This window comes from Megalobrama amblycephala, linkage group LG21, assembly GCF_018812025.1.
Source record: "Megalobrama amblycephala isolate DHTTF-2021 linkage group LG21, ASM1881202v1, whole genome shotgun sequence".
Classification (NCBI taxonomy): Eukaryota; Metazoa; Chordata; class Actinopteri; order Cypriniformes; family Xenocyprididae; genus Megalobrama; species Megalobrama amblycephala.
In genome coordinates, this window is record NC_063064.1 from 26,946,835 (window position 1) to 27,007,782 (window position 60,948).

Consider the following 60,948-nt stretch of genomic DNA (forward strand, 5'->3'; position numbering starts at 1 on the left):
GGCCACAAACACATGCTTCCTGTAGTTCTTCTTCTCGGGTCGTTTAAGTGTGTGTGTTTGCGCTACAGCGCAGCTTAATGGAGAGACGATGCATTACAGCGATCACTTCAAATGAGCTGCTGTGTGATTGTTTATAACTGCACAGAGCAGTGTGACTGAAACTGATATATACTGAATAATAATAATAATAATAATACATAAAATAATACACACATGCAATTAAACCGCGTAACTGCTACTACTACTACTACAACTACTATTACTAATAATAATCAGGGCCAGGGTTGCCAGATTTTCACAACATAACCCACCCAATTGGTACTCAAAACTAGCCCAATCGTGTTTCAGTGGGGTCCCACAGTAAAAATCGCAGTCTGGGGAGTAAAATCTGCGTTGTTGTCGGGGCTACTAGAGTAAAAGTTGCATTCCAGGGCCTAAATATCATGTTAGAGACCGTTTTCAAAAACTTGCACTTTGAAACCCGTTTTCAAAAGTTTGCGTTTTCAGACCACCAAAACGCTGTTGTCGTGTAAATGAATGGTCAAAACGGTGTTTACAGTGTCATGTAAATGGCCCCTTAAAGGGTTAGTTCACCCAAAAATGAAAATTCTGTCATTAATTACTCACCTTCATGTCGTTCCACACCTGTAAGACCTTTGCTCATCTTTGGAACACAAATTAAGATATTTTGGATAAAATATGATTGCTTGGAGAGGCCTCTATTGCCAGCAAGATAATTTACACTTTCAAACACCCAGAAAGCTACTAAAGATGTATTTAAAACAGTTCATGTGACTACTGTGGTTCAATCTTAATGTTATGAAGTGACAAGAATTCTTTTTGTGCAACAAAAAACAAAATAACGACTTTATTCAACAATATCTAGTTATGGGTGATTTCAAAACACTGCTTCATGAAGCTTTACGAATCTTTTGTTTTGAATCAGTGGTTTGGGGAGTGTATCAAACTGTCAAAGTCACGCCCCCCAGTGGTGAACCATTGAAATTTCAAAACACTCATGACAAAACAAAGCCTCGTTTACTGAAATCATGTGACTTTGGCAGTTTGATACATGCTCCGAACCACTGATTCGAAACAAAAGATTCAAAGCTTCATGAAGCGGTATTTTGAAACCACCCATAGATATTGTTGAATAAAGTTGTTATTTTTATGCATCGCAGCATTACACTTTTGATTGCCACCATTGTTTAGACTCATGTGCTGAATCTTGATGTCTTTGTGTGTCATCTCAGATTTTTTTTTTTTTAATCTTCTGATTGGTTTTGTTCCATTATATCAGTGACGGTCGGTTTTGCTGGGTTACGAGATCTCAATAAGATTAGGTTTCAGTGTCAGTCGGTTTTGTTTCATTATGAGATTTCAATGATGGTCAGATTTGTTTCACTGCGAGATTTAAATGACGGTCAGTTTTCATTGTCAGTCAAATTTTAATTTGTTCCCTTATGAGAACTCAATATGATATGTTTTGTTCTTTTATGAGATTTCAATGACAGTCTGTTTTGCTGTGCTACGAGATCTCAATAATGTTAGGTTTTCAGTGTCAGTCGGTTTTGTTCTGTTATGAGATTCCAAATACGGTTGGTTTTGTTCCGTTACAAGACTTCAATGTCGGTCGGTTTTATTCGATTATGAGATTTCAGTGTTGGCTGGTTTTGTTGTTCATTTACGAGATTTCAAAGACTGTCCGTTTTTTCTTTATGAAATCTCAGTGACGGTAGGTTTTCAGTGTCAGTCGGTTTTGTTCTTTTACGAGAATTCAAAGACAGTCGGTTTTGTTTCGTTACGAGATTTCAATGACAGCCAGTTTTGCTGGGTTACGAGATCTCAATAATGGTAGGTTTTCAGTGTCAGTCGGTTTTGTTCTGTTCTGAGATTTCAAAGACGGTCGGTTTTGTTCCTTTGTTCTTTTACGAGATTTCAAAGACAGTTTTTTCTTTACCAGATCTCAATGATGGTGGGTTTCAGTGTCAGTTGGTTTTGTTCTTTTACGAGAATTCAAAGACAGTCGGTTTTGTTTCGTTACGAGATTTCAATGACAGCCAGTTTTGCTGGGTTACGAGATCTCAATAATGGTAGGTTTTCAGTGTCAGTCGGTTTTGTTCTGTTATGAGATTTCAAAGACAGTCGGTTTTGTTTCATTACGAGATTTCAATGATGCTTGGTTTTGTTCCGTTACAAGATTCCAATGACCTCTGCTTTATTCGGTCATGAGATTTCAGTGATGGCCGGTTTTGTTCAGTTATGAGATCTCAATGACAGTTGGTTTTCATTGTCAGTCAGATTTGTTCAGTTACGAGACCACAATAATATAGTTAGTTTTGTACTTTTACAAGATTTCAAAGACGGTCGGTTTTGTTGATTTGTTCTTTTACGGGATTTCAAAGACAGTCGGTTTTTTTTGTCACGAGATTTCAATGATGGTTGGTTTTGTTCCATAATGAGAATTTGATAATGGCCGGTTTTGTTTGAGAATTTGATGATGGTTGGTTTTGTTCCATTACAAGATTTCAATGACGGTTGGTTTTATTTCATTATGAGATTACAATTACGGTCGGTTTTGTTCTGTTGAGAGATTTTATTGACGGTCGGTTTTATTCTGTTATGAAATCTCAATGATGTAAGAACTAAAGTACTATATCATTTGTGATGTGAAACTAGCTAACTAACTGCATGGTATGTTATGTAATGTAGGGATTATTTTTGCCCTGTCAGACTGTACTGGGGCATTGGGCAATATGTGATGTGCTGTATGGACTATTTTACACCAGGGTTACACCCCTTATTTTCTGGGGTTTATGTTAACCCTTTATACAGTACAGCTTATTATGACTGTACTGGGGCATTAGAACCCACTCAGACCACAGGTTGATCAGACCTGCTAGCCTCTCTAACACTTCTTCCCACAGCTACCTAGTCTACCAGGTCTTCCATCCAGATATAGACCAGGCTCAACCCTACTTAGCTTCAGTGGGTGTGCAGGTGACCGCTTCAGGTTGACCACTGCAGGGCTTCTCAAACTTTTTTCCAACCATAGACCCTCTTAGGTAGAAATGTAAATCTCAACAATGGTGACAATCAAAAGTGTCATGCCGCAATGCATGCTGGGAACAACAGTACAAAACTTCCAGCATGCATCACAGCATGAGTAAATTATGCAGCTGAATTGTCCTATTATTTTATTTAATTCTAACTATTTGCTTTTATTTTTGCTGTGGTTTTTGTTCTTTCTTTTAGTAGCTTTTTGTGATGTCCAGAGTTGATCTGATTGTCTGGATATTTTGTTGTCACCATTGTTGAGATTCATACGCTAATTGCTCATATCTGTGTTTGTCAGTGTAATGTACTAGTTTTTGTTAATGGTTTTAACTTCAATTTTCTAGCTGATTTCTGAAATGCATTGTGGTCTAATGTTGCAGTAAAGCAGGGATTGTAATTTAAATGTATTAATGGCACTACACAATTACTACATTCAAATGACATCAGTGATTCAGGCTATTACACGATGATTATAAAATCATCAACTGATCTCGTTTCAGCTTTTTTGCTACTGCAAATGTGTTTGACAAACACACTGTCGCAGCAAGAGAAGCCAAACATTATAAGAGTTAAGAGCGCAACTAATGGAAACACCAATCACCATTATGGTGACTTCAAATGAAACAAACATGAGCGTTAAACTTCTGTTAATTCTCAATAAAAACTTCTGTAGATGAATGACAAAAATAAAGTCAATCTGGTTAGTAATATGTGAAACTGTAGCGCTGTTTGTGGAGTTGTTTAATCCTCCTCTGCTGAGATCTGGAGAGTTTTAATGTGTTCTTTTATCTTCAGTTGATTTCATATAAGGCTGTGGGTGAAGTTAGGCCCCGCCCCGGCCCGCCCACCAATGTCCACATCCCCCTCCCGAATTTCTTTTTACAGTTCAAACTCTGATAATAATAATATATATATATTTATAGATAAAATATATATAAACATACGCAATACAAACACATGACTACTGCTTATAATATATTATAAATAAATGAATTCCACACACATACAAACATATACACTAAAAATGTATAATTAATTATATTACTAATACTTATATTATAAAAATACATAAAATAAAATAGACATATGCAAACATATACAATTAAATCACAAGCATACTAATATTAATTATAAAATAAAATAATATATACACATACAAACATGCAATAAAAATGCATAATTGCTACTAACAATAATAATAATATTTTATATATTATTTATATTATATATTATAAATAAAATAGATATATATTAAAAACATATAATAATAATAATACATAAAATAATATACACATATATAAACATGCAATAAAAATGCACAACTACTACTATTATATAAATAAATAAATACATATTATATATAAATAAAATTATAAATAAATATACAAAAATATAAATTAAAAATGCATAAATAATTATTTTACTAATAATATTACTATAAAAATAAACAAAATATACACATGCAAATATATGCAATAAAAATACAAGTATACTACTAATATAATAATATACAAACACATAAAATAATATACACAAATATATATAAAACATGCAATAAAAATTTAAGTAGTACTACAATTAATAATATATAAATAAATTATATATACAAACATACATTAAAACACATAATAATAATAATAATAATAAATTTTATTTATTTAATCAATGGTAGGCCTATATATTAACACATTTATTATTATTAATTATAAACTATGTAACTAATATTATATTTAATTTAACAATGTGTGTATATTATTGTACAGTGTGAGTGACTGTTGCCACTGGTGACTTCCCAGTCCTGGTCAGCTGTGTCCCTCTCTCTCCCTCCCTCTCCCTGTCTCTCTCTCTCTCTCTCTCTCTACTGTGCTGTGTTGTTGAATTCACCTGCAGCTCTCTGGCTCCTCAGTGAGGGGAACTGACACGCTGTAATTACTCTGTCCAGATGATGCAGTAGAGTCTCCTAATGGACTGACCTGCACATCATGTACATCTGGCTCTGTGATGGCTTTCGCTTGTCTTAAGTGCAAAGACCACAGAGCCAAACACAGCTCCACGAAGCTCTCCACACCACAGATAGAGTAAGTGCTGGATAAACTCCACCGACTCCACATGACCGACGGACAGATCCGGGATTTCGGAACATTTAATGATGATTGACCAGACTTAGTTGATGGACTTCAGGTAAGATCATTTGTTGTACTGTTAAACATTCAGCTTATTACTTTAAAATGTCAAAAGTCCAAATTGTTTAAATAATTCATGTATAATCTTACAAATTTTACATAACTGATAATATATGCTGGACAACTACAGAATTTTTTAAATTATAATTAATTACACACACACACACACACACACACACACAAAAAGTCTTTTTTTTTTTTTTTTTTTTTTGGTTATTTAAAACCACAAACAATGTAGAACCTTAAGCTAACTGTTTAATTAACCTTTCTGATTTTTGTTTCTTTTTAATGCAACAACACGTTTTGCAGAAGTTATATGTTCATGTTGATGTGGGGTTGTGTGTTTATGTTAAACAGCAGATAATAAAAGCAGGGCGCCTCTTTCATAACACAAAACCTGAACATTGCACATCTGTTTATTAGATGACCAGACAATCTGGGCTGAGCAGAGAGATTACTGCCTAAAAAAACATGTCAGGATTAAAAGTGGAAGTCACTGATTTGTCTGAATCAGGGGGTGGGGGGGCTGTAGAGGTGTTATTTGTTGTAATTTTCATCCACTTTTCACCCAGAAACCTCTTCTGAAGTTATTTTTTGCTGTGAAAATGGAGGTAGTGTGAGGTCAAGGCATTACCAATCCATCAAGATAAACAAACTGATTAACCTAAAACACGCGGGAACGTTCTGTGCAGCCGTAATGGTGATGTAATACAGCCGCTTTGCTTTTTCATGCCAAATTACTCTGCATTAATTTTCTAGCCCCTATGGACATGTGCTGATGAGACTATAAAAGATTAGAGATGCTTTATGATTGTTGGCATGATGAAATGACTGGTGGAGATCATAATAAAGCTTGGCTGGTCAACATAGAATGATTGACAGTGTAAAAAAATACAGAAAAATGTAATGCTCTTACAAAAAGTTTTTTTTTAAGTTTTTTTTTAAAGAATTCTGTTATGTTCATCAACGTTGCATTTATTTGATTAAAAATATATTTAAAAAAATTGCAATTTAAAATAACTATTTTCTATGTTAACATATTTTAAAATGCAATTTATTCCTGTGATCAAAGCTGAATTTTCAGCATCATTACTCCAGTCTTCAGTGTCACATGATCCTTCAGAAATCATTCTAATATGCCGATGTGCTGCTCAAGAAACATTTCTTATTATTATCAATGATAAAAACAGTTTGTGAAATCTTGGATTAATAGAAAGTTTGAAATACAATAGTAAGTTTGATCAATTTAATGCATCCTTGCTGAATAAAAGTATTAATTTTTAAAAAGTCCTGTTTCGACTTTTTAGGGACCTACAACAAATGGCTTACTTAAATTTGTTTCTACTTTACACACAGTTTGTGACATAGATAACTAGTGATCAGGAGGCATTACAGTGACACTATACAGTAAGTGACATCAGTGAGATGATGTCTGTGGCTGTGTGAGAGTGATTATGTGCACAGTGACGTCTGTGGCGTGAGCGCATTGTAGTGATGTGCAGGTGACAGTGAGCTCACGCTAACGCTAATGCCAGAGAAACCCCAGCAGCTGCAGCCAAACAAGTGAGCTCATTATGCTCCGCTTCAAAAGGTTAGAGCACCACGAGCACCATGAATTATTCCAACTGATCAAGCCTCCCTCGCTTTCTCAATGTTTAGCCACGAGTCCAAAAAAAGAATCACGATAATGCACTGGACATGTTATGCTAATAACCTGATGATTTAGAAATGTTGCTAAAAGTACTATGGTATCACCAAGGATGGATGGGTGAATGGATGGACATTACCATAATGGTAATACCAATTCTTTGACATAGTTGAAGTATACCATGGTACAGTATATAAATACAGTACTCTTACAGTACATCTGACGCATCACTGTACCATGGTACTGCCACAGTATTTTTAGGCCCTAAACATAAGAAAAAACATATGTAGAGGTGTTGAATGTCCCATTTTTTTAAAGACCAAGCATGAAAAAATACAAAATGCATCATAGCTTGCTGGTTTTTAGTCAAGCACTTTTTAAAGCATATTTATATATGAAAAAAAAAAAAAAAAGCCAGAGGAATCATTCAGGCCAAAGGCATTTATTATTATACTTACTTATGTAACTAATTTTCCATTTATTTTTTCTATTTTCTTGCATATGTGTGCATGTAGATGTATGCACAATTGTACATATATTATGCATTTTGTAAAGCACTTTGTAGTTTTATTATTTTTGGTTTTTCCATTATTTTATATTCTATTAATTTTGTAACATTTTTAAATTTGTAGTATTTAATGTTTATTTTATTATTTAATTTAATTTTATTTTTGTTATTTTATTTTTATTTTATTTATTTTATTTTTTATTTATTTTTTTATTTTATTATTATAATTTTTATATTATTTATTTTTTTAATATAATTATTTATTTAACCTATAATTAAAAGTGAATATCAAGTTAAAAAGTTTTTAAAAATAGCAATAAAAGATGCCAGGTTTATTTATTTTATAATTAGAAAGTTTAATCTTGGTATTAATTAATTTATTAAAAAAATAAAAAAAAATAAAAAGCATGTGATTTCCAAAGGGGAACTGCAAATACAGTTTTTTTTTTTTAAAGTAAAAAAGCCAAACATCTAAAATCATTTAATGCACTTAAATTTGTAAACTTGTTGCTGTGAATGTATTCAACTGCAGTTGTAATGATTTCTGTGTTTCATATTATTCTTTCAACAGCGCTGACCTTTGACCTCCAGCCAATGAGTCCCCATTTCTGACTGGTGAAAGATGGAGAAGCCTGCGTTTCTGCTTTGTGTTTGGTGCGCTACGCTGTAAACAATGGAGGCGTCTGGATTACCTCCGACAGCAGAGCTTAACGAAACTGAACTTAATGAGACATTGACTCATGGCCACCCTATGCATCTGGCTCCCAGCATGCAGTTAGGGAGTATGTCCAACCCACAATCACGTTTACGAGACATGTCGGGGCTCGTCGTCATGGTGACTCTTAATGCAGTGGCACTCTTGGCCAATAGCGGAGTACTCGCCGTAGTAGTGAAAGTGCCCCATCTCCGCAAGTTCAGTTTGGTGTGTCACCTCTGCATCGTGGATTTGCTTTGCGCCGCCCTCCTCATGCCTCTCGGCATCGTCTGCGGCTCGCCCTTCTTCGCCGGTGTCATCTTTTCCGTGCTCGAATGCAGATTGTACATATTCCTCAATGCCTTTCTCATATCTGCCTCTATCTTTACAGTTACTGTGATTAGTATCGAACGCTACTTCTACATCGTGCATCCCATGAGGTACGAGGCTAAAATGACGCCTTGGTTATCCGCAGCCGTGATGGGACTTGTCTGGGTGGCGTCTACTTTGCTAGGACTTGCTACCGTCTTCGGATGGCCCAGTTATGGAAGTAGAAGCTCCATTGCTGCAACACACTGCTCTCTCCATTGGAGCCACAGCGGACATCGACGAGTATTTGCTATTTTATTCTGCACGGTTTGCTTTTGCGTGCCAGCTGCCATTATTATTGCCGTCTATGGGAATGTCTATAAAGTCGCCCACACGGCTGCCCGGGAAAGAGGGCCGATCCCGAGCTGGACGATGGAGACGGTTCATCCGAAGCGTCGGTCCGATTCCGTCAACAGCCAGACCACAATCATCACCACTAGCACGAGCATCCGCAGAAATCCAGTCCCTCGCAGGAAGAAGAGAACACTGGTTGGCGGGAAAGCAGCACTTACTTTAGCCATCATCGTGGGTCAGTTCCTGCTCTGCTGGCTGCCTTACTTTGCCTTCCACCTGCATCTGTCGCTGGGATTCTCCCATAGTACCTCTGAAGAAGCCGAGGGACCGGTCACCTGGCTGGCATATTCGACGTTCGCGGTAAACCCATTTTTTTATGGCCTACTGAACCGTCAGATCAGGGAGGAGCTGTGTAAGATGCTCTTGTGTTGCCGATCAGCCGGCAGGCCAGTGCGGCCCTCGGTGTCGGCCCACGAACGTTCAGGGCAAGAAGACTTTTTTCATTTTCTGCACAGGAACGGTGACAGGGACGGGGTTAGATGCAGCTACCACATGGCTACACAGAGGAGCACGCTGGACCAGACTAGTTTTAGGATACCTGGGCAAATACCAGAAGAGATTACCTAAAATATTCATGAGATTTTCATGACATTGAGGAGTTACTCAAAAACATTCAAATTCTCAAATTTGGAGTCATAATCATTCTTTTTTGTAATGCATTTTTATTACTTTACAAATGATGGTTTTAGCACTTTTCAGCTTTGCTTTAAAGATTCTCCCTGTCTGTTTTCTAAAGTGAAAGTGATGTGTAGCCAAGTGTGGTGTCCCATATTCGGAATTTGTGCTCTGCATTTCACCCATCCAAGTGCACACACACAGCAGTGAGTAGTGAACTCTCACACACCGTGAACACACACACACCAAGAGAAGTGGGCAGCTATTTTTGCACCTGGGGAGTGATTGGGGGTTAGGTGCACCTCAGTTGTGGGTAATAAGAGTGGAAGAGAGCGCTGTTCATTCACTCCCTCACCTACATTTTCCTGCCAGTACTGAGACTCAAACCCACAACCTTTGTGTCACAAGTCAGACTCTCTAACCATTAGACCACAACTGAACACAATGCACGTTATTGATCTTATTGTGAACGATTCATCCATGCCAGGGCTCAACAGTGCGTGAGTTTGACTCGCAGTTGCGCTTAAAATAGCAAAATGTGTTTAGAAGTATTTGTGCAAATAAAACAAAGTCCTCATAAGTTCTTAAAAAAATCAACAAAAATCGGTTTTGTGAAATGTAAGGTCTTAAATATCTTAAATACTATACCAAACATCTTAATGATCATTTTAAGAGATCCTAAATTCTGGGATGGAAAGACAGGAATCATGACACTGCCTAATGTGGTTATTAAACTTCAAAAGGCTACGATTCATTAAATAAATATAAGTGCCATACACGTTTCCAAGTAACCCATACAGCAACATAGTGTGGCCCAGATCTGGCCCACATCTGGTACATGTGGATTACACACGGACCAGATGTGGGCCGGATCTGGGCCGACACTATGTTGCTGTCAGGGAAAAATGCGGCGCTCCAGTTCGGAGCAATTCACAATCAATGAATACTGCGCATTTATGCCCAATGATTGCTTATGATTTACTGTTAATGAATTATGATAATGTTTAATTTATGGTGTTTATATTGTAAAATGTACAAAAGCAAAGCATAGAAACTTCAAAATAAGAGTCCTGAGAAAAAAGTAAAGAAAAATATATATACAGTTAAAAGTAGGCCTATAAATATCTACATACTTATTAAAACATACTTTTTTGTATTGTTATAAATTAAATAATTTTGCTTGTAAATGTCTCCTGTTGTCCCTTTATTAAGAAAAAACACATTATTTGATAAATTTTCATTGCGCCCCTAATGTTTTCTAATGCACTCCTAAATTTTTCACATGTGCTCCTTGGGGAAAACGCATCAAATCCTGTTTTACTTTTTAAAAATCAGTTTTGCCCTCGTAATTTTGAATCAAAACTCAATCTTCTGGTGAAAGAACAGACTTCTCTCTGGTGACGCACGCTACACTTCTCCAATCATTTTGTCCACTTAAACCCCGGCCCTTCCTTACAATCGACTGAAAACTCGCATTCAAATCTGCAAGTTGCATTTTGTTGTAAGACAAATAAATGGTTCACAATAAGATCAGCAACATGCGTTCAGAAAGCAAACAGGGTAAATTTTGATGTCTTTTTGAGTTGACAACATGGCGACAACCAGTGATCAGTAAATGCCTTTAATCCAATCACAACTCTTTCTAGTGGTGACTCCGCCCACATGTTTACAAACACAGAGCTGATAAGGGTTTGATTATGAACAGAAATTACTTATTTGTTGCCTAAACTTTTAATGCCATCAAGCATAACCAACCAGGGTAGATGCCATATTAAATTCACATGCAACATCTGTTGTAAAAATGGTCTCTCACAGACTTCTTGTCATTTGGAAAAATACTGATATAATATATATGGCATCAAAAATATAGCATCAGTCCTGACTAAGGTTTATTAACATATTCAAAATTATTTAAATTAACTAACTTTTTTGAGAGAATAACTTTTTTTCTACTGTATTTCTACTGCAGTATTTGATTTATTTAAAAACTGAGTAACAAATATGACAAAAATAACAAATTGATTCCAAACACCTTTTATATTTATTTATTATTTATAATGCAAAGGAGGACCTTGTCTGTCTGCTGTATTTCTTTTCAAACTGTAGATATCACACATGGGATGAAGTGACAAAGCCAGATTGTTTCGTTGTTCAATATAGACACTTGTCACAGAAAGCTTGACATATACTGATTCAGTTCAGTGCAGCATATGTTGAGTTGTGTTGCATTTACAGCTCATTATTTTGAATGGTGTGCTATATGGAGCCACCCATTACATAATACAATGTATTTATTTGCACTTTCTTTATTTATACAAAACAATGTGACCATTACTGTCTTTTGCTGTCATGGAGATGGATAGAGCTGTATCATGTTTTTATGGGAGGATGGTACTGTACGTAGAACTGCTTTCTTCCATTGTTTATTCAGATGTACATCTTCATGCAGGCTAATTAGTGTACTCTACAGAGTCAACAATGGCCTAAAGTATAAGTCACATCACTATCAGTAACTAATAGTATTTACACATTACCATTCAAAAGTTTGAGATCAGCAAGATTTTTTTTTTTTAAAGAAATTACTTTTTTTTCCAGCAAAGATGCATTAAATTGATCAAAACATCACATTTTACACAAACATATTAAGCAGCTAAACTGTTTTCAGCATTGATAATGATACGAAATGTTTCTTGAGCAGCAAATCAGCATGTTAGAATGATTTCTGAAGGATCATGTGACACTGAAGACTGGAGTAATGATGCTGAAAATTCAGCTTTGACATCACAGGAATAAATTAAATTTGAAAATATATTAAAATGGAAAACAGGTATTTTAAATTGTAATAATATTTCAACAATATTACAGCCTTGGTGAGCAGAAGAGACTTCTTTCAAAATCATAAAAAAAAATCTATTAAAAAAACATTAGTGTATTTCTACTCAGTCTCTTATATTCTTGTTGTCCTAGTGAACTTCTGCCTCTGCATGTTTATGAAAATCCTTTGATTTAGGCCAAACACAGGGTTATACATAGCAAATCTGTTTCAGAGTATTGGTGCAGCTACATATTTAAACAGGCAGAAAGATGATTTTAGCTGAATTTTATGCAGTTTAGATCAGTTCAGCTCTCAGTCTATATCATCTGAAAGAATGTTTCATGTAATTATATCTCCATCATTTTTAGGGACATGTTTTGAATTCTTATGGGCAGATTTGAATGCAGATTAGGCTTAACGGATTAAGCAAACTAAACCAGGGCGGCTGCCAAAAGAATGATTTTAAAAAGCGATAGTCTGACCACACAATCCAAACTGAGCAAAGGTGAACTAGAAAAAATGCCACACACTGTGAGATTAAACAATGATGGTGATTAACATGAGAGCTTTCCAGAATTAAACACCATGAGGACCATGATAGTACAGTACAACCAACCAGAACACCCTGGCAACCACTCACAACTAGAGTGACCACCCGTCCCGCATTTTGCAGGACAGTCCCGAAATTGGGAGATGTCCCGCATCCTGCAAGACTTAAGTAGTGTCCCACATTTCATTTATGTCTGTAATTTCTTTTTGTGTGCGTGCACACGTGTGTGTGGTTCAGGTAAACCTTATGTTATGGGGACAAAATGTCCACAAAAAATGGCAATATCCAAAATCCTTGACCTTGTGGGGACATTTTTTGGTCCACATGAGGAAAACAGCTTATAAATCACACCAAGTGATGTTTTTTGAAAATGTAAAAATGCAGAGTTTTCTGTGAAGGGTATAGGTTTAGGGTAGTTGATGGAATATACAGAATGTAATATACATGGAATATACAGTATAAAAATCCTTATGTCTATGGAATGTCCTCATAAAACATGAAAACCCAATGTGTGTGTGTGTGTGTGTGCAAACAATAAATGACAAAAAGCAGTTTTGCTACTGGATATTACTAGTTCTGTCCAGTGTTATTTTGTGATGCTATAAAGTTTTTTATTGATATTTTGAATTAGTTTTCATTTAAAATTTAGGTAATATTTTAGTCATTTTTTAAATGTCTATATAGTTATTTTAGTACATCAAGACAAGTTAAACTAAATGAAAATGAGAAATATTGCTTTGGTAACTAACTGAAATAAAATAACTTTTTTATAGTTTATTTCAGTTAATGTTTTTTTTTTATTATTCCAAGTGACAAAAACACTCTTTTTATGGTTTTAGTTTTAGTTAGCTATAATAATCCTGGTTCTTTCCTAAATGCTACTTTCTAAATTCTAACTTCTAAATTTTGTATATATTTTGTTAATATTAAAATAAAATATATTTTGTTATATAATAAAATATCATTATTAATATTACATATTTTTACTTCGTTTTCTTGGAAGAGAAAGTCTTTTCAAATACATATCTGCTAAAACTTTATTTTGGCAACTTTAAAGGGTTAGTTCACCCAAAAATGAATATTTGATGTTTATCTGCTTACCCCCAGGGCATCCAAGACTTTGTTTCTTCAGTAGAACAGAAATTATGATTTTTAACTCCAACCGTAGCGGTCTGTCAGTCGTATAATGCATGTCAATGGGAACACTATCTATAAGAGTCAAAAAAAAACATGCACAGACAAATCCAAATTAAACCTTGCGCCTCGTGATGACACATTGATGTCGTAAGACACGAAACGATCGGTTTGTGCGAGAAACCGAACAGTATTTATATCATTTTTTACCTCTAAAACACCACTATGTCCAACTGTCCTGCGCATCCGGTGTGTGAGGTCTGAATGCACTCAGACAGCAACATAGTGTGGCCCAGATCCGGCCCACATCTGGTACATCTGGATTACACATGGACCAGATGTGAGCCGGATCTGGCCCGACACTATGTTGCTGTCAAGTGATATCTCGTGTGTATATGTCTATGAGTGCGAGCAATCACTTCCGGCATCATATATGGTTGGCCTCAAAGCTAACAAGCATGAACTAAAAGCCAAAAAACTCACATACACATTCACAAATAACGTCTAAATAGTTAAATATTACAATCTGTGGACCGAATTTAAAATAGCAATACTACACGCTGATCCAACCAAATCCCGATCAGCGCTCAAAATCAATGCTTCCACTCTATTAAATGTCATTGGGTTCTTGATCCGCAGGTTCTTTTAAGAGCTCTTCTAAGCTTACAACCAGCGGTCTGCATTTGTCCAGTCACTAATGGGGTATTTATAGCAGAAGTATCAGTGGGGGCTGGCATCTTCCCATTGGGGCCTGTTTGGGAATGCCTGCTAGGGCACGGTCACTTTCCTAATATATCCCATATCCCTGTTTCAGCTTCAAGACAGCGCTCCGGCTCTCCATTCACAGTGTATATGTGTGAGAGTGTGTGAAACTGTTTATGCGTGTTTTGATGCTGTTGACGACCCGCTTTATGAACTTACAACCTTCATATTGATGTCGGGCACCATGATGCAGAGTATGGACGCAAAGGAAACTGAGATCGACCTGAGGGATGCAGGGGATGGAGAGGATGACGAGGGACAACAAACGTGGAAGACGCAGCTGGAAACTGTCCTGGAGGAAGAGGAAGAAGAAGATGTGATCTCTACACAGAGTGACACCAGGCCTCTGATCAATGAACGGGACCCAAGACAGATAAATGAGTGTCTTAAGGTAATCACTTTGTGTCCGTCTACAGTATGTCTTTATAGAGTCTGTAGAATGTCACTTTTGATGGTGACAGTGACTGTTGTGGAGCTTTTGACCTGATAGGAATTTTACGATATAGTTAAAGGTGCCCTAGAACCAGTTTTTAAAAGATGTAATATAAGTCTAAGATGTCCCCTGAATGTGTCTGTGAAGTTTCAGCTCAAAATACCCCATGGATTTTTTTAAATTAATTTTTTTAACTGCCTATTTTGGGGCATCATTAACTATGCACCGATTCAGCACGCGGCCCCTTTAAATTGCATACTCACTGTCCCACGAGCTCTCAACTATAATACAGTGCATTTATAAAGTTCACACAGTTAATATAACCCTCAAATGGATCTTTACAAGATGTTCGTCATGCATACTGCATGCATCATGCATGCGTCGGATCATGTGAGTATAGAATTTATTTGGATGTTTACATTTGATTCTGAATGAGTTTGAGGCTGTGCTTCGGGGCTAAAGCTAACATTACACACTGTTGGAGAGATTTATAAAGAATGAAGTTGTGTTTATGAATTATACAGACTGCAAGTGTTTAAAAATGAAAATAACGATGGCTCTCGTCTCCGTGAATACAGTAATAAACAATGGTAACTTTAACCACATTTAACAGTACATTAGCAACATGCTAACGAAACATTTAGAAAGACAATTTACAAATATCACTAAAAATATCATGATATCATGGATCATGTCAGTTCTTATCGCTCCATCTGCCATTTTTCGCTATTGTTCTTGCTTGCTTACCTAGTCTGATGATTCTGCTGTGCACATCCAGACGTTAATACTGCCTTCCCTTGTCTAATGCCTTGAACATGAGCTGGCATATGCAAATATTGGGGGCGTACATATTAATGATCCCGACTGTTACGTAACAGTCAGTGTTATGTTGAGATTCGCCTGTTTTTCAGAGGTCTTTTAAACAAATGAGATTTACACAAAAAGGAGGACGCAATGGTGTTTGAGACTCACTGTATGTCATTTTCATGTACTGAACACTTGTTATTCAACTATGCCAAGGTAAATTCAATTTTTGATTCTAGGCCACCTTTAAATAGTCTTATTTAGGGGTAAAAATAATAATAATAATAATAATAATAATAATAATAATAAATGTAATTCAAAGGGAAAACAAAATAATTTTTCTTAACCCTACAGATAAACAAGACTTATGAAAATAAATCTATCTTGATTTAAGAATCTTTAGATATTTCTAATGGGAAACGAGATAAGACATAAGTAAGAAAATTATTTTTTGCACTGCAACATTTTGATCGATCATATTCCTAAAACCCTTGCATTTAATGACATTTTGGTAGTTAGATTTGGTTAAATTAGATTGAACTCTAACTCTAATCCAAAGTAGAGAACATTGTAGACAACCGCAGCTGGTAGCAGGAGATGGATTAGAAGGACATGTGTGAATATCTTCAATGATGTGGACAATAATAGCAACAGCTTCTTGAATGAGCTGACCAGACTAATAACGCAACTACGAAAGACATGCAGTAGCTTTTGGGCTACTGTGGCATTGTTTATGTTATAAACCATTGCTAATACTAAATTTGCTGATTCGATTTTAAACACTCGATTTAAGAGGTTAGAATACATACCAAAATCGGATGTAGTACAACAAACAGAAATAGGAGGAGACGGACCATTCGTAGAGAAATAAATACACTCTCAATATTGCAGCTGTAACAGTTAGCTGTAGTAATGAAGACCCCGACTTTCATTTTTAAACAGCCAATCAGCTTAGCTCATTTGTTTTAAGACATACATGATGCACATTAGCCTAATATACGCTTAAAAAAGAGCTAAATGTATTATTTATTACCACTGTTGTCAGGTAGTTTAATGTATGTTAGTGAAAATTAGCATAGCCAATATTAGCTTAAAAGCTAATATATTTATATATTTAAATGTAGAATCATGTCTAAAATGCAAAATCAAATCTAAATCATGATTCTATACTACTGTTGTTAGGTTCATTGGTGATTTAATATGTTAGTTAAAGATTAGCCTAGCCAGTGTTAGCTTAGCCAGCTTCGTCTTTCCCTGTTCATAACTGTATTCATACATTTAAATGTAGAATCATGTCTACAATGTAAAATCAAATCTAAATCATGATTTATGACTATTGTTGACAGGTTTATTATTGGTGGTTTAATGTATATTAGTGGAAAAAAAGAGGCTTAGCCAAGATGCTTTGTGTAAAATGCACTGTATTTGAATGTAGTGTTTACTGACTAAAATGAATTAAAGGATTAGTTCACTTTCAAATTAAAATTTCCTGATAATTTACTCACCCCCATGTCATCCAAGATGTTCATGTCTTTCTTTCCTCAGTCGAAAAGAAATTGAGGTTTTTGATGAAAACATTCCAGGATTTTTTGTTGAAGGTCAAAATTACAGATTCATTGCAGCTTCAAAGCGTTCTACACAATCCCAGACGAGGAATAAGTGTCTTATCTAGAGAAACCATCACTCATTTTCTAAAAAAAAATTACAAATTGTATATGTTTTAACAATAAATGCTCATCTTGAACTAGCTCTCTTCTTCTTCTCTATTAGAATTCCAGCAGTATAGACACTGCTAAGTGTATTACTGCCCTCCACAGGTCAAAGTTTGAACTAATTGTTAAATACTTGCACTAGCATATTGTATATGACAATTTAGTTCAAACTTTGACCTGAGGAATTTCAAATAGAGAAGAAGAAGAGATCTAGTTCAAGATGAGCATTTATGGTTAAAACATTGAAAGTGAACTAATCCTTTAAAATAAAACAGCTCTCTGTGGGCATTTTGTAAGACTATTACTATTATTGCAACTATCATTTAAGCAACATACATACTTATTTTAAAGCAGATGAGGGTGAACAAAAGATGCTACTTTCCTAAATTTTCTCTTTGACAGGTTAGTTTTGAGGATGTGATAGCAGAGCCGGCGTCGGTGCGCAGTGGGGATCGGGTGTGGATCTGGAGTCACGCTCTTTTCGAGGTGTCCAGGGCCTGGTTTTACCGTATCATCACGGCTGTGCTGGCTGTTCCAGTGTCCCTCATTGCTGGGATTCTCTTTGCCGTCCTCAGCTTCATTCACATCTGGTATGAGCAGATTACATTTATGCTTTTAATGCAGCGACTACTGCATTCAAACCCATGAACTTGCCGTTGTTAGGAGAGGAATGCACTTTATGGAACACTTTTGGTCTTTCATGCCAAAATCTCCAGCATAATTTCCTGTGTATAGTTATGTAATATACTAAACACAAACTTTATAAAGAATTGTTGGATAAATTTGTTAGCAGGAGTAAGTAGACATTTTTATTAAACTTTTTATTTCAATTAAAGAAATGCTAAGCTTTCACTTTTTACTCTGTTTCAGGTTCTTTACGCCATGTGTGCAGGTTGTCTTGATAAACACCGGGTGGTTGCAAACTTTATGGAGCAGCGTTTTAGACATAATCATCCTACCCTTCTTCCAAAGCGTAGCCAAATGCTGCAGAGGGATTAGTGTTGTTCTCACACGGGAATGAGAAACATTCACTGGAATCTGTTCAATCAATTCAAATGGGAATTCACATTGACCTTTTGGGCAGATGTGTGGCCATCTGACTCCTGGTGCATGTCAAGGGGGACCATGCCCAAAGCTAAGCGGGATGAATGTTAACTTGCTGCCAAAGACTGACAAGAAAAGATATTAGGAAATGCATGAAGGTTGCTTATGTATGAATGTGTTCTTAAAGGGACAGATCACCCAATAATGAAAATTCTGTCATTTACTCACCATCATGTTGTTCAAAACTCATTATCTTTCTTCAGTGGAGCTTTTTTTTAATCACCTTTTATGTTCCATGAAAGAAATAAAGCCATACAAAATGAGGTTGAGTAAATGATGACAGAATATTTGTTTTTCGATTAATTAACCCTGTGTGTTTTATACAGAATTCATCAATGTTTTGTTTTTGTCAAGTAATTTTTTAATTTCCTACCAACGGTGCCATAAAACGTGTTTGCAGCTGGTGCAGGTCGAGAAATCCTGCCTTTTGGCTAATCATTATGGTAAAACATACTGCTATTAACATCTATTGTGTATTCTGATAACCTGTTTTGCATCACATTGAGGACACATTGTGTGTTCTTTGAAGTATTCTCAAGGTAAAAGCCCTTTCATTTGAAAAATAACCAATTGTTCCCACCTATCCAATTAAATGGCTCACTCTTCATATGCTAATTTGAGGCCACTAAAATAATAATTGATTTAGTTATATAATGCTCTCTGCTGTAAACAATCAATCTGCCATAGTAATTTTAGTCAGATTAGCTCCATTCTAGCGCACCCTAGTGTTGGGGAGATCTGATCCATGTGCTTTCCATCTTAAAATATCTTCAAAATGACATTTTAAAGCACATGCAAAAGTTTCTCAAAGTCTTAAAGGGATAGTTCACCCAAAAATGAAAACTGTGTCATCATTTACTCAACTTAAAATCACTCTAAACCTGTATGACTTCCTTCTGTGGAACATTAAAGAATAATGATGACAGAATTTTCATCTCTTTAACCCCAGTAAGACAACTCCAGTAGAGCTGCGTCATGGATCTATAAATAATGGCAATCAAATGTGTGTGTCTGTAACTTGGCAAAGGGAAACAAACATGGCTTGACACATCCCAAGAGAATGTGCAGATGCTAAAAATTGTCTAACATGTATGAAGCTTCATTGGATGTCTAAAATGTTGCATTTAAGTTAAAAAAAAAACAGCTTTTGCAACCATGTACAGAATGTCAACCTTTATTTAGAAAATACAAAGAGATAACTGAAGGTTTTCAGTAAAGGGAGTGTTTGAGTGCGGGTGGATGTACAAACGGTTGGTGGATCAACTAAAAGCGCAAGTGCATAGAAAATCGTAACATTTCACAGTCTGATCCAATATACTTAAAAACAACCAGTGGCACATCTCATAGAACAAAACTGAACTGCAATTCACATTTTTGTGATTCTAATGTTATGTCACTTTTTAATTAAATAAAGAAATGGAGTGGAATGAAATGCCTGTACAAATCATGAACACATTCACATGAAAAAAGTCTTTCCTCATAAATACAGCAAACACCATCTTTCAGCCTTGTAGGATGGTTTAAAAACTCAAAGTTCCCAATATCTCCATGTTCTACCTGGCACTATTGGATATCTAAAAACAATTGTTCAGTCTGAACGAGAACTGAAACAAAGCAAAATATAAACAGGGCTTCAGGGAAGTCAGAAAACCGTGTGTTGAAATAAAGAGAGTCCTTTTTAAACGAGTATAAAGGACCGACTAAAACGTGGAGGAAAGGGTAGTTTATGCCACCTGAATCATCTGGCCCACTGTATCCTCTTCAACTTGATCCTGCTCAGATTTCTGTGAGGAAAAAGCAAGATAAATAAAGATCATGAAAATTTCATCAATATGATGTGCTATTTGGGGATGACTGGTGTTGAGTGAACTCTTACCTGTTTGAACCATGAGAATTTTCAGCTAGTGTCTGATATATACAAAATATTAGTGATTGACTCAACTCTAAAATACATTTTAAACCAGTTATGGAGATTTATTCATCAATTATTGAGCCTAAAAATATATTACATTTTATATTGAAGAATTTGCAATGTGAAAAAACTGCATTACTAACAAAGTATAAATCAAGAACAATGGTTTATTTGCATAAAAAGGGCATATATCATCAAGTAACAAACATAACTGCAATATAAATGCAAACAAGAGCCCACATACAGCCCCGCTGTAAGAAACATAAAATGGCAAAAGCGATAAAGCCACAGCTCTGGGCAAAGACAGAAGAGCATTGAAGGGTGCAAGCCAAGCCATACATCACAAATGAAAACAGATCATTTTGAATGACTATTCATATCAGCAAGATGGTAAAAAGGACAAATAAACACAGCTTAATACATCTCAGCATCCAGTGAGTTTCACAAGCAGTTTACAGCATGGAAGGACAAACGGCAGAAATGCAGACAGAACAAAGACGTCAAGGTTGAAGATTTCCCTTTGAAGTAGCAGTTAGACATTTAAGACAAGAAACCTTTAACATTGACAGGGTAAAATGTGCCAATCACCCATGTTTACAGCTGAAGCTTTTTGGAAGAAGCCATTTTAAATTAGCAGAGCTCAAACATAACCTCTTTAGGCTGCACACTAAGATATGCAGCAAAATAATGAAATTATTAAATGAATTAAAAAAAAAAAAAAAAAAAAGCTACAAGGAAGCATAGCCGTTACAAACATGGGGACTGAGCTGTACATTGTATTTGCTCATACTATACACTAGAACATATATACTAAGATCTTAGTATGCATGTTCAATTTAACTAGTTGGAAATGTCAATCAACTCACAGACAGAGACAGTTCGGACATGAGTGTGTCACAGACGCATGAGGTAGCTCAGGCACAGAGCTGCAGCGTATGGATGATCTAAGTTAAATTAGGCGTATACATTGAGTTCAGTCTCTCGGGTGGGACACGGGCTGGGATTGGATAGTTTACCCCAGAGGCGGGGCAGAGGTGGCTGGCCAATGAGAGCTGAGCTCAAGCCCCTCGCTCACCTTAAGGGCCTGCATGGCCATTTCTTCTTTTTCCTTCGGGGAAAAGAAACGTCCACCGTCTCCACGCTTCCTGGCCATGGCGTGACGATGACGGGACTCGTGCAGGTATTTCTGGAAGGGGACGGTAAAGAAAACATATTGAATAAATGGTCGCGGTACAGGATTATTCGCTTACATGCTGTGTTAAACAGAAAACTGTCAAATATTATTTAATAAAGTCAATGAAATGATTATTAATAAAATACAGAAAATGAATAATCAGAGCTGCTTTGCTGTTCTTAATGACGAAGATAATTGCAACAGTTAAATAGATATGTAAGACTGATGCCAGAGTGCCTGGACCAAGAAAGGGCTACTCTTTGAGAAAACAAAGGAAATTAACATTTGAACTCTCTCTTGCAAAATTAGCATCCCCACCCAAGATGCAATCACACTGAGTCAATCACACCTCCCTTAATCTACATTTCCTTTCCTTTACCTCCTCTTCCCCCATCTCTTCTCTCTACATGCAGAGATATTAGTATTAACATTTCACTATTATATATAGGAATATTAAACATCAAATGCTCAGAAACAGAATGTCAGGTATGCACTCTGTTTCTGAGCATTTGATGTTTAATATTCCTATATATAATAGTGAAATATTAATACTAATATCACTTTATATAGTGCTATAATTTAAAGAAAATGTAAGAAGTTTTAAGATGAAGCATGTAGGTTTAGCTTGTAAATAGACAAAAAAATTACATAAAAATGATATTATATTTAAAGAAAATAAAAAGAGATATATATTATAATTTGTGTATATGCCAAATGTTATTTTTAATAAATGAAATTGTAATTTATAAAGTACCAAAAATGAATAATCAGAACTGCTTTGTTCTTTTGTACTTGTTTTATCACCTTAAAAACACCAATCACTTTTCAGTATGGAAATTAAATTAAATATATAATGAGTCATATATATTATATTGGTCACTGCAGATAAAGCATTGTTGCAGTAAAATTATACATACTCTTCTCTCTTTGGGTATTTTGCCCTCAGCCTCTAGTTTGGCACGGGCTTGTCTCCTTTTGAGAATCCGGTGGTACTGTTTAGCGTTGACGTACAGAGGTTCCTCCTCCAGCATCTCTGCTCCAGGAAGAGGAATGCGCTGCATTGTGGGAACTGACCCGCCACCCCCTGGGACCATCTGATTCAATTATAAACACATACACAAGTCTTAGGAAATATGGATTAAATAGATCATCTGTATAGGTTATAGATAAAAGTGACCAGAAATGCTCACCATGACCATTCCTCCAGCATTGACCATGTTTCCTGCCATGGGAAGAGTGACCGTGACTGTGCCCTGACCGGTGTTAGTGGTGTTTGTGTTGGATCCAGCTGAGACTAACTGAGCTCCTGCTAAAGATGCAGCTGGAATGGTGATCATTCCTGGATGGAAAAAATTGCATATCATAACTAACGCTTAAATCCTCAAAAGTGCTTGGTAAGTGTTTTGCAGTGGAATAGCAGTGTTACCTTGCTGCAGGATGGTCCCATCTGCATTAACAGGCTGGTAAACGATGGTCTGTCCTTCAGCGGTTTGTGCCACCTGCTGACCCTGTACAGTGATCTGCTGCTGACCCTAAGAATATACAAAGGATGAATGTTTATTTACCTGCAGCTTGTATTTAACTGCAAGAGAGTAGCTTCTAGCAGGTGAGACTTTATATTTGTTCAAATATGTGTCAAAATGAAGTTAGCAAACCTGGAAAGGATCGTAGGATACCTGGTTCTGTCCTGCAGTGACCGCAGTCTGTGGCTGTTGAATGATGATCTGTTGGGTCTGTCCCTGCTGACCCTGTAGCTGTAATGTCTGTCCACCAGGAAGCTGGATCTGACTGGGTTGTACCAACTGAATCTGTGCCAAATTTAGCAATTTCATTACAATTACATCCACAATATCTTGATGGAACACTATACTGCTGTGGCTCTCAAAGTTTCTGACTCCATGCCCACAACTATTTTTATAGGCTGCATGACTTTTCCCAGTTGTTACTGATTTACTGGATAAGACTATTTTTTTAAAATTCTTTACTCACAATTTATAGCTGATAAAATGTTTTAGAGCTTGTCATAAATGTATATTCATTATAAAAATGCCCATAGAGTTAAAAATGTTGCTAATTTACATGTTTTTCCAGGTCTAGAAATCACACTATTAAAATAAGGCTTCCTGAACCACTGCTATATAACACTACCAAAGTAACAATAAACAGAGAAGTTAAATAAGTTGGTGAAAATGTTGTATTTTTAAACAGCAATTGTGTGTAAAATTAGCTCCACCCACCTGCTGCAGCCCCTGTGTACCAGATACTGGTACTTGCATGATGGTTTGACCTTGTCCTCCTGTCATGGCCTGTACCATTATGGGCTGCCCAGAGGAAGTGATGAGCTGACCCCCGCTGACTTGTACCATAAGAGGCTGCCCTTGGACCTTAGAAGAGGATGCATGCAAAAAAATCATTCATTTTATGTAAACTTTAAGATAATTTACCTGAGGTTAACACAGAATTGCATTACTTTGAAAGACCATTTCCACCACAAAAGAAAAAAAAAAAAATCATGCTCTGGCAAGTCATAATTATGACATTAAAAGTTGAAATTATGATATACTAAGTTAAATTGACTTAAAAAGTCAAAATTATGACATACTAAATCGAAATTATGACTTAAAAGTTAATTACAAGATAAAAAGTCTAAATGTCATAATTTTAATAATCCTTTCTCATAATCTTTTTACGTCAGAATTTTGACCGACTATGTCGTAATTTTGACTTTTTAGTCTTATAATTTCAATTATTTAAATCCTAATAAAGTCATAACTTCAACTCATAATTTAGACTTTTTAAGTCATAATTTAGTTCATAATTTTTAATCTCAATTTCTACTTTTTGTCATAATTATGACAAGTAATAATCTTGACTTTTTACATAATTTTGACATTTTAATCTTATAAATTCAACTTTTTATATCATAATGTCGATTTTTTAAGTCAATTGCGACTGTCATAATTTCAATTTTTTAAGTCATAATTTAGATTTTTTTAATCTATCTCATAATTATGACATCATAATTGACTTGTAAAATGTCTTGTCAAATGTCGACTTTTTACGTCATAATTCTGACATTTTAATCTCATAATTTCGATTTTTTAAATCATAATTTCAAATTTTTAAGTCAAAATTGCGACTTTTTAAGTCATAATTATGACAGTATGTCATAATTTTGAGTTTTCATCTCATGATGATGACTGTCATAATTTCTAATTTTTTGTCATAATTGCGACTTTTTAAGTCATAATGTGGACTTCATCTCATAATTACGATTTAGTATGTCATAATTGACTTTTTATCTCATAATTTCAACATAAAAAAAATCATAATTTCAACTTTTTAAGTCAAAATTGCGACTTTTTAAGTCATAATTATGACTGTCATAATTTTGAGTTTTCATCTCATGATGATGACTGTCATAATTTCTAATTTTTGTCATAATTGCGACCTTTTAAGTCATAACTTTGACTTCTCATCTCATAATTACGATTTCGTATGTCATAATTTTGACTTTTTATCTCATAATTTCAACTTTTTGTGTCATAATTATGACTTACCAGAGCATGATTTTTTTTCTTTTGTGGCAGAAATGGGCTTCTATACATTACAGGCATTATTAATATGAAATATTTCAGTTTGTAAATGCTTATTTTATTATGACATTATGATATACATCGAGACAATGCAAAACACAGATGCATGCAAGAAAATGCAGTGCATGTGAATGTCAGAAATGCAAAAAATTGGTGGAGCAGCTGTTTTAAAATTTTTATAATGCAGTTTGCAAAACAAAGCATGCTAAAACATGTGGGTGTCCTTTGGACACTGAAATTCTTGTTGTAAGTCATAGTGAGTGATAAACTTAAACTGAGACAGATGCAAAAAGCACACAGGTCACAGATATCTGATATTTTAACATTCGACTCAGATCAGAGGCAATGTGAGTTGAAATTGCATGCATGGAGATTTGGAGACAGCAGAGGGGCTCAGAGAGCCAACCACTACCTGAAGAACCTGCTGGGCTGCAGTCTGGCCTACCTGAGGCTCAGTCTGCAACTGCACCGCAGTCACTGTGCCCTGAGCCAGAGATAAGGGACCGTCACCATACTACAAACTGACTAACGTGACTTGCAGATTAGTAAAAACACACACAAAAACTTTCCTTCTATGGTTTTATGCCACACTGAGATGCTTTATCACTACATTTTATTGCATCTCCGAAATACAGACTTCAATACAGTACTGCATTATCAGATACTGCCTGTAAATTTAACACATTACCTGTTGTTGGATCTGTCCACTGCTGGTCTGCACCACTATCTGCTCTCCACTAGTTGTCGTTGTGGTGGTGTACTGCTCCATGTTTGCTGTCTGACTTCTGTGGGCTGAGCGATGAGATGAAACTTAAGTCTGAAAAATAGCAACAACATGTTGTTGCATAAATCTGATCTCTTATGCAACAGTACATGCATCTGATGAAAGAAGCTTAAAAGATGATGCTTGACAGAATTGCTGGATTATAACATACATCATTTTAGTATTGAGTCAGCTCTTTATTATGTTAATCATCAACTTAACATCAGCAAATAATAATAATAAAAAAATATATATATTAAATGAATTCCCTGTATTGTTACCTTTGCATATTTATTGTTTAAATTACTAGACATATTTAACTGCAAGTTATTCAAATATTTTCATCATTTTAGGCTTGCAGCATAATGGTTTTCTTTTAAATACTTTGGAGTACCATATAAATGGAACACAAATGTAATCAAGATATATATCAAAATAATACCATTTGACACCACAGCTGTATCATGGTACTAACAGTATATTTTTATGAGAGCTCAAGATATAAACACTTTCTCCCTGCGAAATATGAAACATGCATAAAAAACAAGAAAACCTAGACATTATAATTTTCTGTAGGAACCTTTGTTGTTGTGATTATTATAGTGTGATATTCATCTCTTAATTAAGTTTTTGTAAGCTTAAAAAAAGATTATTAGGCCTAAATTAGAAAAAAGCTGTAAGGAATGGGACTCTGTTTTCTGTTAATGAAAAACATTTTTCATATTTTTCAATTTGATACCGTTTTCATTCTTTTTAAACTGAGAAGCAAAAAGAAAAATGTTCATAATCAGATGTTATTCTGCACATTAAATATATGCAAATCTTATCCTATTTACATGACTGAAATATAAATGCTATGCTAAATGACATTACATATTGTTGTTGACCTTGTAGATTTGCTACAGTCATGTAAATAAAATACAGGAAACGACAAGAATTTTCTCTATTACTCAAATTACAAAGAAAAACACTGTTTTTGGTTTCGGTGCTACAGTTTCTATTATCATTAACGTTAAATTGATCGGTTCTTCAGTTTCACCCGTCGAGTCTTTGTATCGTCACAGACGCTTTTGTTATGTTACAACATTCATGTTTCTCACAAACGAAACCCCTTTTTATTTTAAACAGCACATTTTAAACATGACTACTCAATACTGACGTGTTTATAGGGTGTTAATAAAATATGGTGGCTTGTTTCTCTTTGTCTAACATTGCTGGCGCTGCGTTAGCACATCGCTCTCCATGTTATCATACACGAGCGTATGTTTTCTGCGAAAACCAATGATTAAAGCCAAACAAATACTAACACGTATTAACCCTATTTTGGTTGTTTATAACCAATACATCAACCAACTGCCTCCAATCGACATTTTAGACAGTGAGAAAGTCAGAAAATATATAACAAAGCCAGGCGCAAAACTGGGCCTATTTGAGACGCCAGCGCTGCTTAACGGAAAAACAACGAAAATAAACTATTTCTCGACATTGTTTTATCGTTTTAACCACATAATTAGAGACATACACGTGCATGCCGTCCACAGAGTGGACCTTGACATACACAATCCGCACTATTCCTGTTTATAATGATTTTAGTCATTTGGTTGGTCGGTCACACACCAATCCCCAGCTAACCGACCGAGTCCCGTCCCCTCCCAGCAGCCGCGCTCACTCACCGTCTTCGCCGCCGCCCGATGCACCTCTGATTGGCTCCGATAGTAGCGCCTGGAGCCCAATCACACGACGCGTCTCGCTCAGGAGCCAAAATGGCGCTCTAGGAAAAAAACCGCGATGTAGCTCAAACGCCCCTCCTACAAGACAGACCACGCCCCCTCTCTACCCCTGCATATCTCTGACAGATGAAGAAATGTGAATTATGCAATGAGAAAGAATCATTGCGCATAATAAATAAAATACTTACATACATGTAAGAATACAGCTAGTACATAAAAAATAAACAAGTTAAAAATAAATAAGTTAAATAAACAATTAGAGAAATAAATGAATAAGTAATTTAATAAAAAAAAAAAAAAATCAGTGAATTCAGGACTATTTTTAATATTTATTTAATTTGATTATCATTTGAATTTCTAAATTGATTGAATGATCCATTACAAAAAAGCTCATTATATATATATATATATATATATATATATATATATATATATATATATGTGTGTGTGTGTGTGTGTGTGTGTATGAACTGTGATCAAAAATAAATAGGACCAAACGTTTGTGTCTCGTTATTCTATTAATAACTACCTATTGATTTTGCATTTCTATCTGAAATGAAGAATTATTAAATATCTAAGATATCTAATACTTCAAATCTCAAGGTTAAATCAGATTTTTTTTGTAAAAATGTTTCTGAAACAGTTGCCAAAAATAGTATATAGCTATATAACAAATAACAAACAAAAAAAGCTTTTCAAAACATCCCCCCCCTCTGTTTTTTTCACAAATCGCACCCTGTATATATATATATATATATCAGCTTTAGTCCCACATAATATATGTTTTTTTATTTTTATTTCATGATTTCATTTAGCTTTCTCTCTCTCTGGAAAACATGAAATGGTAAAAGCAAGAAAACCTAGCCATTATGCTTTCCGTAGCAAACTTTCCTATGCTATTAATATAGTGTTGTTATGCATTTCTCAATAATCATACTGTTTTGGGTCTTCAGGTTATTTTTTTAAATACTTACATAAAATAAATAGGACAAATATTATGGAATATTGGTGTCTTTGTTAATGTTAAATATTTTCTTATTTTATATACGGAAGAAAATTCTGTTTACAATCCGGCACATGAAATGCATGCAGCTCTCGTTCTGTTTACACAATTGAAAATACAAATCCTGTGCTGAATGACATTAGCCAACTGCTGTTTATTGACCTTGTAAGTTTCTCGGTAAAAAGGAAAGTAGGAAACATTAGGCTACAGGCTGTACAATATCCAACTTTAAGGATGTTTATGTACCCTTGTACAAGAAAAAAAATAAAAGTACTTTTAATAAAAGAGACACAAAACACCTTTTAAAGTCTTTGTGAATTCGGTTCACCTTGGTGCATCAGGGTCAAGAACCCATTTGATTCAAGTCAATAAGCATGGACTTCAAAAAGATTTCTTTTTATTGTTCTCGGCAGTCACATTTAATGGTACAGCATTTTACACTTTGACTTATGAAAAGCCATGTTCATCTCAAACTTGAGGACCCTTCTTTCAACATGCAAACTCATCAATGAAATGTGTGGTCCACTGTGATCTATAACCCCTGAGGTATCTATTTAATTACCTGTGCAGAAAAAAAAAAAAACACTCAAATCTTAATCAGCGTACTGACTACAAATTAGCTTATTTATGAGTTGACAGTCAATACAGTCCAAAAATATACATTTTCATATTTGATTAGGCTGCTAATTAGATGCATTTAATATCGTTGACATCCCAATTAAGGATGAGTTGCTGTTCTGAAAAAATAAACATTTAATGTCATAGATAACATTAAACATTTTGTCTTTTTATTGAATATACAACTATTGCTGACTTAGTAATGAGGAATCAGACTATTATGTATAATGCACTTATTCTTTTTGACTCATTATGTATTAAGATGATTGAAAACCACGCAATGTGCTTTTTCTCAAATCTTTTTTTTTGCATCAAATGACAGAGAATGGCATTGGTAATACTGAATCGAAAGAAAAAATTATCATTATTCGTGCATAGAAGATACGCAAAGTGCAAAGTGTATCTAAGCACACAGCAATGGCAGGGAACCAGACAGACGGCAAAATGAGATTTGATTTATAGAATGACTAAAGTTTGGCTAAACTAGTTTCTCAAAGATCCAAACTGTAATCTCCAGGGTGTTAGTATAATGAAGTCTAAAAAACAAGTCTCAATGTATGTCTATGGTCTAATATTACCTTTAAACACTTTCATCCGGATTTGCTCACACAACAACTCTGGAATTAATGAGCAGGCTATTTTCCGAAGATCTTTCTATTTTTACATTTTTACAAAAAACAAACAAACAGACTTCTTCAACGAGACTTCAAATACGCAAAATAAAGAACAAAGCTGAAAATCCTTTGGTGAAGTTAAATACCTGATGCAGGAAACCAGCAATGAAAAAATAAGCACTTACATAAGTTTAAAGCAAGCTTCAAAACTCATGTCTGTGTGTCTGTTGTATGTGTGTCAACTTGAAATATATGGCAACAAAATCACATCAAATCCTCTCTCTTTCAGTGGTGGATTAGAAAGCTCTTTTGGAAGAAGCATTTGCAGGTTTTTCTCTGTTCCTGTCCTTGTAGTCAAATCCTGCTGGGCTGAACGCTGAATATTTGTCCCCAAGTAGCCATAAACAAATGGATTAGGCAAGAACGTGTGTCATTATCTGGTAGGTGCTAGAACGCAGATACACACACATGGAGGGTCATGGGAAGGATAGGCATTGTGGTTTCTCTCTTAGAATTTGATACAGTCTTATGATGATCCATGTGTCTTGTCACTCAAGAAGGTCCTACAGATGTAAAAAAAAATACGACAGGATTAATTCAATGACTTTGCTGAAATTAAATATTGTGTGTTTAGCAGTGAGGTGAAGTTTGTACCTCATCTGAATCATCATGGTAGTGCGTCTTGCCAACCTCCAGTGTGTCCAGGTCATCCACACCCTCGATACCGTTAGCTTCAGCGTGCTGCTGTAATACGGAGTACCTGTGAACCAGGAACCTATTGGAGACATCAAAAAAAGGCTGTGACACAGATACTGTATATATGAACAAAATGCTAATTGATGCATAAGAAATCAAAAATAAATGAAGACATCGCTCATTTGTACTGCACGATACATATTCATATAATAATAACAACACAAATAAACATCAATTAAAAAATATAACCATTTTAAAATGTAAAAAAAACAGTTTGTGTTCTGCTGTGTGTGATGTTTAGGAAAATGTGGGCACAAACCTTCCTCCACAGACATATTTTTTTATGAAAATAACCCCAGCAACGGCACTGATCAACAGGACAGCGATGACCACAGCGATTATAGGAGCTGAATTGAATGAATGTTCCTCTGTCTGAGAAATGCATAATGGGAAAGATTTTTTTGTGTAGCTTTTTTTCAAACAAGCATAACGAAATTCTCAGTTTCGTGGTGTAAATGTTTTCTATTTCATCAAATTTGAAATATTTCAAAAATGCATCAAAAATCCATCAAGTTTCCACAAAAATATTAAGCAGCACACGTTTTCAACATTGATAATAAGAAATGTTTCTTGAGCATCAAATCAGCATATTAGAATGATTTCTGAAGGATCATGTGACACAGAAGACTGGAGTAATGATGCTGAAAATTCAGCTTTGCATCACAGGAATAAATTACATAAAAATAACATATAAAAATTAGTTTTTAAAAATATTTCACAAATATGTTTTTACTATATTTCCGATCAGACAAATGCAAAAAGAAATAGATTTCAAATTATCTATATGTATATGTATATGTATATGTATAATAATGTGCATTATGTTAATAAAATAAAAACATACCGGTAGCTCTGACCTCAGCAAGTTACTGACGCATTTCTTACTCAGATCGATCTCTTTTCGCTCTGGAATTATTCCTCCTTCACAGTGATCCCCGGGAATTTTCCGGTAACTACGGTCATAGAAAGTTAACACTTTGGGATATGTTTTCTAAACGTCTCAAGTAGTGCTGTCAAATCGATTAATCGCGATTAATCGCATCTAACATAAATGTTTGTGTTTACATAATGTGTGTGTGTGTGTGTATATATATATATATATATATATATATATATATATATATATATATATACACACCCACATATTATGTAAACAAACTTTTATGTTAGATGCGATTAATCGATTTGACAGCACTACTTACAAGACATGCAGCATTTAAATAATTATTTGAAAAAACATTCACTGATATTCAAACATTTATAATGTGAATCAGTTCAGTCAATCAGGCTAAAACATTAGCTAGGACAGCAATGTAAAAAAAAAAAAGAAAGAAAAAAAAGCTGCTGAACACTACAATACAACTCCCGTGACTTTGGAAATAGAGAGTGATTTGTTACCCGCTGGTCTGAAGCTGCTCTTTGCGTCCGTGCAGGCAGATCTCCAGTGAATGGCCAATAAGGTCAGGCTGCTCCACACACACAGAGCTGTTTTCCGCATGGTAGAACCCAAAGTCACTGTAGGAAAAGAACAACAAGGATTGGAATCACAGACTGAATGTACATCATGAATAGTATAAATGACTCACATTGTACTTTGAGTGTATTTGATAAGTTTGAATATGTTTGTACCACTGAAAGTCAGTTAGGGAGCAGACACATGTTGTGGGCTCCATGGTCACCATGTAATTCCGTCCGTTCCAACAGACTGAGTCCTTTCGCAACCGTAAAAACCTTTCCTTGTATCCCAGTATGCATCCGTCATTGGGGTCGCTATTATTGCTTGAGTGAGCGAGCCACTCTATGTAGTCATTATCCTGGCCTGCAGAATGAGTATTTGGTCATTTCAGGGCAATGTTTACACATTTTAAGAAGCTAATAGATGTGTGCATACCATAATGGTAAACGATGGGATTCTATATATTTGTATAGTAGTTTATATAATGCTTTTTTGAAATATAGGCCACTCACAGTCTCTAGAAAGCAACTGCCTGAAGTCGACTGTGACAGAAACCCAGTACTGATTCAGGATGGTTTCTCTGTAGCCCCACAGGCTGACATTCATGGAGCGGGCACCAGGTTCTGATGCCAGGCCAGTGAAGTATATTGGCTCATCAGTGAAATTATATACATGCCAACACTGACCTTCATCAGTGGAAAATCTAGTGAAAAAAAAAAAAAAAAAAAAAAGTATACATATATATTTACATATTACTTTTACATAATTTTTTTTATTGTTAATTTATTACTAAATCAATTACATTTTAGACTATTTTCCAGACAAAACCACTTAAGTAAACAGGGCATCACTAGTGTTTCATTTGTTATAACTTTGGATCATTTATCTCACATGCTGAGGTCAAATCACTATAAACATACAGTAATGTTAAACAGAAAGCTCACTTGATCTGTGATATGGGGTGTGAGGGGTTGTGCTCCACCGCTACCAGCAGTCCTCCTGAATCCAGAACGGCATAGTGATGGGGGCCTTTTAATGCCCGAAACCATGTGTAACCTCCGTCATCTGACACGTACACGTCTGGAGAAAGCACAGAAACTGCACCTCCCACACTCCCTGGTGAAAGAGCAGATTGAAAAGAGACGTGAGTCACAGAAATGCAGCGTGAAACAGTAAAACAATCCTAAAATATATATATAATTACTTAAATTACAGAAATTAAAAATGATGGAGTTTGGGGGATTAGCTATACTAAAATCACAGTCGTTTTTTTTTTTTTTTTTTGTATAAGCATAAAACAAAATAAATAAAATAAAGATGGTTATAAAAAAGGTTTACACTGAATGTGAGTCAGTGATAGTTCTGCCTTCTAGAAAGACATGTGATGCAGAATGTGGGCAGTAATCACCATGTGCCAGGATAAGTCCCACTGCATTTGGCTCTGAGAGGGGCTGCATGGGCACGTTCAGTTTCATAGAGATGCTGTAGGACGCGTGAATATGCAGACTACACTGCAGAAGAAAGAGATGCATATGAGATTAACATGAAATCACACACACACTGCAGTTTTGCATGATTTGAATATGAAGAACATGCCCACAACAGAAGAGGCAACTTTAAAGAATTACTGCGGTTTCACAATGCCAAGTATTTTAGCTCAGAGAAAGCTCTTAGAAATGTACTATTTTAAGCTCTTAGAAAGATCTTAACAACAATAATAATGACTCTGATGCAACAAATTCTGGACATGTGTTATATTGCCAATCTATCCTTTTATGGCCAAAGAGACCAAGGGCCAGATTTACTAAACAGGGCAAACTAGCGTGAGAGCGTAATTCTAAAAAAGCATAGATGGGAGTGGAAAGTTCTGCGCGTAATCTACTGACAAATTAAAGAACACAGACGCAGCCGGATCATTTCCATAATGACCAACGCAATCTACCAAGAGCAATGCAAATTAGTGTATGGTTTAAGACATGCTTTTTTTGGGCGGTAAATAATGCCGCAAATACCAGTACAGTGACTAGCGCAAACCTTAGTAAATCACCTTGATTCATTTAAATACTCTCCTCCCATACATTTTGCGTCTGAAACTCCTACAAATGCATAAGCAATAGAGTCAGTCGCAATAATAACCCTGCAAGCCGTTACTAAATCTGGCCCCAAATGTTTGCTAGTTTTGTGCTTTTGTCCTTAAAGGGTTAGTTCACCCAAAATTGAAAATTATGTCATTAATGACTCACCCTCATGTCGTTCCAAACCTGTAAGACCTCCTTTCATCTTCGGAACACAGTTTAAGATATTTTAGATTTAGAGCTTTCTGTCCCTCCATTGAAAATGTATGTACGGTATACTGTCCATGTCCAGAAAGGTAATAAAAACATCATCAAAGTAGTCCATGTGACATCAGTGGGTTAGTTAGAATTTTTTGAAGCATCGAAAATATATTTTGGCCCAAAAATAACAAAAACTACGACTTTATTCAGCATTGTCTTCTCTTCCGGGTCTGTTGTATATCCGCTTTCACTCCACAGTGACGCTGCTTCTTCTTCTTCTATGGCGGTTGGCATCCAGCTTATTGGTGCATTACCGCCCCCTTCTGCTCTGGACAGTGACGCGATTAGGACATCCGCGACATGCACACCTACGCACCATTTTAAAAAATATAGCAATACCAAAATACAAACAATGTAGAATAGCTTGAATACAGCGTGCGTCTCCCTCTGTAAACGAAGCTCGGGCGCACTACATAACACATCATCAGCATCACTGTCCAGAGTAGAAGGGGGCGGTAATGCACCAATAAGCTGGATGCCAATCGCCGTAAAACAGAAACGAAGAAGAAGAAGAAGCAGCGTCACTGTGGAGTGAAAGCGGATATACAACGGACCCGGAAGAGAAGACAATGCTGAATAAAGTCGTAGTTTTTGTTATTTTTGGACCAAAATGTATTTTAGATGCTTTAAAAACTTCTAACTAACCCACTGATGTCACATGGACTACTTTGATGATGTTTTTATTACCTTTCTGGACATGGACAGTCTACCGTACACATTTTCAATGGAAGGACAGAAAGCTCTCGGACTAAATCTAAAATATCTTAAACTGTGTTACGAAGATGAACGACATGAGGGTGAGTCATTATTGACATAATTTTCATTTTTGGGTGAACTAACCCTTAAATGTTTACACAAAATAAACACAATATGAAAGTCTGTATTTATCAGCACATGTCCAAGACTGATGGATTTTCTTTTATAGCTATGAACATATTACATTGCAAATCTCCCTGGAGGAACTGCCTAGCTCAAGGACATAATAATAATTGCTTGCTAGTTGTTTTTTAAAGGGAACAAACCAGAAACCTTCTGATTACTAGCTCTGCTATACCACTTCTCCATGATTTATGCAAGTTCAGATTGTGGCTGTGCTGTTTTTATGTGTGGCCCTCACTTTGTCTGGGTGTTCGGTTGTGGAGTCACACACTCCGTTCCAGGGCTTCTGCAGTGGTCGCCACCCTCCACCTTGATTAAATGTGATCACTGACTGCACAGAGCCATCTGAAGAGGGAAGATACACATCAGCAAATATGAGATTTGTATAAATGTGTTGTTATGAATGCAGTCACAGCCTTACCCACGGCGAGCACACTGGTCATATATACGCCCCTCAGAGAGGTGATGTTGGTGAAGTCGGTGTCTCCGCCCGTAGTGGTGTACAAATGGCGTTCCAGAGACTTGGAAAACACTGTACCTCGGTCATCAGACACATATATGGTACCAACACCTGAGTCTGATTGAGTAAAAACAATTGTTAGTACCCAGGTTCTGATGTCATGGTTATGTGATGGAATTTTTAATTAATCATAACTAACATTAATTTTTCTTGCAATAATAATATTTATATGCTTTTGAAACCTAAATGTCTCAAACGTTGGGCCAAAGACAGTGCATGTCTGAATCATATCTTAATATAACAAAAGGAGAAATGAAACGTAGGGACAGCTAAATATAGGGGCTTTCGCACCAGAGGAACCTTTTCATAGTTCCTAAAACTATTGGCTGAAGTACCCGGATTTTCCCATGTTCGCACCGCAGGAACTAGGAACTCCTTTTGGGGGAACTAAAGGGGCTTTTGCACCAAATAATTCAAGGAACTCAGTTATAGGAACTATAGCCACTAGGACAGTTCCCAGAGAACTAATTTCTCCCCCGGGCCATGTTCCTGGTTGCATTCGCACTGGGAATAGAAGCGACCGACAGCGGCGTCTTTAAGCATGCAAACGCTAAAAACTGGTGGATGGAGGATGCCGTGATCAGAGCTGTGTTTGTTGTGTGTCGTGGGCTTCAGAGTTCCCTATTCCCGGTGCGAATGCAACCAGGAACATGGCCCAGTAGTGGCTAGTTCTTATAACTGAGTTCCTAGAACTATTCGGTGCAAAAGCACCTTAAAATAGCCCCATGACATTTTGAGTAATCAACAAACTAATAAATCCATGATTTGGGGAGATCTAAATTTGTTTTTACTTAGTAACAGAAGGGTTGGAACCAATCATATTGTAGAATGATTTGCCATGCTCCTATCCTGTATAAACTGTTGTATTCTTTTTGCTGTGGGATTCTCTGTGATTGATATGAGGTCCTCTGGTCGTGATTAAAGCATATTCTAAGGCATTATCTGCTGCAAGTTTGGGAACACTAAAGACCTAATTTCCAAGTGCTAGGGTTCAAGCAGGTCGAGACGTCACCTGACTCAAAGCCAGTTGTCGACTGTAGGCGCAGTGATAGAGTATAAATATTGAGTGTCGACTGTAGATGCTCGGGTGTCGACTGGAGACGCCCCAGGTAAACTTAAGTCAGGTGCGTAGGGGAAATCTACCACAGCTACAAATTACTAGGGCTGCCAAACGATTAATCACAATTAATCGCATACAAAATAAAAGTTTGAGTTTGCATAATATATGTGTGAGTACTGTGCGTAATTAATATGCATATATAAATACACACAAATTAATGTATATATTTAAGAGAAATATGTTATTTATGTACAAAATATTTGTATTTATATAAAAATACTTGTAAATATTTCTCAAATATATACATGAATGTGTTTGTATTTATATGTACATAATAATTACACACAGTACACCCACATATATTAGGCAAACTTATTTTTTAATAAGCTTAATTATTCGTTTGACAGCCCTACAAATTACAAATTCATATAATGGACCCTTTTCACATTTCCGGAGTTCTCAGAAGCAGAAGTCATCATAGTTGCGTAAATTTATATAGAGGTGAAATAGAGATGACAGCAAATGTAATTTTAGTATTTGTATTTGCTCTAATAACCAAAGAAAAAAATCTGTGATAGCATTTGTACGACTTTCCAAAACAGGGAAAAAATATACAGATTGATTACAGCAGTCAGAAGAGAGATGGACGTGAAATTTGCTGTTGTATTGGAAACACCTTTTTGTCATTTTCTGCCAAGGTAAGTATAGCAAAAAACTTTACTAGATTTGCGATGTTGAAAACCTTGGAAACGTGTCATCACAGTCCATGAAAAGGGTCCATATTGTCTAGAATATATGAAATTATGTGCGTAGCACAGAAAATTCATGTATGAACAGTCATCTTTTTTTCATGTTTTCTCATTTTTAAGGTTTTCAAAACATATGCAAAATACAAATCAGTGTTATATTGTTAACTAAAACTAAAACTATTAAAAAAAATGAAATAAGGCTGAATTAAAATAAAATATAAAAATACTACATTAAAAAAAAAAAATAGAAATTTTGCCTTGGCCACTGCCCAAAATTAAATAAGATTATGTTGAAGCACTAAAACTAAAATAAAATCTAATTAAAAATATTAATAAATACTATAATAGTATAAACAATACAAAAATAACACTGAACCAAACCTCAAGTCTAAGCAACATGATCCATATCTGGATATTGCATAGCAACACTTTTTTAAATATATTGGACATTGATTTTCCTGAACAATAAACATGGGCTTCACCTCCAGGTTCATCTACGTGCATGAAGACCATATCGTTGTTTGCTGCTAGAATGGAGTAGAACTGTTCATGGCCAACGGTGGGAAGCTGAGCCATGTCCCATGTCTCCCCCTGATCTACTGAGACGTGAATCATGCGTGTGGAACCCTGCAAAAGAAAATAAGTGTTTTTGACATCTGTATGTGATTTCAACCTTACACAACACACTACAGCTCTGGTCAAAAATCTGAGATGCCTTGCTACATACAGCCTACTTGGCCAGCTTTAATACATTTCAAAAGATCTTAAAATAGAAAACACATTAAATTGTAATAATATTTCACAATATTACTGTTTTACTGTATTTTTGACCAAATAAATGCTGCCTTGGTGAGCATAAGAGACTTCCTTTAGAAACACGAGACCCAAATTTTTGAACGGTAGTGTACATGCAGTGATTTTAAAAAAAGGCTCTAAAATTATGTCTAAAGAAATGATCTATGATGTCTAAAAATTAGTGGTGGGCCGTTATCGGCGTTAACGTGAGACTCTTATCGGGCGATAAAAAAAATATCGCCGTTAATCTATTCTCAAAGTTGGGTTGGGAGCTGGGTCTATACTAGGCAAGCTATGATGACTTTCACCTTGATAGTTTAGCGCGGATGTATACCTACCTAGCCGAACTGACCCTTCGCAAAGACCCGCCCCCCTTAGTTACTGTTGCTTTGTCCGACAAGCCGTGGCGCTGTCATGCCACACACAGTGATTAATGCATCACGGAGCAAAGAGGACACTGACAACACGTCGACAGACAAGACAGAGCAGGTTACTTATGATATTTAACTAAGTCCCAGCTTTAAAACTGTGTAGTTTTTTAAGAAATTCAAACAATAAAACCCGTTTTCTTTAATGTGTCGTGACCATGGTCGTGACAGATTGCTGTAATGCCTCCACTCAAGAGGCTCGTAAACCGATCATCTCTTACTACGAGTCCATTTATAGCATCAAATAAACATGAATGAACATGAGAATCAATGTTGTTTCAAACGCGGAAAGATGTCAATATACAAAATATAATATACAAAAGTTTAACTCCACCGAGGTTAATCTTCTAACTCCTATCTGCTTTTTCGGACAAAATGGCGGATTACTTTTAGTCATTTGCTGCGTCCCAATTCGCCTACTTATACTACGCCCTAAAAGTATGTACTGTTTCTGTGAACAAAAAGTACTTACTTTTGAGTGTGTAGCAAAAGAGTAGACAAGCTTTGGGACATACTATCACGTCATACAATTGCGTCTTTGCTCTCTGCCGCATCCAGTCACCGTAAACTGCCCTGTCAATCATCTTACATCCTCCACATTTCATTTAGCTAATTTCCTACCGTATCAGAGTGAAATGCTGCAGTCGCGAGTCTTTCATGTGGAGAACTCTCCTCATATTAATGCATAATGATGCATTTAAAAGTTAATGGCCAATCAGATCTTTATAAAAGTACACATTGGTATTTGCAGATGAAAAATAACACGTATAACATTAAATAAATATTTTCTATCAATTTGAACTGATTATTAGTCACTCAAACAACCTCTCAGTGTCGATCGTGCATATTCGCCATGTTTTGTAGTTTTTTTAACACTTTTTACTCATGTTTGTAGTTCTGAACTGAATCCGCGTCCAACGCGCAATGGGTTGTGGGCAATATTAGCCTTTATAGTGTGCACGGATCCACACTTCGAAAATCTACCGGAAATAGTAGACCATCCGGGAACTTTTGGCATACTCATTTCAACATACTATGCTTTGGGACACACTTATTTTAATCTCACATACTATTTAGGATGGATAGTACGGACATTGGGACGTAGGGACAATTTGGGTATCTCACATATTCTGAATATCTTCGGCAGAATTCAAATGAGCCATTTTAATCTAGATTAATTTCAAAATTAATCTAGATTAATCTAGATTAAAAAAATTAATCTATGCCCACCACTACTAAAAATGTTATCTAAGTGGGCAGTACACAAGGTTTTGTAATAGAACGACACATTAAGATTTTAAGAGAGCTCACCGAGTCGGTCATGATTGAGGCGAAAACAAAGCGTCCACCCAAGCCAAAGGAATAAATCCTGCTTCCAATAGTTTTAAATGTTCTGCCATAGTCTAATGATTTTTTCAATTCCAACTTTCCCCGGTCACCTGAGAGAAAGAGAGAGAAAGTGAAATTCAAAAATATGCCTGAATGACAAACAATAAGCAGGAAGCATCTATTTATTTGCAGCATTATTCAAACGATGGGGCTATAACAAAGCCACTCACTGCAGGATCCATTGGGATTTGTAGTTAAGAAAATGGTGTCATCATTTCCCCTGAAATGACATTCAAACAGATATACAATCAGAAATTTCCATCCATCCATGCTGAGTTCACCACTGCAAACAAAAGCTAAGGACATTCCTTACTTCAGATCTAACCAAAGACCTCAGTTTCTTCAGTGTAAGAAATCAAATGAGACCAGTGTTCGGATTGTAAACCTCAAAGGAATAGCTCGTGCAAAATGAAAGTTGCTTTATAATGCATTTTGTGGTGCTTTTATGTTCTTTTTTGGGTAATGAAAACAAAACCTCAAACATTCTGCCTAAGGGATTTTGTTTTTGACCGAAAAAGTAAATAATTCTGGGCCATTTCAAAACCATACGTTCCAAGAAAAAAGCTCTAATTTGATACAAAGATAAACAGACAGAATGAATTATATTCTGCTCTGAGAATCCTAACCTCAAACCCAATGCACACATTGCAAAAATGTAATCGCAATAGATTTTGCTCCATTTGACAATCAAGAGAAATGAACTGTTATTAAAACAATTAAATCTAAATTAGATCTAGGCAGTGATGAGATTCTTACCCGCATCAAATTGTTACATCAGAACCTTTCAGCACTTGGACACACACTGACCAATCACAATGAAGAACAAAAATTACTTTTTGGATGAATAACTCTTGCAAATTTCACACAAAAATACCAAAGCTGCATGCTATAACATGAATGTTTAGCTCTGTACTATTTCTTTAAAGATTTATTTTTGGTGATTTTTGCATTTATTATTATGATAGGATAGTACAGAGTGGACAGGAAGCGAGGTGGGAGAAAGATTGGGGGACAGGATTGGGAAAGGTCTGTGAGCCGGGACTCAAACTCGGGTCGGCCGAAGCGCAACGGCGCTATATGTTAGCGCGCTGCCCACGAGGCTATCGGCACCGACAGCTCTGTGCTATTTCTGGCAGTCGGGATCGATGCACAGCTTTTTATCAAATGGGAAGCAAAGTTGTATTTACAAGTTCCCAGGCTGCAGGGTTCATGACATTTAATCTTGGAGATATATTAACGAGTTTAGTTTGAGACACTTGGTCGCACATCTTCTTTGCACCCAGAGTTATATCAAATTTCATATTTACCTGCCATTAAATATCACATAAAAGCAAACTTTGTTCCTTCAGATGGTAGGCCAGAATGAGCTGCAATATGGCCCAGACATTGCCAGTAGAAAATTCTGGCTACATGAGATTGTTGTTACTGATTCATTTATGTACTGCGTGTTTACAGTCATACCATTTCACAAGACAAACAGTCTCATGGATCTTCCTCCAACTGGCGCCGAAGTCCTCGGACAGCCATAAGTCATACTGAAACAAGAAGAAAACAGCATTAGTACATGCTCTTTTTGCACAAAACAGAAAGGAAATGTCTAATTAGAGGTCTTACATTGATGCTGTAGACCATGAGTATGTTGCCGTCTCTGGGATTGTATGTGATCTGCATTAATGGATGGAATGGAAGCTCAGAGGTCACAAAGCTTTTGCCGAAATCAACTGAACGGAATATTTTGGTGACTCTCCCCTCGGTTAGATCACCTGTGAGGATCACCTGTGGGACAGATCAGGGTCCTGTTCAGTAATTAATTAAAAAATTACATCAGTGATCACTGAACTTATTGTTCAGTTATTGAAAGAAGGTTTTTTTGATCGTACATGTCAATCAGAGATAATCATTTTAATGCATTTGTAAGTAAGCTCAGTAAATACACTTATGCTTCTCTAAGAAGTCTAGTCTCTTATGCTCACTAAGGCTGCATTTATTTGATCAAAAACACAGTAAAGTCTGTTTTCAATTTGAATATATTTTAAAATGTAATTTACTCCTGTGATGCAAAGCTGAATTTTCAGCATCATTATTCCAGTCTTCAGTGTCACATGATCCTTCAGAAATTATTCTAATATGCTGATTTGGTTCTAAAGAAATATTTCATATTATTATCAATGTTGAAAACAGTTGTGCTGCTTGATATTTATGTGGAATATAAAGATGAATATAAAGTTCAAAAGAACAGCATTTATTTGAAAAAGAAACATATATGTCTTAAATGAAATATATGAAATAAATGTCTTTACTGCCATTTTTGCTGAATAAAAGTATTAATTTCTTAAAAAAAAAATGACTCCAATCTTTTGAATGGTAGTGTATGTGTTTGTTACTAAAGCTCATCCTTTTGAGGTGACACAACTTTCCACTTGTATGAACTTGTTTGCTTGTGTGTGTACACGTCAAAATTCCAAGTCCATATACATTACAACCTGGAATATTCCTTTCAGAACAGTTCAACATTACAGCAGAGAAGTAAATATTCACCTTCCCAGAGTTTTCGGGACCGATTGCGATGCCAAACTCTGTCTGTATGAAGGTGTTGTTAATGAGGTCGGTGATGTCCTGGAATGTCTTTCCATAGTCTTCACTGACCCAGAAGAGATAAGGGGGAGTTATGGATCATGTGATACAGCTAAACAAAAAAACCAACCAAATGTGTACCAACATTTATACTGAGCAAACACAGCACTGGACGAAGAAGGACTCATTACACTCGTGTTTTTAGGGCAAGACACTTGTGAGACAAAAAGACAAATATTTAGATTTTGGGCTTTTGGCTTTTCATAATGTGTTGTCTTAGACTAGTGGATAAAAAACATCCAAAATACACATTAAAGTGTTTATATGATTGCTCTTTATCTATTTGTGTCTGTAGATTTCAATTACAATTCAACTCTTTAAAGTATGTTTTCTAAAATAGTTTTTTTTTCTCATGCACTGAGCCAGGAATCTTCATCTCAGCAGCACTTACATGCATCAGACATTACAGATTTATTTCTATCTACTGAATATTCTGAAGGTTTTTACAGAGGGTTTTGTTAATAAATCATTTGCCTGACTTTATACAACATTTTATTCCTAAAGCATTGTGAAAATTATTATTATTTTCTCTGTTGACAGAATTCTCTGATTTATGGAGTGATAAAAAGAGATATGAAAACTCTCTGTAAAAACTTTTGAATCTAATATGTTCAACAAAAAAAATAAATAAATGAACCTGGCTTTGTACAATGCTCAGATTTCTGTTCTGAATAATTATGCAAATTGGTGCATATTTAATTAGACAATGCCTAATTTACATATTTAAACATAACATTTCAGACAACTTGTAATGCAAAAAATTTTGGAAAGTATGGTACGTCTATTAGTTTTTGTATTTTTACCCTATTAACCTGGACTGTCTTGCCTTAAAAACTCAATTCTTCTAGCAAGAGCTTGGATGCTGTCCTAAAAGACACTCTTACCTTCTGTACAGTCTGGACTGACCAAACCGCATGATAAAAAGAGGAACCTGGAATGTGGTCAGCACCAGCAGTATCTGCACAGGAGGAGGACACAGTGAATATTATAGCATGTGCATGTGAATGACTCAGAAACTCGCAGTGCAGTGAAGCATTCATAGAGATTTAAACTCTGGCTCGGCCGAGATACCGCGGGACACATGCCTGGACTTGAGCACAGCCACAATCTCACCCTTCACACTTGATTTATCCAGCCATCACTCAAGATCAGGCACTTGCTGCTTGCAGAGAAGATTCTGATTGGTCGGTGCCTTGTTCTCATTTAACTCCTGTCTCTAATCCTTAAGTCAACATGAAATGGTATTTGCAATCCATTTTGCTTTCATAATGTGACACATTTCCCGAGAATAAATTAATAATTAACATTCACCAATAATCCACACAGTCTAGGTGATATCAGCTAAAAAATGAAAGTAGTTTCAGAGGCAGAATAATTTATAATATTTGAATGAAAGATTAAAATGAAACATTTCTGATTAGCCGTTTATAAGAAATAACCCACCAAAAGCACAGGTGACTTTTAGTTCATGACTATTAGCTTTTTAAGGTATCTATATATGCCAATATTTTAAATAAATATATACATACATATACACATATATACATACAATAGTTTTTTCTGGTTCTCAAATCTGATTGGCTGAGAGCCGTGCGACATTCTAATGATAACAGCACTCCTACCTTTTCATCGTTTGTATCACTTTGATTTAAGTGACTGTCATGGCCGTGTATATATATATATATATATATATATATATATATAAAAAGGGATGGGCAGTATTTATGATACATGTATTTCAAATACGTATTTCAAATACAAAATAGTATTTTGTAATTTGTATTTGATAGGGTTGATGAGAATGGCTTTGCATTTTGTATCAAAATACTTTAGAGTTTTGTATTTTTGCAGTTTTAAAATACTGTAAAATACTTTATAAGAAGTCCACATGATGACATCATAAAAATGCGGCCTCTGATTGGTGCCTACTCAGTAGTTTGCCCAGACTTGTTGAGTTCACAACAGATGTTAAGTTTTCGTTTTCGTTTTAGTAGCCTAGAATAAATAGTTTTCCAATTTACATAATGTTCTTGAAAACTATTATACCGAGCAGCAACCCCCTATATTTATGATTAACAATCAATTTATTAATTAGTTAGAAACTAGTTGCTATGAACACAGGTGCCATCAGTTGTCTTCTTATGAATGACTTGTTTGTCATTGAGTCAGTGTTGCTGATGCAAAGTAGGCCCTTCGTTACCAAACACCAAGTAACTAAATTAGGATACAATTATGAGTCATTCACAAACTGTTAAACATTAAACTGTTGGTTACTTTAAAATTAACCTTTATCTGGGAGATCACAGGGATGTGTGAATATTTGATCTGTTAAAGCCACAATATGTACATTTTCACTGATAGAGGTTGCTTATTCAGTCGCCGCTTCCACTTTTTTTTGGTCTAGCATATGTGGGGTAACGCAGCACTGCTTATCATATTAGATATATAATATGTTTTATTAGACAGCCCGTGTCCTGGTTAAAATCCTGCTTATTTCTCTGGATTTAAACATTCTTGGAATTTAACCATTCTTGGAAACATTTGGGATAATGTAAGTACACAAGTCAACAAATTATATAACATTGTTCTAGTGGTTTTGGATATTTGAATCCAAAAATCCTACTGTACATATTGTGCCTTTAACTGATTGCATATGTTAGATGTATTGCATGACTCAGGCAGAGAAAGGCTGTTGCTATCAAACATTGTTTACTTAATCAACTGAGTCAGTGTAATAGTGAAGGTGTAGATCAAATAGGCCAATTGATGGAAGGTCGGCAAAGAAATGTAATGCTTCCCTGTAAAAGTATTTTTTAGTATTTTTAAAATACAAAAATACAGTAGTTTATTTTGATACATGGTGTGGCTGCTGTATTTTGTAGTTTATTTTGATTTTTTTTTATATATATACATTTTTTGTTTTGTTTTGTTTCACTTAACTTCATAGAAAGTAAATAAGTAGCGTAGTCTATCGGTCTTTCTGGGAAAATTGGACCAAAACTATTAATGACTCATCCTACACTACACAGATTTTTTTCCAGTTATATGCTTTCTACAATGAAAAAGTAAACTAAAAGTTATTTAAAACACAGGATGAACACTTCATGATGTTCTACCTCAAAATCCTGTCTTTAAAAAAAGTAAATAGGGACAATTTCATTTCATGTTTCTTCTTACAATAGAAAGGTTTGTGGGAACTCCTTTGTGTGCCTGAAAAAAAGCTGGACTATTAGAACAATATTCGTTAAAGGTGCAATAAGCAATTACCAGAATGGCGCTAACTCTGACACCTCAAAAGTGGAAAAAGTGTCTCAAAAGACCCCACTCTTTGAAAATGTTTGCACAGAGTTAACAGAAATGTATTGGAGTGTTGTTGTTGTTGGGTGAAGGCTGTGCTGGAGGAGTAATTACAGCTTGTACATGTTTTACAGCTGCACTTTGGTTCAGTTCTATAAGAGACGGAGTCAGCCTCCAGTGTTGTTGGCCCTAAATGACGGTTTGAGGTCTTGTCAAGCCAGGCTCTGAAGAGTCTTTCAGCCACTGAAGCAGTAATTCACTCGTTCTCGTTTCACATTGATGTGTGATTGTAGGAGCCACATTCCTGTGAGTCAGATCATGGAGCTGACCACAGAACAGCTTAGTGGATAAAAAACTTGGGGTAAACGAACAATTACACATTTTTTTGATCGGCTACTGGTTAGTAAACATAGTGGCAGTAACCTAGTGGATTAGAAGGACTGGGATAAATCAAAGGTTGTTGGTTCAAATCCCAAAGTAGATGAAAATTTCAATCAGGGCCAAAATATTTCTATGCGATTTTTACATTTCTATGAAGATGTTTTTCCTGTGTTCACATATCGAAATTATTTGCACAACTTGGGTGGTTTGTATTCAATGAGACAGATCAGATGACATTTTTATAGGACATCAGCAAGTCAGTAATTTTGAGGTGGCAGTTTTCATTTTTTTATCAAATGATTTGATGCTGTTCACACAAAAATACAATGATTTTTTTGTTAGTGCCACATTAAAAACACTCCTATGTTGTGGTGGGTTTATTACGAGTATAGTAAATTACTTTAACTAGCCCACAGATTGAAGTAATTACAAGAAAAATCATCTGGTGTGACATTATAAGACCTGATGAGGCAGTTTTCTCAAAATACCATTTTGCATGACACACTACATTATACCTCACTCGCAGTATAGTATATAGATTTTTTTTTTTTTTTTTAAAGAAGTCTCTTATGCTCATCAAGGCTGTATTTATGTGATCAAAAATACAGTATACACAGTAACATTCAAATTTTAAACAACTATTTTCTATTTAAATATATTTTTCATTGTATGAAAAATGCATTGAGTTAGAGGAACTTAATAATCTGTAGTATAAACACAAATTTTTAAGTTGATTACTCAAAAAATTAAGTCGCTCCAACTACCAGAATTGTAGCCCTGGAACCAATTAATCTTATCTATTTCAGTTCATAGCACATGCAAACATTTCAAAATTTATTCTCCTTATCCAGTCCTATGCAAAGCATGCTGGGAACTAGAAATCCACTGCCTAATTTCCGAAGTTAAAGACAATTTCATTACGTTACTACAACTTAATTAAAAAAAAAAAAGTAAATTAACACAGAAACTTGAGTTTAAATTACAGACGATATTAAGTTGATGTAATGATCCACATTATTATGTCAACACAACTCAACAAAACTTAAAAAGGTTTAATTAAAACAATAAATTGGAATTTTTAACTTGCAACCATGCATTTATTTAAGTTGTGGTACCAAGTCCCCTGAATCATCTGGTGTGACATTATAACACCTGATGAGGCAGTTTTCTCAAAATACCATTTTGCATGACACACTACATTATACCTCACTCGCAGTATAGTATATAGATTTTTTTTTTTTTTTTTTTTTTTTAATTTTAAACAACTATTTTCTATTTAAATATATTTTCATTGTAAATTATTCAAATCTGAATACTATAGTCTTCAGTGTCACACAATCCTTCAGAAATCTTTCTAATATGCTGATTTCATTCTAAAATGCTAATATGGTGCTCAAAAACATTTCTTATTATTGTTCATTTTGAATACAGATGTACTGCTTAATATTTTTGAGGAAACTGTAAAACATTTTACAGGATTCTTTGAATAGAAAGTTCAAAAGAGCAGCATTTATTTAAAATAGAAATCTTTTGTAACATTATAAATGTCTTTACAGTCACTTTTGATCAATTTAATGCATCATTGCTGAATCAAATTTTTTTTTAAAAATCATACTGACCCCAAACTTTTGAACGGTAGTGTATATTTAAAGAAAAAATATGGGACTAAGTAAAATGAGCTAATAATAACAATAAATTAAAAAAAAAAAAAAATCTACAATTGATCAAAGATCCCATATTTTACAGAAACTTGATGCATTTAAAACTAGATAATTTTCATGCTATGGAACTGTATTCCTGTAGATAATTTGACTCACCCCAGTGCCGTCTCCAACCCAGGCCAGAGACACCGAGCCACTCAGGTCATTGAAGTTATACTGAAAAAGAGACGCAGAGGCATAATGAAATATGACTGCAAATAATCAGTGTAGTTAAAATCTTGTAGATGGGTGATATTAATAATCCCTGCACGGTCAACATGAACTTTTTCCCTCTAAAAATATCCAGCATAAATCAAAACAAATTCAATCTAAAACAAAACAGGTCATTGTTATTAACATCACCGCACTTTGGGCTCTAAAATCTATTTTATTCTAATATTGTTCTCTCTCTCTCTGCCTAATGCAGGTTTGTTTTCAGAGCGCTTCTGTGGTGAAACTAAACACCACAGGCTTTCACTGAGTCCACAGGGAAGAGATTACAGGCTGGAATCTGACTAAAAATATATTAAAAAAGAAAAGAAAAAAGAAATAATAATAATGACTGAAAACAGAGCTCCAAACCATAGCTTTACATAGCTAAAATAAAGAAACATCCAGTACAGAGCAGAAAGTAGTCACACAAATACAACAAATAAAGCTAATATGAGGAAAAAAGTGCTTGGAAATGAAAATGTATTGCTGTATTAAAGACAACAAACAACATTTTATATGCACATTTTGTTTGCAAATGTATGAAAGCTTGTTTCCGCCATGAAATAAAAAATTTTAAAAAAATTGATTTTTGTGTAATTGTGACTTTTCTTCCTCGCAATTGCAAGTTTATATCTCAACAATTCTGACTTTTTTCTCAGAATTGCAAGATATAAACACAATTGCGAGTTATAAAGTCAGAATTGTGTGATATAAAATGTGAGGGAAAATAGAATTTCTAAGAATAGAAAATAGAATTTCTAAGAATTACGAGTGTATATCTCACAATTCTGACTTAAGTCAGAATTGTGAGATATAAATAATTCTGAGAAAAAAAGTCAGAATTGAGAGATATAAACTCACAATTCTGACTTTATAAGACGCAAATGAGAAAAGTCAGAATTGCGTAATAAAAACTCGCAATTGCGAGAAAAAAAGTCTTTATAACTCGCAATAGCCAGTTTAAATCTTGCAATTCTGAGAAAAAAGTCAGAATTGTGAGATAAAAAGTTGCAATTACCTTTTTTATTTTTTATTTAGTGGCAGAAACAAGCTTAAATGCATCAACAATTTTTTGATTTGACAGTAAAACCTTCCAAGTTACTAAATATTTTCTTTGAAGACAAAATCAGACATAAAAACACAATTGCTGATGTACTGTAAAAGTAAAGAGCTATAAAATTAATGTAGATTCATTGCTCAGATAATTTGGAGAGAAATAATTGTGTTAAATCTGTTGATTTTTCTTTTAAAACACAATACATGCGAGTCGAGTCTTAGTGTCTTTTCATCTAGAGAAAAATCAGAAAAGCAGTATATAGCACTTCTTCATTTAATCTCATTACTCTATATCACTACATGAAAATTAACTGAGACATTAAAGAAAGAAGTTAAACTGATCACCAATCAGCTAAATATGTACTAAATTTAAGTTAGTAATGCCTAATAGAAAGCAATGTCTAATAAAAGGCAACTAAGCAAACATATTTACGGTGCTTAATCAGAAAAATCCTGGTGATTCTAGGAAGAAAAACACAAGTGCTAGGATTTATCTGTCCACAGGGAAGCGGAACCATGTAGCGACATGCACACAGAAACCACTGCTGATCCGACAGATGGCTGTGCCGCTGTCAGCCGACCCACACTGCTAGGAAATGTGTGTGTGTGTGTGTGTACGGGCACGTTTAAGAGGACAGGCCCGCTGTCAGTCGAGTGTGTAACCTCCCTTTCAGTTTCACTCGCTGGAATGCGAGACCCAGATGGTGTGTGTGTGTGTGTGTGTGTGTGTGTGTGTGTATGCGCGAGGAACAGAGTGAATGCCCCACATTTTCATCTGCCTCACACACTGAGAACAAGAGAGCAACTGATGTCAAAGAGATTGTAGGAGAGAAAAGGAGGGAAAAGAATAAAGAAAGTCCAAGCACACATACACGGGCTCTTTTCCAAAAGCTAGTGAGCTGCCTGGTTACTTGCTACATTACTTCATAGGCTTTTGCCTCTGATATGGAACCTCATAAGTGACCGATTTGGATGCTCTGAATTGACAGCAATTCCGTGAGTCTTTACATGAAATGCGCAGGAGACTCAATTCAACTAGTTTCGATAGTGTTTGACTAACAGCATATGTATAGATGCTTATTGAGTAAAATATAACAATTGCAACATTCTTAATTAAAATCAACACACCAGACTTTGTCAGCTGAGCTTGTTGCAATGCATTCTGGGAGTACTTTTTTTTTTTTTTTTTTTTGCTCAGTGCTTTCATAGACTTTGGCTTGTAATGTTGTTAACATTTGGAACAGTCTTTGTGTCAGGAGCGTTCATGGTGTCTTAAAATGGTGCCTATGTGGACAGTTCACTAGTTTTGGAACAGAGCCACACATTCCTGGGTGTTTTTTTTTTTTGTGTTTTTTTTGTAATGGGGAAAATAATGTGGTAACAGGGTTGGTTGCAAAATATGCTAAACCTTAAAGGTGCCCTAGAACTTTTTTTAAAAAGATGTAATATAAGTCTAAGGTATCCCCTGAATGTGTCTGTGAAGTTTCAGCTCAAAATACCCCATAGATGTTTTTAAATTAATTTTTTTAACTGCCTATTTTGGGGCATAATTAGAAACGAGCCGATTTCAGGTTGCGGTCCCTTTAAATGCTTGCGCTCTCCGCCCCCTCCCGAGCTCTCGACTCTATCACAGCATAAACAAAGTTTACACAGCTAATATAACCCTCAAAATGGATCTTTACAAAGTGTTCGTCATGCATACTGAATGCATGCGTCGGATTATGTGAGTATTGTATTTATTTGGATGTATTACATTTGATATTGAATGAGTTTGAGGCTATGCTCCGTGGCTAACGGCTAACATTACACACTGTTGGAGAGATTTATAAAGAATGAAGTTGTGTTTATGAATTATACAGACTGCAAGTGTTTAAAAATGAAAATAGCGACGGCTCTGGTCTCCGTGATTACAGTAAGAAACGATGGTAACTTTAACCACATTTAACAGTACATTAGCAACATGCTAACGAAACATTTAGAAAGACAATTCACAAATATCACTAAAAATATCATGTTATCATGGATCATGTCAGTTATTATTGCTCCATCTGCCATTTTTCGCTGTTTTCCTTGCTTGCTTACCTAGTCTGATTATTCAGCAGTGCACATCCAGACGTTCTGCCCTTGTGTAATACTAACTCCCCTTGTGTTATGCCTCAATCATGGGCTGGCATATGCAAATACTGGGGCGTACACCCCGTCTGTTACGTAACAGTCGGTGTTATGTTGAGATTCGCCTGTTTTTCGGAGGTCTTTTAAACAAATGAGATTTATATAAGAAGGAGGAAACAATGGAGTTTGAAACTCACTGTATGTCTTTTCCATGTACTGAACTCTTGTTATTTAACTATGCCAATATAAATTCAATTTTTAATTCTAGGGCACCTTTAAGCATTTAAAAAGTAATTAAAAATAGCTTTTTTATTACAATAGCTTCAATATGAATGTCAAAATAATGACAATAGCAATGCAATTTATTTAGAAAGAACAGTATGCCAAATTGCTGTAAAAGTAAAAAATAAAATTCAATTGAATTTAAAAAAGAATAAAATAAAACCTATTACGAATACAAAACATCAAATTGCATATAGGCACAAGCAAACTAAATGATTAAAATAATAAAAATAAAACAAACAAACAAAAAAATGTTACAAAACATCAAAATGCAAACCAACCATGGAATAGAGTCACAATTGAATACAATCAATGATGTATGATTTTAAAAAGGTAAAGTGTGAAATTTTTCTATGATGCTGGGAGTGCATTGCGTTTTGGTACAGAAACCACTCACAAACCAGAACTGGAATAGATAAAAGTAAAAACTTGATAAATGATGACACCCCATCCACACACATTCAGATCCATTGAGTATCTCATCTACTCTTTTACAGTTCATATGGACATGTTTGTCTAAGGAGGCCTCCACCGCACTCCTTTCTGCGGATCACATACTCTCTGCATTTCTGCAATTCCTCCCAAGCCTCTGGAGATCAATGACCATGTCACAGAATACTCCGTTTCTCACTTCTCCTCAGTGATGACATCATCTTACAATTTTTACACTTTTTTCCTTCTTTTTTTTTCTTTTCTTTTTCTTAAAAAGCAGCCATACAAGGTCCAGGGAAGCAAAAGAACCGCAGCATTTTTGAAACTCACTAGCGTCCAGGCCCAATGGAAATTTGCACTCTCACAATCCAAAGTGTGAACAAAAGTTTCCATGTTACCAACCCAGCCGACGTTCTTCTGATGCAACCCACCTCAAAACAGACCCTGAATGGTACATGTGTTCTAGAGCAGCAAGAACAAGATGTCTAAAACACCTGCTTAAACCCCAGGGCTAGTGTTCCTTCTCAATAATGTGTCTTTGAATAATGGATATAGTGGTTGCCTCTTCATTCCTTGCCATATTTAAACCAGAAGGAAAGAAACATGCTGACATCCCATACTGGCCAACAAAACAGGCTTGCCAAGAATGGCCTGCACCATGCCAACAAGTCTTTCTTAAAGAGTGATGTGAAGACACTGTGAACATTCAATGTTCCTTCAGTTTGGAGAAGACCAAAGAACACATAACACAAAGGAAGGCCCTAAACAAACTCTATGGCTTCATACTACACTTATGGTTCAATTTTGAGTCCACACTTTGGTGATGTAATGCTTTATAGATTGTTGGTTAGTACAGTAGGTTTTCATGCTTAAAAATAAATAAATAAACTGAACACATCAAAATGATTCATTTCTCCTCCTCTATACATACTTGTAGAAAATAATGAGATGGATTACTCAAGGCTTGACATTAACACTCGCCAACCCGATTTCAACACAGTCACTCATACTAGCCACTTTGGCGGGTTGAATTTTACATATAATATATACACTTTTCAATTGTAGTCTTTTAAAAAAGCAACTGAAGTAATAAACTAAGTGCAATGTGTTTTTGATTTTTCAATACATATCGATACTGAAATATCTGAAACGCATTCAATACTCTTTTTCCGCACAATAGATACACGACACCAGCTGCGCTTTCTCACTCTCTCAACTCTTCGACAGTGAGTTGACACACAAACCCGCCTCCCCTCACTCACTCGTTTCATTTGCTCCAGATGAATACTGTTGGTGTTACAGGACTAGAATTTCGGTGTGTGACTGCATAATTTTACTCATTCCTGCAGATTTACTAATTCCTGCGCATATAAAGCCACCTCTCAGTACTAAATTGAGTTCCTTTTCTTTTCTTATTGCTCTTAAACAGTCAATTACACACAAAATAATGTCAAAATGCCGGTCTTGGCGAGTATTCACGTAAACATAGTCAGTTATGTTTTAAGTGAAGGTAAACAGCTGAGAAAGAAAACATGTGTAACAGTATAATGGATCCGTGCGTCAGGTCTTAAAGTGACAGCAGCCTAATATACACTCTAAAAAAATAGTGTTGGTTCAACAAAAAACCAACAAAATTAACACAACAGTTTGCATTATTTTTTTTTGAGTTATGACAACTCTGAGTGAATGCACGTTCCACCAACAAGCTGCATTGAGTAAGAGGAACTTAAAAGTTTGTAGTATAAACACAAATTTTTAAGTTGATTACTCAAAAAATTAAGTCGCTCCAATTACCAGAATTGTAGCCCTGGAACCAATTAATCTTATCTATTTCAGTTCAAATCAACAACTATCATAGCACATGCAAACATTTCAACATTTATTCTCCTTATCCAGTCCTATGCAAAGCATGCTGGGAACTAGAAATCCACTGCCTAATTTCCGAAGTTAAAGGCAATTTCATTACGTTACTACAACTTAATTTAAAAAAAAAGTAAATTAACACAGAAACTTGAGTTTAAATTACAGACAATATTAAGTTGATGTAATGATCAACATTATTATGTCAACACAACTCAACAAAACTTAAAGGGATAGTTCACCCAAAAATGAAAATTTGATGTTTATTTGCTTACCCCCAGTGCATCCAAGATGTAGGTGACTTTGTTTCTTTGTTTCAACACAAATGATGATTTTTAACTCCAAACGTTTATGCACTTAATACACCATTATGTCCAACTGCGTTCAGCACTCGCTTAGTGAGGTCTGATCGCGCTCTGACAATGGCAGTGATGTCTCGCGCATAGACTTCAATAAGTGCTAGACATCACTTCTGCTGTCAGAGCGCGATCAGACCTCACTAAGCGAGTGCTGAACGCAGTTGGACATAGTGGTGTTTTAGAGGTAAAAAATGATATAAATACTGTTCGTTTTCTCACACAAACCGATCGTTTCGTGTCTTAGGACATCAATGTGTCGTCACGAGCCGCAGGGTTTAATTTGGATTTGTCTATGCACGTTTTTTCCACTCTTATTGTTAGAGTTGCCATTCACTCCCATTATTTGACTGACAGACGGCAACGTTTGGAGTTAAAAATCATCGTTTGTGTTCTACTGAAGAAACAAAGTCACCTACATCTTGGATGCACTGGGGGTAAGCAGATAAACATCAAATTTTCATTTTTGGGTGAACTATCCCTTTAAAAAGGTTTAATTAAAACAATAAATTGGAATTTTTAACTTGCAACCATGCATGTACTTAAGTTGTGGTACCAGGTCCCCTGAATTACTTTTTGGAGAGCTTGCTGCCAAATTATGAGATACAATTAAAAATATATGGCAGTTTCCCCTATGGTATTAATGTCAAAATTGTGGCCAGTGAAAATGCTGAGTGGCTAGTAACTTTGGAAAACCACTAGGCACAGTGGCTGGTGAGCAAAAAAGTTAATGTCAAGCTCTGATTATACTTATTTTATTCTATTGACAGCCATAGTTTCTCGATGGTTTATACATCTAACAGTACTCTAATGGTGTACTAGATATGTGGTGAGAGGCAAAAGGTTTTTTAAAAGGGGGGTGTTATCAAAAAAAAATTTGAGAACAGTGCTAACTGAGATTTTTCGGGTATATTAGAATTCCTTAGTAACTGCCACAGTAACACAAGAATACTCCACACATGCAATGCACTGGCCAAGTATTAGCATCTGTGTTTGTGTATATGTGAGTATGTGTCTGGCCTAAGGCAATGGTATGGTACCCAATCCTAATTGGTTTTGTGGTAATCCTGGCCAGGAATCAGACTCCTTGTATCCCCTACCACCATTAAAGGGCTTGCAAACTGGTCACAGGTCAACGGTGGATTACTAAAGTCTGTTTTCACAAAGTTGAGTGATACAATCAACCGATGGCCCAGTGGGGATATTTGCAGAGAAAATCCATCCTGCAGGGAAAGAGCCGAATAATATTAAAGCACATCTGCTCTGTTAAGACTTAGAGAGACCACCTGAGCATGGAGCCACTGAAATCCTCCAGAACAATAACATTCAGACACGGCAGACATGCTTTTCCAAGAGAAATATCTGAAATATACTGTATAATGGCAGAAATGTCTAGAAAACTTCAGTATACACTCCTACTCCTTTTCTTAGCTCAATAAGTCCTCTCCAGTGGACATGTTAGAGCCATGAGGAACATTGTTTGGGCTTCTTTTCTGGCATCTCACCAACCCTGAGCATTTCAGAGAGGACAGAAAACATTCTCTGTACATTCTCCCCAGGACCGGGAAGGGGAAAAACCTGGACGTCTTTCCCTTGTGTTGAACTGGTAAACAGTTTTTGAACCCCAAGTCCAGCCAAAAGAAGCTTTAGACTTGATCCAAATGGCTTCACAGTCTGAGGACCAACAACAAACATGACTTCATTTCTTTTCTAGACAGAAAAAAAATTGAATTTGGGTTTAATAAGAGACACGTCGCAAGTCAGTCCCAAAATAAGTGCTGTTTAGACAGGTGGGCAAATGCTAACACATGATTCAAAAACATGCACAAAAATATCCTGGAACCAAGATCTTAAAAAATGTTTTCCTAACTGGAATGCCACGCCGAAATGGGTAAGAGGTCAGCAGTTCGTTAGATGGAGCCGTGTTTGTGTTTTCATTGGACTCACATAAATAACTCCCTACTGGCACAACTTGGATTTAAACATCCAGAGCGGAGTCTTAAAAGTCTTCCGGCCTCCAAAAGAGCATCTCAAATCATTAAAATGCAAACTTCATGCGAACATGCGTACCGTTATAAGTTCTCGCAGACTTTATTAGAAGAAACTACAGGCAGTTGTTAAAAAGACTTTATTGTGAGCTTGTAAGTTTTCTAATTGCTCTGGCAGGTCATAAATTCCATCGGGTAGAAGACGATCAGCAGCCAGTTTTCACGTCGACCAACCACAGACTCTTGCACAACACCGTGGTTGCACATTTTGGACTGAAATAGATCTGGAATATTATACCTCAAACTTAGCGTCCTAATTACTGCTTTTTGGATCATAAACATGATGCTTCACTGATAACTAATTATATTTTATCCATAAATTATCAGTAAATAACTGGGTAAATAGCTAGTGTTCATTGCAGTGCTGAAATTCTTTTGGATATCATTGGACACAATAAGTTAGTACATTTAGAAAGCATATCAATGGCAAGTATTAAAGGATTAGTTCACTTCAGAATTAAAATTACCTGATAATTTACTTACCCCCATGTCATCCAAGATGTCTTTCTTTCTTCAGTTGAAGGTTTTTGAGGAAAACATTCCAGGATTTTTCTCCATATAGAGGGCTTCACTCAGGTTCAACAGGTTGAAGGTTCAAATTGCAGTTTCAGTGAAGCTTCAAAGGGCTCCACATGATCCCAGACGAGGAATAAGAGTCTTATCTAGCAAAACGATCAATCATTTTGTATATAAAAAAAAAAGTATATACTTTTTAACCACAAATGCTCATCTCGCACTAGCTCTGCGATGCGCTACGCATTGCATAATCATGTTGGAAAGGTCACGCGTGATGTAGGCAAAAGTATCGATCCAGTGTCTACAAAGCGAATGTGCAAAGACTAAGTCAAACGCTCTTTACAAAAAAAAAGGTAAAATAACGTTTTTCGCCCTACCGCGGTACTTCCCCCTACGTCACGTGTGACCTTTCCAACATGATTACGTAATGCGTGACGGATTGCAGAGCAGTGCAAGACAACCATTTGTAGTTAAAAAGTATATAAATTTTTTTTTTTTTTTTTTTTTTTTTACAAAATAACGCTAAATAAGACCCTTATTCCTCGGCTGGGATCATGTAGAGCCCTTTGAAGCTGAACTGAAACTGCAATTTGCACCTTCAACCCATTGGTAACTGTTGAAGTCCAATATATGGAGAAAAATCCTGGAATGTTTTCCAGGATTCCAAAACCTTAATTTCTTTTCGACTGAAGAAAGAAAGACATCTTGGATGACATGGGGGTGAGTAGTAAATTATCAGGAAATTTTAATTCTGAAGTGAACTAATCCTTTAAACTTCCTGGAATGACACCTTAAATCATGCAGCTAGTTGGAAACTTTTCTATGCAATTTGGTGAAACGGGTGAAAAAGCCATATCTAGAAAGCAGAATGATATAGATACTTATAAAAAGTAAACAAAATTTCAGCAACCAAAAATATTTAGTTGAATCAATGATCAATGCCTTGGTTGATGATTTCAGCCCTTCAAAACTATTTCACCCAAATATTTTCAGTTCCTAAAATTTGAGTGACTTTTAAATAATGCTTTTCAGCATCTATTTTGTGTACACAACTTAAATAAGCTACAACAAGTAAACACGTCAACAGTGTAGGCATATTTCCAAACAACCAAAAATTATGTTAGAGTAGCAATATGTAAAATTTGGTCAACTGAAATATCAAGAGGTGACTCATTGCTGAAGAACTTTACTACAACAGTTTTATTTATCACAAGAGAATACGACAACCTGAACAGAGCACCAAGTTCAATTACTCATTCAAATTTAATAACCAAAACCTTTTTTTTTGGTTTTGTGCATCAATTTCGGTGCATCACTAATAAAAAATGTGGGATTCAAAAGTCTAGTTGCAAACATTCTAATCAAACAAGCAGTTTGGAAATACATGCTATTAAATCCCCACCTCAAGAGTGGCCTTATATAAACATTTTAATCATAATAAACGGTCAAAACTGGCTCGAACTACAGGAACTTTACAAGTACTGTTGGAAGGAACTCTACAGTACATGTATGCATGCAAGCTGATGTTCAAGACTATCCAAACAGGTGTTAAAAGCCCCGAAACTGAATTTAACAAGATGTTTTTGAGAGACGTTGCCTCAAATACTTTTCCCACTGTTGTCATGCCCCAAGCCTTTTCCCGTTTCAGAAACATTCCTTTCTTGGAGGAAGCATTTCACTTCAACAGTCATTTATGCTGGACGGAATGTGAGAGGACGAGAGCCAAAAACACTGGCCATAAAAGAACTGGCTCTGTGTGCTTTCTTAACAACAACAACAGTCTTTCTCTATCAGCACTTAGGCTAAACTCATGGCCGGTTGCCTTAGCTTTCCCTGAAATGTCAATGTGCTCTGTATTTGAATAAATAGGGGATGCTTCCCACAGAACAGGACTGATATGAAAGATATAGATTGGCATACATGTAGCTTATCGTTTACCGATAATTCCTGCCAAGCGAGAGGTCACGCCAACATCTGGTAAAATGTAATTGATGTGCTCGGGGGAGAGAGTTAGATAAGAGAGATTTATTAGAGGCAGCATGTTTATTGACTTCTTAAGGGTTTGTAATCAACCATGGGCCACTGTAATGAATGAGCTTGGACTAGATCTAGTTAAGCAGAATCACCTGACCCATCTGGACATAAATACAGGAGAAACACATCGCAGAGACATTACAAGCACATGAAGAGGATGAATGCATTTGTTCTCTTGGCATAAAGATGAAATCTGTGGAATGTCTTAAAGGAACATCAAACACAAAGACTCTGGCCCGTCCATCGTATTATAAGGTGATACATGTTGAGTGATGTTTTTAATCAAGCATATGGAAAACTTCACAAATATCATTTTATTTGAGGGCTTGTTTTCATACACTTCTAAAAACGTAATAAACATTAATAATTCCATTAGAGACATGGAAGCCTTAAAATGCTGGTGTGGTGCGGCAATGCTATGTGGCATTTGACTGAAAAAATAACATTCACTTGCTGAGAAAGGTGATGAAGGTACATTATTAGGTAATCTCAGACCAGAGGCCAGTAGTATGATCTCACTTTTGTGATTTATGGTCCCTAGAAATTTAGGAAGAGCTTCCAAAGGAGGAAAAAATCATCCTCAATTCTACTTATAAAAAAGAAGAAGAAAAAAGAAGAAGAAGATACTAAGTAAATAAAGAGACTTAAACTTAATAAACTTAAACAAGAGAGAAAAACAGAAATTAAAATCATAAAATAATAATGATATACACAAAGTTTTCCTTATATTATGTGCCTATACTAACTGTGATGTGAGTATAAGGAGTAAGAGATGTTTTGACCTACCGTATGAGTGTTGTTTTTTAACGTAGACTCATAGCCGTGCAATGATTCACATTGATTTTGTACGGATTCTTCACCCCTTTTCATCCTGACATGATCCGGCTGCTGTAAATCTCTCAAACTGAGCAGATTTCGTGATTTGTGACTCTTTAGAAACATGGTTTGCTCACTCCTAGAGCTGCTGGGTCTCTCTTCAAAGTCCATGCAAAGAGCCACTGAGAATAACACAACCAAAACCCAGCAGAATACGGTGCTCATGGTTTCCGTTTAATGTGCACAAAATTCTTCTGCCTAAATATCCATAAATATCAGGTTTATTGGTAATAGAAGAGAACATGCAGTGTTTACACTCTGACGCATGTCTGTAGAGAAGCCGCTCTTCGCACTGCTAAACTCACGGATTGTTCAAGATTAGGATGGGCCGTCCGTTCGGACACGCCCATTTTCATGAATATTAATTCAGGCGCGCTGACGTTGCCTGGTAACCTTTTCAATGGCTATAGCTTTGCACCCTATGGTTTGCACGCGTTAGAATTCCAAAGGCTTAACATTAATATTAATTAGGACATTGCATCGCAATTTACCAATGGCGAAGGCCTGGTTTATGAATATTAAGAGACAAGCATTCACTATACTAGAATTGGGTTAACCACGCCTTCTGCTGACCAACCTATCTTACAAATTGTGAAACCGTCTGTCTTCCTTCCGATTTAATATGACAACA

At 35.7% G+C, this 60,948-nt stretch overlaps 5 protein-coding genes across 9 annotated transcripts in view; 2 read left to right on the forward strand and 3 right to left on the reverse strand.

The window, feature by feature from the left end:
- The window catches only part of rrp9 (ribosomal RNA processing 9, U3 small nucleolar RNA binding protein), a 10,165-nt gene extending 10,115 nt beyond the window's left edge, over nt 1-50 (reverse strand). For both annotated transcript variants that reach the window (XM_048172546.1, XM_048172545.1), the window contains exon 1: nt 1-50. This exon is cut by the window's left edge and continues 152 nt beyond it. The gene's annotated coding sequence lies outside the window, so the exon portion shown is untranslated.
- A 4,698-nt stretch (nt 51-4,748) lies between these two features.
- Nucleotides 4,749-9,607, forward strand: si:ch211-213o11.11 (probable G-protein coupled receptor). Its single transcript, XM_048173597.1, has 2 exons — nt 4,749-5,238; nt 7,968-9,607. The coding sequence occupies exon 2, from the start codon at nt 8,070-8,072 to the stop codon at nt 9,378-9,380; it is 1,311 nt and encodes a 436-aa protein (XP_048029554.1). The 5' UTR covers nt 4,749-5,238; nt 7,968-8,069; the 3' UTR covers nt 9,381-9,607.
- Nucleotides 9,608-14,861: 5,254 nt separating this feature from the next.
- On the forward strand, nt 14,862-20,174 carry cav4a (caveolin 4a). Its single transcript, XM_048172640.1, has 3 exons — nt 14,862-15,080; nt 18,041-18,228; nt 18,509-20,174. The coding sequence occupies exons 1-3, from the start codon at nt 14,862-14,864 to the stop codon at nt 18,657-18,659; spliced, it is 558 nt and encodes a 185-aa protein (XP_048028597.1). The 3' UTR covers nt 18,660-20,174.
- Nucleotides 20,175-20,801: 627 nt separating this feature from the next.
- On the reverse strand, nt 20,802-28,018 carry nfya (nuclear transcription factor Y, alpha). Of its 3 annotated transcripts, none has more exons than XM_048172638.1 (9): nt 27,861-28,018; nt 26,113-26,241; nt 25,837-25,908; nt 24,066-24,212; nt 23,505-23,636; nt 23,255-23,360; nt 23,019-23,167; nt 22,746-22,922; nt 20,802-21,840 (listed from the first exon to the last, which is right to left on the reverse strand). In XM_048172638.1, the coding sequence occupies exons 2-9, from the start codon at nt 26,191-26,193 to the stop codon at nt 21,667-21,669; spliced, it is 1,038 nt and encodes a 345-aa protein (XP_048028595.1). In that variant the 5' UTR covers nt 26,194-26,241; nt 27,861-28,018; the 3' UTR covers nt 20,802-21,666. The 3 variants fall into 3 exon arrangements, with proteins under 3 accessions (XP_048028595.1, XP_048028594.1, XP_048028596.1); XM_048172637.1 differs by having other exon boundaries at nt 23,484-23,636; XM_048172639.1 differs by lacking the exon at nt 25,837-25,908 and having other exon boundaries at nt 27,861-28,017.
- A 1,282-nt stretch (nt 28,019-29,300) lies between these two features.
- Nucleotides 29,301-60,636, reverse strand: sort1a (sortilin 1a). Of its 2 annotated transcripts, none has more exons than XM_048172522.1 (20): nt 60,228-60,636; nt 48,650-48,709; nt 44,039-44,112; nt 43,059-43,161; nt 42,135-42,296; nt 41,982-42,055; nt 40,691-40,740; nt 40,443-40,570; nt 38,391-38,535; nt 36,001-36,156; nt 35,818-35,924; nt 33,773-33,875; nt 33,309-33,480; nt 32,877-33,067; nt 32,538-32,727; nt 32,307-32,423; nt 31,753-31,861; nt 31,168-31,280; nt 30,807-30,927; nt 29,301-30,715 (listed from the first exon to the last, which is right to left on the reverse strand). In XM_048172522.1, exons 1-20 carry the CDS (start codon nt 60,480-60,482, stop codon nt 30,701-30,703), a joined length of 2,445 nt encoding a protein of 814 aa, XP_048028479.1. In that variant the 5' UTR covers nt 60,483-60,636; the 3' UTR covers nt 29,301-30,700. The 2 variants fall into 2 exon arrangements, with proteins under 2 accessions (XP_048028479.1, XP_048028480.1); XM_048172523.1 differs by lacking the exon at nt 60,228-60,636 and adding an exon at nt 51,884-51,902.
- Nucleotides 60,637-60,948: the final 312 nt, after the last annotated feature.

Excerpts from the sequence above, each read along its gene's own strand:
- cav4a (XM_048172640.1), top strand. The coding sequence starts at position 14,862 with ATGTCGGGCACCATGATGCAGAGTATGGACGCAAAGGAAACTGAGATC. Across the intron at positions 15,081-18,040 it reads AGATAAATGAGTGTCTTAAG|GTTAGTTTTGAGGATGTGAT; the intron begins GTAATCACTTTG and ends TCTCTTTGACAG. Across the intron at positions 18,229-18,508 it reads CTCAGCTTCATTCACATCTG|GTTCTTTACGCCATGTGTGC; the intron begins GTATGAGCAGAT and ends ACTCTGTTTCAG.
- si:ch211-213o11.11 (XM_048173597.1), top strand. The coding sequence starts at position 8,070 with ATGGAGGCGTCTGGATTACCTCCGACAGCAGAGCTTAACGAAACTGAA.
- sort1a (XM_048172522.1), bottom strand. The coding sequence starts at position 60,482 with ATGAGCACCGTATTCTGCTGGGTTTTGGTTGTGTTATTCTCAGTGGCT. Across the intron at positions 43,162-44,038 it reads CAGTCCAGACTGTACAGAAG|TGAAGACTATGGAAAGACAT; the intron begins GTAAGAGTGTCT and ends CTTCTGGGTCAG. Across the intron at positions 38,536-40,442 it reads CCTCAATCATGACCGACTCG|GGTTCCACACGCATGATTCA; the intron begins GTGAGCTCTCTT and ends TTTCTTTTGCAG.
- nfya (XM_048172637.1), bottom strand. The coding sequence starts at position 26,193 with ATGGAGCAGTACACCACCACAACGACAACTAGTGGAGAGCAGATAGTG. Across the intron at positions 24,213-25,836 it reads CAGCCCAGCAGGTTCTTCAG|GTCCAAGGGCAGCCTCTTAT; the intron begins GTAGTGGTTGGC and ends TCCTCTTCTAAG. Across the intron at positions 23,168-23,254 it reads TGGGACCATCCTGCAGCAAG|GAATGATCACCATTCCAGCT; the intron begins GTAACACTGCTA and ends TTTTCCATCCAG.